This window comes from Passer montanus, unplaced genomic scaffold (genome assembly GCF_014805655.1).
Source record: "Passer montanus isolate IOZ18808 unplaced genomic scaffold, ASM1480565v1 scaffold2, whole genome shotgun sequence".
Classification (NCBI taxonomy): Eukaryota; Metazoa; Chordata; class Aves; order Passeriformes; family Passeridae; genus Passer; species Passer montanus.
In genome coordinates, this window is record NW_024366591.1 from 29,579,238 (window position 1) to 29,645,976 (window position 66,739).

Here is a 66,739-nt window from a genome sequence, read left to right on the forward strand (position 1 = left end):
TTGTGCAGAGCAGAGAGCCCAGGAGGGCAGAGGGTCCTTGCTCTGCCGTGCTCAGGCTGCTGAGGCTGGGTGGCAGCTCCCCAGTGCCCCTTCTGTTGCGAGCCCAGGAGGGCAGAGGGTCCTTGCTCTGCCGTGCTCAGGCTGCTGAGGCCTGAGGGGTTGCAGCTCCCCAGTGCCCCTTCTGTTGAAGGGCTGCTCTGTGAGCAGAGCCTGGTTCTTCCAGGCTGATCCCAAGCAAGAACCTCCAATGGCCCTGTCTGGCAATGGAGGATAACTTTGCTGCTCACCAGGTGAGTTTTGGAAGGAAAGGCAAGCTTGTGCTCTGGCTGAGCTGTCACTTGTCCCATGAGCGTCACCATGCAGGTGTGGGACCCCAAGGGAGGACATCACCTGGACAAGCAAAGACACTGGTGTGTGCTAGTCACTGGGTACAGTTCTGGGGGAACAGAGAGCCTCCACAGCTGCCCAGGGCTTGGAGGAGGGCAGGGCAAGGGCTGGGACAGGCTGTCCCAGTGACACATCAGCTTTCAGAAATTTCCAAGCCAAAGCCACAACTCCAGCTGCCAGCTCCCTGCCTGTTCTGTCACATGGCTGAGCACAGCAATGTCCACTGATGGGCTTTTGGGATCTGTGGAGGTCCTCTGGTCCAACTCCCCTCCTTGAGCAGGCTCACACAGAGCAAGCTTCCCAGGACAGCTCATCCACTGGTAGCTGTAGGAGTCCAAAAAGGGATTTCTTTCAAAGCAGGACATTTATCTTCCTCCATCCTTTATTTACCAGTGAGCTGAAGTTGAGTGGTTGCTTTAATGCCACATCAGTGCAGTAATGGAATGCACTCCAGTGCAGCTGGAGTGTAAAAGAGCCAAAGGAAACTTTTGCAAAGGTCTCTGAGTTCCTGCATTTTTTGTGAAAATGGCAGATTTTTAACTATCCCTTCTCCCTTAGGCATGGCGTTGCCTAGAATCTGGAATTAAAGCAGTCACTTAAAATCCAAAGCTGTTCTTTCTCTTGGACTTACCTTAATTCCAGCATCTTGGGGATTGAAAGCTGGCACAGCAGGCCTGCCAGAGACATTCCCACGGCTTGACTGGTGTGCACCAAGGAGAATCTGTCTTCAGCCACCATGGAAAACAGCTTGTGTTCCTGACCAGGCCCTTGAAGGGAGAAAAGAGCAGCAACGCAGACACAGCATTTGCCCCAGCCCAGGGCAGCAGCTGCTCAAACCAACCCACAGTGACTGTGCTGCTGGGCCTGCAGGGGTTGTCAGGGCACACAGGAGTCAACCTGAATTACCTCCATGAAACACAGCTGTCAGGAGCCTCAGTGCACGAGGACCCAGGAGCTGGTCAGGGAAATCTAACCCAGGACATGGAAAATTCAGCAACTGTGCCTATCCTGGAATAGACTGTGCCATGTGCATCCATTTCTCTTAAAACTGTTCTCCTAGAAAAAGAGGATTTCTCCTAAAAAAGACTTTTCCTGGGAAAGAGGCACCAGGGAAGATTTGAGAGGGAGGAGAACTTCGCATAGCACAGGGAACCAGATGTACAACAAGTTTTTTTCCTGTTTGTTTGTTTGTTTGTTTATTTTGGTGGTGTTGTTTAATTAAAGAAGAGGATGCAGGGAAAGCCATGATGTTTGTTATAACTTCTCACCAGGCTGAACAAAGACGCCAGGCCATGGATCAGGGAACTCTTATAGTTCAATCAACTCCAGCAGCCAACCCACTACAGAGACTCAAAAGGTGTTGACTAGAGCCCTTAAAGTGGTACAATAAGCTTCCACGTGTGGTGGCTTAACAAGCTTTTAATTTTGTACTGTACACTGCCATGAACTTTCAAGTCCTCCAAAGAAACTTCCAAAGGTGCTGGCTCACAAGTCACAAAACACTTACACAAGCTCCCCATTCCCACAAAAAACAGTATGGAGCATGGAATAGCCGTGCTTTGCCCAAACAAATCAAGGGAGAAGATAAATAAAGGCAGAGAAGGGAGAACAGCGAATATCATCAGTTCATGCAGATGGTCCAGAGCTGGGGCAAACGGTGAGAATGAAAGAGAGGGGAAAAAAGAGAGTGAGACGCTCTGACCCACTTCCTTTCATAGTTAACCTGGTGCAGGCCTCCTATCTAAGCCAGATTTTTCTCACCCTTTTGTTCACATGCACAGGCAGCCCATGGAACCATCCTCCAGGGAGTGAGTCCAGGGCGAGTCCTGAGCACAAGTCTCCAGGCAGAGCAGGAAGCTGGCTCAGTTCAGCACTGCCCCACTTCCCCAGGACCCTCTCTTCTAATCACAGCTTTCCTGCCACCACAGTCACAGTGTTGTGTTATGCTTGGTGCATCACTAGTCCACAACTGGAAACAAACTGAAGTGCGTAAGTGCTGTAACATAGAATCCAGTGCAGAAGGATTTAAAATCGATCTGTGTGCTTCTATTCCTTTGAGCTCAGATTACTTACTCGAAATAAATGCTAAGTGGACTGAATTAATCCTGTGCTCCTGTCTTTTCATTCCACCTCTTCTTCTGCTCTAGTGGATAGCCTTATAAACATGCACAAATGTGCAAAATGCCCCTGGACTGGGAACTACATCCTCCAATCTGCACTCTTCACCACGTTCTTTTGGACTGTCATACTCTGCCACAGTTTCATGTGCTACTGAAAATGTCTGCTATTGCAGATTATTGTATGCTGGCCACGGGAAATGTTCTAAAAATCTCAATGATCAGTTTCTTATACGCTTTTTTTTCCTGCTTGCACAGATCAATCAGATTTCCATCAAATTAATCTGCTGCTGTGGGACTTCTACAGGTTTCAGTTCTCAGTATTTTCCCCTGGGATTCAATCAATTTGAGTCTAATGCTTAGGCTCATTTCAGTGATTAGTAAGTCTCCTATTGAGTGTAACTGGGTAGACCCTGGGCACAGTTCAGATTTTCAACTAATGTACAGAATAATTTGTTACAGATAATGTTGCAGAACAATTTAATTGATTCCTTTATGCTCACCATCTTGCTGAGATAGACCATGTCTTCTCAAATTTGCTCTTTATTTTGGAATTTATATGGGCACCTTATTGACCTCTATCTTAACTAGGAAGTTAAAGCTGGCCCCAGTGATAAGTCAGGCTGGCATGAGTGGAGCCTTTGCTCTCTGATCTTTTCTGAGAATTAGATTTAAAAAATGTATTGTGGCACACCGCAGCCTGGAGTGGAGTCAGCTACTCTAATCTTTTCAGGCTCTTCCTTCTCTACTATATTTGCCCCCCAAAAAGCTGTTGATCAGGAGAAGGTATTATGATGTGCCTGACTTCAGCACATGGGAATTTGGTTTTGGTCAGTGTCATTGGTGCAGGCGCTGTACAGACCCAAGTGGCTCTGCCACCTGTAGAGGGGATGTTCCCTGGGGGACAATATGGAAAAAGCCCTGAGGTGCCTGGAGACAAGACAACGGGGAAGGTGATCTTTGCCTGCATTTGGGTGGTGATGCAGCCTTGAATGCCTAAGGCACACACGGCACTCAATGAAATAATAATCTGCATATGCTTGATGAGCAAAAATAAAATAAGTAGGGTTCTGAGACAAGTGCCAGCCAGCAGACTGTTCTTTACCTTTCCCAAGGAAATTAGGTAGTGCATCAAAGCATGTAGATGTGTGCTTTTCCCACTGTATTGCTTTGTTTCATTCCCACAAACCACAAGAAAGTTAGAGCTGAAAACTGAAATGAAGACGTGTCTTTATTAATAGTCTTTTAATGGCACAGGAACAGCTGTTAATACTTTGAAAGAGAAAAAGTGAAAATGTGAAAATGGACCCATTAATGCATGAAGAGAGGCAAAGAAATCAATGAGGGATCTCCAGTGGTTGAGTTGCTGGCCTGCTTTTTCATCTCCTTTTTTTAATTGGTCTTTAACAGGGAGAGTGGTACGGACAATTGGAAAGGAATAGAAGCTTGGCCAATACAGCTGCTAATGAAGGCCAGGTAAGGAAATACTTTGTTCAACTCTCTGATAGGTTGGGATCAGCAGATCTGGACAATATGCTTCCCAGGTTTTTAATTTAGCTAATGAATTGACTCTGTCGCTGGCAATTAATTTTGAAAAGTGGAGGAAAACCAAGGTAGTCTCAAAGGATGGAAGGGGGGATTAAATACAGTGCTAACCTTTACTGTGGAGGGGAAAAGTCACATTGGTAGGTCTGCATTTCAGCATCAGCAAAAAAGTGAAAGAGAACAAGTCAAACAGGGGACTTCTGTGGAAGCACAGTGAGGTGTGAGAGGTGAGGGTGTGACACCCATGGAAAGCACATTCTGCTGATAAAAGACTCACAAACTCAAGCATTAAGATATCCATGCCAGGAAAAATGTATTACCTGTTTGGGATCTAATTTCTACTGTTTAGATGTTGGGAAAGACCCAGTAATTTTCACATATACACATTCTAGTAAACCTTTGCCAGAACTTCCTAGGAAATATTACTGGGGTAATAGACCTGAGCAATACCATGCAGCCTCAAAATCAGTCAGAAGACTCTTGGAAATGGAGTGCTGTGTGTGAAAGATGGGTTTATAATAGACTGAGCAAGCATCAGAAATTGCTTTGCTATAGCACTTCTGCTTGTACTTAGCTGAGAATATAAACAGTCAGCTCCTTAGGCAACACAGCTTTGGGAAGGCTTCACCACAGCCAAATGCGGAGATCTTGATTTGGACAGGCATATTGGAGTGCCACCAAAGCAAAAGGAGAAAAATACTGTTGAGGAAAAAAAAACAAGCTATCAACAAGGAGATCATGTGTAGGAGCAGTGTTTTCCAGCTAGATTTTGGAAAGATATAGTGACTACTGAGTATTAGCACTCCTGGTGGTGTGTAGAGGGACATGGCATTTATGTTTTCCCTCTTCCACTGAATTCCCACTACAAGTCACCTGTTATCTGTGCTCTGGGTGAGATGTGAAATCCAAGGTGCAGTGGCAAGGCCTCAAGGCAAAGTGTCTGTACACAATTATTTCAAAGAGACAGCTGAGGATGGGGACTATTTCTAGATACAATTTTTGGTGTCTAGCCACATCAGCTTTGAAGGAAGAATACAAAGGGAGCTGACAATGGGGCTGGTGATGCACATTTTGTTTGGGACTGTGTAGGAAGAGAGCAAACTTTAAGTGAAAGCATCCTTAGTCCTTCCATGTGGTGCAGTCTTGCTTCCTAATCCTGCTGACCTAAACTGCCTGACAGACACCTTGGGCCACCCGGATCCAGCTGTCAGCCCAGCCTGTGCTTTGGTAGATCTTCCCTTACTGGGGTTAGGCTGAACAACTGCTGATCAATTAGCATCCAATCCATGAAAGGCATGGATTGAATTCCTTATTCGCTGCCTTGCTGCTCACAGCCCAGAGCTTGTAACTGAGGGGCCAGACCTGAAAGCCTGTAAATATCCACTGTACTGACTTCAATGAAGCTACTTTGGATTTACACTAATGAGGCAGAAAGTAGATTGTGGCTCTTGCTCATCACTTTGTAATCACTCTGGCTCGCTGAGACAAAAGCAGTGAATCAACAATGCTCATTATTTCATTTACTGCTTTGCTTAAGCCACCTGCCCTTTCTTTAGCTATTGAGTGTTTCTAAAGTAGCCTTCCATTTGCCAAGATAAAGCATAATAGCCTCTTTTATTACCTTGGATTTTTGTCTTCCTCATCATGTCAATTAGTGTTTGCATTTTAACAGAGATCCTGCCTGAAAGCATTCTATCCTCTAATGTCACAATTAGTGTTTCTTTCTGTTAGACCAATTATAGGTGATAATGTTACTATTTGACAGTGTTTGTGTTCTAATTAAGTGCCTGATTGCAAATTTGGTTCTCAATTCCAGCCAAGCTGCTTCTTTTTCATAGGTTATTCCCTAGTCACTGCTGTCTACACATCCCTGGAATTATGCATGGAAAATAAAAATAGATGAGTCACCACTTGTATGAAATATTTTCTCACTTTCACCCAGATTCATCTTTCCTCTTTTGTTATTGAGCACCCTGAGTATTTTTTCTTATTTGGTGAGAATCTTTATCAAGGACAGAGCATGCCACAGATAAAAGCAGAACGGAGCTTCTGAATGACAAGTTTAATCCATCACTTAAAGCTCCTGCTTTCAAGTGTCAGCCATGAACCACTGATTGTTAATATCACCCAGCACCAGGGTGCATCAGTACTACTGTTTTGCCCATTAAGAAAAACAAACAAATCAACGCTGAGTGTCAGGTTATAAAATGGGAAACCTCATCCTATAAAGCAGGTTCTGAGGCCAGAAATGAAGTAAGACAAATTACTGTGTTTATAATGAGGGAAATGCCATTCTCATTTATATATATATACCTATATGTATATCCGATTCCATCTTATATTTAGCACTATGTAGAACAGCACGGGGACATTTGAAAGCATTACCTGTCCTGTAATTCTCCTTGCTCCAACTTGCATAAATGAAGGGATCTACTCCTAAATCTGCAGCAGTTTGCAAGTCTTTGGATACTGGTGGGCACAAGAGAGCATTCTCTGTGTAAGAACAGAGAATGCTGGAAATGCAAGTCTTTGGATACTGGTGGGCACAAGAGAGCTTATAATGTTAATGTGTAAGAACAGAGAATGCTGGAAGCAGCACATGTTTGTGCAGAGTGTGTTGTGATTTTCAGACCTTGTAGGATCCAACATATAGCCAACAGAGTGTGATTTTTTTCCCTGATCACCTGAATGAGCAATACACAGGCACAAATACAATCTTGCCTTGCTTCAGTGCCCTGAAGTGAATTGTGCTCACACGAGGGAAAAGGCCAATTTTATGGCATTTGAAGTGATGGTTGAAATTTTAAAAGCAGTCAAGCTAGCTAAAATATTCTTGTTTCACAGATACCAAAGGACCTTGCAGTGGAATCCTGTATCTGGGAAGGAGTTTCTCCAAGAGGACTCAGCTGATCACGTTAATTCAAAAGAGCTGTATTGTGAAATGGAAAGTGTTCCAGCACCATGTAATGTCCCAGTGTGGAGTGTGGTCCTGTACTGACTGACACAAACTGCAGTTTACATAAACAGACCCTCACTAGAAAGCTGTTGGCGAGACTTCGCTTTTGCACTGCCAAGAGCTCTTGCTGCCCAGGTACTCATGAGGCAGCTCCCAGCTGAGTCTTGCTTCTCCCAAAGACATTTATCTGAACAGACTGCAGAACCAATGAAGTTTTGGACACAGGATCCCTGTCTCTGGACGCTGCAGAGGAAGAGCAATGGGTAGCTCAGCTTCCATGAGTTATCAGAGCTGGTGCTAAATCACTTTATTGCTTAGGGGATTTTCCCTGTAGGTGCTCTGGATTTAGAATACATTTCTTCAGGGTTTTAGTTGAACATATGGCTAAAACATACAGACATGCTTATGGAAAGATTTAGAGGCACTATCTCCTTTTATTTCAGTGCAAGGAAGTGATAAAATATTGTGCACATTTCTCTGTCTCCCTTCCCTTACTGGTCTCATGGGTTCTCAGGTGTTTGAAATGCTCAGGAGTTCTCTTGAGGTCATGGCTTTTCTTCTAAAACACAGAAACTGCCTCCCTTGTGTAGCTATATCCCTTCTCCCTTAGCTAGTCCCCCTCTCAAGAAGGGCATGCTGCCTTCCTCATTCCTGTCCAGATTCCATAGGCCTGAAATTCTTCTGCATTTTGTACAGGTCGTTGTGCTTTGTGGTTTTCAAGGCTTCTACTGACTTTAAACCTCATGTCTGGGATTGTGAACAGCCCACTCTGTGCCCATACTGCATTGGAATGCATTTCACATAAGTCCCAGGTATTCGTGCTTTTGCTGTTTCAGAGCATCAGCCAGACCACCTTCTTAGTACACAGACATGCTCACCCCAAAATTGCTGTGAATAAAAGCTTTCTGCTTTCTAGACACCTCAGTGGGGTTTGAAACAATTTTTGAATTCCTTATAGGCAGTAGGGCTCCTGTATCTCATTCTCTGGAAATGGAATAAGTTCACCGAAGGTCTTTGGATTATTATGTTAGGAGCACAGGTCACATCTTAACTTATTGCAAATTGAGTGAAAAAGACCTTTTCTAAGAGGTGACCTTAAATTCAGCTGGTGTATGCAATTGACCATTTTGTTTGATGTTTGTTGTGTTATCACAGAAGCATGATTTTTCCCATTTCAAAGCAAGAAATACTCACAGTTATTTACCTTCTGTCTGTGAGGCTAATTTAATGCTGAGTCGAGCATTGTGAGAGAAATGATGAACAGTAACTGCATATGCAAGAAACTTTAGGGAGTGGACTTCTCAGTCTCTGATAAGGTGACATTTAGGGCTGACAGCAGAATCAGTAAAGTGCTTTAAAAATGAAGATGAACCCACTGCACTTAGGAGTTGCTTTTCCTCATTCATTTTCAAATATACTCCTTCCCCAAAACTCTTTAACTGCCCAAGAGGGGGTGACTGTAAGGTCTCCCTCAGCTGTTGGCAGGGGGCAAGGCATGGTAGTCTAAAGAATTCTTGAAGAACAAGCAGTGATATTGCCTTTCTGTGTGACAGATCTGTCAAATTTCCATTTGCCTTTGCTCTAAACTTTTTAGGTTGTATAAAAAGGGCAGTAATACTTAACTGCAGAATATTTTCTTTCATTTCTGAAAAATGTAATGCTGTTGCAGGCACATTTGGAACATGTTTGTGATACTCAGTAGTGACTGCAGTGCCTAACTTCAAATGGGAAAATGTTGGCTGGGGGCCTAATTTTTGTATGCAATGAACAAATGTCTTTGCCATTAGCTGCAGTGAGATTGTTGCTCAGCATCTGTGAGGTGCTACTTTGCGCTCCCAGATGTTGCTGATGTCAGCTTTAGACATCCTGCCAAACACAGGAGGGTTTTTATTAAAAACCTCCAAAATTGTGGAATGACCTCATAGTAAATATAGTATTTAATTTAATTGCAAATTCAGAAAAAAAAAATCAAAGTTCTGTATATTGCAGAGTGTAACAGAAACTGTCCTCAGGAGTCCTCTTCACACGCCTGCCAATTTTAATGAAGCAATTGGTTTCAGATAAATTAGAGATATATTATCTCCCAGGGGAGATAATATGTTGAAGAAGCCAGGTCTCTGTTTCACTGTTTCTCTTGGTGCAGCATGGCTATGAAACCCCACCATGCTAATTTGGTATTGTTGCACAGGTGCTTTGACATATGTACAGGAGGAGCTGTGCCAGCAGGGCCACAGATCTCTGAGACAAAGCTGAGGAAGTTCAGCAGCTCTCGTGCTTGAAGCACTGGTGATTCTGAGAACTGAAGGAAGACCATGTGGTTCTGGAATAATATATGATAAAGGAACTCTGCTGTCATCCTTAGATTTCTAATCCTTTCTTCTTAGATAAAGTTTCTTCTGCTTGATTGTCTACAAAAATGAAACTCATTGCCTGTGTACGACATGAACTGAGCTTTACTGATGTTTGAGAAGACCTGAGATATATCTGCCAAGCATTAGTATTTGCCTGAAGCAGCATTTTGTTAATATCTTGGAGGTCTTGGCATACAAAAGCCTCTAGAATAATTCATTGGGACATGCAGACATATTTGTAATTGTTTCAAATAGACACAGGTGCTAGAAGTTGAAAAACTGTACATCTTTCCTCTGCATTAATTCCTAGGAATTCAGTGATGCCCTCTGGTCCTCTGTTCCTATGGCAAACAAAATGGTACGGCATAAAACAAATACATAATTTACAGATCTTTCAGGTAACGTAGAAAAATCCCATTTAATAGAGAACTGAGTCTTTTCAAGAAAGTACTGCAGCTTTGTATGATGATATTCTTAGTGATTAAAGAGGGTGCTTTATAAAAGCTGCATAATCAGGCTGGTATTCTGTCTGAAATGACCCTTTTAGTCATCTTTCTATTCCATGGGAAGCTTTAATACTAACAAGCATAAACAAGCTAGGGTAAACCTTGAATTTACTGTTATTAATAGGTTTCAATCTGCTGCAATATCATCCCATGTCTCTCCAGGCAATTAAAGTTCTTTCTTGCTTTTAAAGGAGCTTTAATGGGTGCAGCCAATGGACCATCTATTATCATGAATGAACTCAGTTACTATCTCAGTCACAATCAATATTTGCTTACACTAAGTTAGGAAAAATACTGGAAGCTTGGAGAGTGGTTATATGGCTGCTGATGTTAAGACAGCAGGAAAGCCTGAGAGCATTGAGAAATGTACCCTTAAATAAGTGCAGTTTGTCTTGATATTTCTGTAGTCATCCAGGAAATAAGTGCTGATGATCATCTTTTCTGACACTGGTACTGCAAATTTGCATCATGGAGATAAAGAATTACTAAATCTCTTGGTGAGGAAAGGTTAAAATTTAACTCGTTGTTTCCCTGATATGATGAAGAATGTATTCTAAGAAGCAAATTCACTACAGAATGCTCTGCAAATAAGCCAACCAACCACACATTTATGTTCATCTATGTGACTGGCCTAGGTGGGACCGTGTCTCTGGGCTGAGGCCAACCAGTTCTGTAAGAACTTAGCAGGGGAATATTGTGCCCCATTGGGGTGGCTTTGCCTCCCCTGCAGAGCACGGGCAGCATGCTGGGGCCAGAAGGATCAATAGTCTCAGAAGGGGCTGAGGAGCAAAATTCATCAGAACTACGTCAACAGCCTCCCACAGGAGTCTGCTTCATCATCCCATCTGATGACTTAATCACTCCAGAGGGGAGCTATTTGGTGATTCCAGTGTTGGAAGGTGAGTCCAAACTTTCTGAACTCTGTGTTATTTTTTTTCTGATTGAGTCACTAAACATTTCTGCTTCAGTTTCCAGTTTTAAAAACTGGCTTCATGTTCTGGGAATTGAAAGGTGGTTAGGAAGAAAGAAACTGAAAGAGTAGCAGAAACTATCAAAAGAAGTTCCAGGCTTCAGGACATTCCATCCCCTTTCCCTTTCCCTTTCCCTTTCCCTTCGCCTTCCTCTTCCCCTTCCCTTTTTACAGTAAGGCTATCTTCAGGGCAGTCAGAATGTTATTTTGTCCTGGAAGATCCTCAATGGGAGAGCCTGAAAACCTCCACATTTCCAGGTTTTACTGTCTTGGATGATTAAGGTTGCCTTTGCTTTAGCAAAGCCATGAAAGGCTGACCTATATTTCAAAATGGGTTAGGATACAATTAATTTCTTTGGGCCTTGCTTGGAAGATGTCCCAGAGTATCCACAGAGCCTGCCAAGCAAGCCATCAACAAAAGATTACAGATTTCTGATGGAGAGGTTTGTTTATGGTCTATTCCCTACATTGTGATAGAATCATTCTGGCCAGGTGAAAGGAAGGCAAGAGCTTCCAATTTATCATTTGCACTTCACAAATGGATTGTTAAAGTAACAATGGGTCAATCATTTATTCTTACTGAATCTAAATTATCTGCCTTGAAAATGAGCTGAGATCACTGTTGTATACCTGGCATGCAGTTGAGATACTGTTGCAAGTACTAATTTGTATCATACTTTGCAAAGATGTGAAAGGCTTAGCTGGATTCAAAGGGTGAAAAAACTGATGTCAGAAAAATGCATCCAGGTTGATGAAAAAGCAAGTTGTGTCTTCCCCAGAACCCCTCAGATACCATCTTTGGGCACAGATAAGTGTGATCCCAGGAGATTGTTCTGCAGGTCCTCTGAGACTGACTGACAGCCCTGAGGATAAAGAGCACTGGCCAAACCAAAACATTAAGAAGTGGTTTGATTTATTCAGACCTGAAACAAACAGGTAAACAAAGAACAGTTTTCCAGTATGAAATACTCCCTTATTCCCCTCTTCCATTTCCTCTCATCAATCATTTCAACCAAATAAAATGTCACTTTATTTTTAGGTTGCTTTGCTTTGTCCTTCTATTTCAAAACATAAGTGTAAATATTTTAGTGAAACATTCTTTTTGGGAAAGCAGCAAACAAATAATTTTAACCTTCAGTCAGAAATGTCTGTTGCTAACAAATCACTTATTAACATTGGTTCATAATCAGATTTTGACTGACCTAAATCTGCATTTTTCAAGAAGTGCAATATTCAAACAAAAAAGTGTCCAACCCTCAACTGGCAGCTGCTCTCCAGGCTCTTGAAGAATGAGATCTGTTCCCTCTTTTCCAAACATTTAGCATAAAGAAGAGTCCAATTCTATGTCATCTATACATCAAACTTGAGTACAACCAGTGTGAAAAGGTTTCTTTTCACAGGTCAGTGCAAATTCTGGCCATGCAGAATGCTCACACAGTTTATTGCTGGGAACTTCTTGGACATTTCTTAACCACATTCAGTATTCAGCCAAATTCTACTGAATGCTTGGGTAGACATCCAAGCAAGAAAACAAGAAAATCCAGTTGAAACAAGAAATAACTCTATTTTAATCACATGTTGAATTGCACTATTTCAGTGCATCCCTTCCTGTTTGCTTTATAATATTTACAACAAAAAACAACCAAAAACCCCCAAACAACAACAGCAACAGAAGGAAACCTGCTTCCCTACACAGTTATTTCTCTTGCTATCCCCAACAAATCATCACAGTTTGCTAACATATTTTCTTGTTTTAAAGCAATTTAAGCTTTAAAAAAGCTGTTGCACTCTGCACTTGCTTTTCTCAGGCTCTAATCCAGAGAGGTGCAGAGCAAGCTCAGCTGCCTCCTGAAGCTGAGACAAGGCCCTTGGAGATTGGGGCTTCTGAGACTGTTTTTTTTCCATTCACTTCAGACTTACAGGTCTTTGTTTTTCATCTTTCTCTAAAGTTACTTTAATTAAAATGAAACAAGTCAGAAAATCCCACATTTCTCCAAAGCAAGGTCCAAAATAGCCTTGTCTCTTTGTGTTTGCTTACTAGGTCCTCCTAGGAGTTAGGCTTCCAATTTAAGAGCACGTTGTATTCATGTGAAGGGGAGAATGGAAATTTCCACTCTAAGAATTTTCCTTAGAATGTTTCTGTTGGGAACAGTTCTGCATAAAAGAACAAATTTGCCATGGAAGAAAGTGCAACTTTCATCTTCCTAATACACATATCCTTCGACATCCAAGCAAATTGCATAGAAATGATATGTTGCCAATGTTGGAAAGCTGTGCTTCTATCCCAGTGCCAGATGACAGGGAGCTGGGAGTGAGGCACAGGGATGGTGAAAAGCCAGTCTGAATCTCAGGTGCATCAGGCCAGGCTTTGTTGGTGGACCCAGAGAAACACCACCCACAGTGCTGGTAAGGCCTCGTTTCTGATACCACAGTTCCTGCTACCTCCCTTCCAAGCAGAAAAACTGAAGGTAGCAGGGGTGAAGAGAAAGAGTTCTTTCCTCAGCAACAGAAGATCTATCTTACAAAAAGAGAAAAAAATAACTTGGCTTGTTTGGCCTAGTGAAACAAGACTGGAGATGGGAGAAAATGACTATGTATGGATATATCAAGGAGCAAATATTGGGGAGAGAGGAGGATTGTTTAACCTAAAGGATAATGCTAGAACAAGATCAAATGGATATAAATTGGTCATGAATAAATTTAGACTGGAAATTAGGGAAGGTTTCCAACCATCAGAAGAATGACATCCTGGAATAGCCTTTCAAATAGAGTCGTGATGGGCAGAAACTTCAATTTAAACTTGTGATATGAGTCCTTGAAACACCAAGTGGGTTTGAAAAAAAAAAAAGGTGCTGCTACATTATATGTTTACATAAAATTTATTCCATGCTCTGGAGCTTCTACTGATTACCTGCCAGGGACAGAAAGAATTTTTTCCACTTCATACATAATTTTGATTCTAAGGCTGTACTGATTTTGGCTGGGATAGAGTTAATTTTCTGCTTCGTAGCTTATGAGTGCTGTTTTGGATTTAGGATGAGGATAATGTTGATAACACGCTAATGTTTTAGTTGTTGCTAGGAAGGCTAACTCTAAAAATCAAGGAGTTTACAGTTTCCCGTGCTCTGCCTGTGAGAACAAGAAGCTGGGAGGGAGAACAACCAAGACAGCTGACAAAAACTGGCCACAGGGATATTCCATAACACTGAATGTCATGCTCAGTGTATAAACTGGGGGAAATTGGTCAGGAGGGACCAATTGCTGCCAGGGGATGAGCTGGGCATTGGTCAGGGGCAATTGTGTTGGACATGACTTGTTTCTCCTGGGTTTTATCTCTCTCTCCTTCTCCTTTCCATTATTATTATTGTTGTTGTTATTGTTAGTGGTAATATTATAATTATTATTACTATTTGTTATTATTATAGGGTTTATTATGTTTTATTATTATGGGGATTTTTGTTTCAATTATTAAACTGCTCCTAACTCACAAGGTTTACATATTTTTTTCCAATTCCCCACCCTGTAGGGGACAAGTGGAGTGAGTGAGTAGCTGCGTGGTGCTCAGTTGCCTGCTGGGGTTAAACCATGACATGAGCTTTTTTCCTTTTTTTGCCCTGAAGTATCAGAAGGAAGCAGAGGTAGGTGCACACACCTTCAAAGTATTAAAAGCTTCCAGGTGGCTTTGATGATATAATTGTCCACATGCCTGAGTTTCTACTGATCTAATGTCAATGGGTAATTTTCTCTGGTTCAATTTTTACTCAGGAGCTGTGCACCACCAAAGACCTCCTGAGAATTTAATCTAACATATCCTGAATATTATTATATCCAAAATATTATTGACAAAGTCAATCTATTGCTTTCTGCTTATCCTAGATGATGGCTGCAGCTGAAAAACTTTGATGACAGTCTAAGACTCCTGATAGGGCGTGAAAAGTGTTCTGTGTCAGGCAAGAGCTGGTGGAGTAAGACCAAGCAGTCATTTCACAGTGCTCAGGCTGAGTAATTGGGATACAGGTCCTTCTGTGAGTCTTGACACTTTGAAACACAAAGGGTGATAAAGTGATGTTGCTGTTACTACAAGAATGCATCTTGCCCAGCATTCATTTTATCCTCTTTGCCTTATGGCCAAAGAGCAACATGTCATGTTGTGTGGTGCTGTTTCCTCTTTTTTCCATCCAAACCTGAACCAAAATCCTGAAGGTTTTCAGCATGGTGAGACATGGGAAGAATCAGCATTTTGTGAGGGCAGTAACCATTCTTCATCATCACTAGTCAACCAGGCACTTCCCCTCCAATATCACCTGTGAAATAGGAAGTGCAAAGGAAATTCACATCCACACTTTAGGGTCAGTTTTCCATAGCATTTTCCTTTCCTTACTTGCCAGCATTTTTTTAGGGCTGCCAGCCTCATTTTCCAACCCAATACCATCATGCTGAAGCTTCTTACAAGGCAGAGTTTTAAAATCAGCCTAGACAGAACTCAGTCCTGCCTCTCCCTCTGAAAAACTCTTGGCCTTTCAGCCCTTTCTGGATACTACTGCCAGCCTCTCCTTCTGTCTAACCTGACCTGTGTCAGGATCTGACATAAAAGACCACTTCCATCCTACAACCTGTCTGTGACCTCCTACAGCTCATCACTGGTCATTTATCTTCCTGACCTGCTAATTATACAGGGCCAGCTGGCTCCCAGGTCCATGCTGGGGCAGCATACTCTGGTGCAGTATCCATGAAGCCCATGAAGCCCATGAGAGTTGATGTTAGCATTTATAACTGCGAAAGCTCTAAATAAATTCTTTACTCTTTCCTCTATGTATCCAAGGAGAAAGCCCACTTGATCTGCAGATAGCCTTGATCCTGAAGATTCTTCTAATCACATTGTCTCCACTACAGGCACATATCTTAGTAAGTAAAGGTTAAAGGAATAAGTCCTTGAATTCTGTCCATCATGCAAAGTCCATCTCCCATCCACTTCATAGAAAGCACTAATGTAGTTTCTGAGATAAATAAGAGCATGAAGATAGAAGTAAGGGAGAAGGGAGGAGTTTTCAGCTGAGACTTGGAATGAGATGGAAAGCCACCAAAGTAGAAAAATAGTGATAAGACTGTTCCAGATGATGGGAGGCATAGAGAAGAAGTTGCTCATTCCACCTCTGGTCAGATAGCATGAAGAGGCAGAGAAAAGCAAAACTTGATGAAACTAAATGGCATTACATATAGACAAAAAAAAGGCTTCTCTGCACTGGATGCAGTGAATCTGTAAATCTGTAGAATATGCTACAGAGAAAGTCAAAGAGCTAAATAATATGGCTGGATTTTTGTAAGAGTTTGGTCAATGTGGGATTATTAATAACATGAAGAGCAGTGTCAAGTAACTTAGAGGTGATCAGATTTCAAAGCTTCCTAGGATAAGCCACCAAGACATGCTAACCTTGGGATGTAAATGCTCAAACAAAATCCCACCACTAACTGGGAGTATTACAGGGGTGTGTTCCCATCTGCAAGAACCAAATAGTGATCCCTGCTGGAGAACAGACACTTGCTGCACTGACGGCTGCTTATGCTGTTTCTATGTGACCTTGGTGCTGTTTATACTTGTCAGTTTGCTGTCCCTCTTCATCTGGGTATTCAAATATGAATATTTCTTCCTTTACATAGTCGGGGAGACAGCGAAGTGTTGTGCCTCCCTATCCACATTCCTGCAGGATTACTGAAGGTCAAAGCTGGGATAGCCAGCATTTACTTCATGCAGGTTTACTATTATCTGAGCAGTTCAATTAAGATGAGGCTGAAAGGAAAGCAGCTGGGGCTTTAAAAGCTCTCATCTCGCAACAAGCCCATCTTCGTGCCCCATATGTTTTATCTGCTTCCCTCCTGCTCTCAGAGAGCCCTGGGATTGCCCAAAATGTATTTAATATACTGAGACTTTCAGTTAATGAACAGACACACACACACACACAAACAAACACACTGCCTTTCCTCACAGGAATCTTTGCAAGGTATTTAGCAGGTTGAAATAACCAGGAACAGCAAAAATTACCATAATTTCACTTATAAATAAATAAGCATAATTTTTAGTGTAGGATAGGGAAATTCTTTCTCTCCCTTTTTAACCTGGTCATCCGAACCATTCTCTGATATGGTATGACATGATATGATATGATACAATTCATTAGTTACAAGGACGTTCTCTGCTCTCACATTCTCTGCTCACACCTTTTCATCTGCATTTGGCTAGCCCCAAGACCTGATGCAAGGCAGTGCTGCCTCATTTCTGCAGGATTCCTGGCTGAACGCTCCTGACATGCACAGGCAGCGCTGGGCTCAGTGGGAATGGCAGCGGAACAGCCACATGCCAGCTGGTGAGGGCACTGCAGCATTGGCGACCAGCTTGGAATAAAAGCACAGTAGTTACAGTATTTATTCAGGAACTTAGGGAAAAGGGCTCGTTAGGAATCTACCTAGAAAGAAATTTGAGTTTGGGTAGTGGGCATGGACAAATTACTCCTGCCTCTGCTGAAGCCATCTCCAGTGCCACAAAAATTGCAAAATTCACATGCCCTGAAAACAGAAAGAGAAACACCAGGAGGATGAGTGAAAGGGTTCTGGGTGAGTCAGAGGTCAATGGAGCAGGGAAACAGGAGCATACCCTGCAGATGTGGAGTGGATGTGAGGGCTGAGGGACACCAGTATTCTACAGCATCCTTCATTACCAGTTGGAAGCACAGGTGAGAAACGGGAGAGATGTACTATTATGTGCTTATTTCAATTGCTAGTTCTTTGCATCCAGGAGTGGCAGAGCTGAAAGCTACAGATCACTTTCAGGCTCATTCTAACTGGGCTAAACTCTAAAGAGTAACTCTTCACTTAAAAAGACAAAACCAGTTACCAACAACCTTACGAGGACAAAAAGACCAACTTGCTAATAAAGGGTCTAAGAGGTGGCCATGCCATTGTAAAAGACACACCATCCCACTGTCCATTTAAATGTCTCCTTTAATAGTCATATTTTTATCTATGAAGACTCAGAGTACAATATTTATTCCTACTGTCAAAAGTGTTGCCCCAAGGATTTTAATGGTTGCACTAATTTTATTCCATGTAATGGAGATGCCTTTTAAATGGGAAATGAGGAATTATGCAGTCTAGATAATATGCTCTACTGTGGTCTTCCCATTTGGCTTGGGAGCAAATATAGAACCATTCCAGAACTTAGGTTTTGGAAGAGAGGGAAACTTTTATCTATTTGCCACTCTAGTTAGGTTCCCTTTTCTAATTTGGCTTCCTTTCCCAGAAACAGGACCAAAATTCATCCATGGGAGAAAATTCCTCAATGCAAACTAACAAAACAACCATAAAAAGGGGTCTTGTTTTATGACATGCTCCATTGGAATTGCAGCATTCTGCCTATGTGGGCATATTTTCTAACACATTATGCAGAAACAAGTCAGGGAAGATGCTGAGGATTGTAATTTTCTAATTTAATTCTGCCATTTCCAGTAATGGAAAGCCATACTATGGCTATTTATCTTCATAAGTGACAGATGCATTTCATTAAAACTTCCTTAAATAATTTCTCATGGCACTTGAAGGAGGAAAATAAGGAGTGAAAAGATATCTGTTTTGTAAGCACACACGCATTGAGGTTTTGAGAGATGTTAAACGCACAAATGATCTATGACTGCATTAAAGAGGTCAAGTAAAAAGACATTTTTCTGGTGTTTTTTTGCAGTGTTGATGCCTGTTGAACTCATCGTGAAGCAATCTGACATTGACTGTTGCTGGATGAAAATACGCTAATAATATCCCCGTACACGGATATAATGAGTGCCACTTGGGAGAATCCCAAAGCTCGGCGTAATGCTGTGACAGGCAGATGCTTCCCTTCCAAATACTGCTGAAATGCTGCCATGTAGGAGCAGGAGGATGCAGCAGCTGCAGAGCAAGTGACTCTGCAGAATAATTTGGCCAAGAAGTGAAGAACTTTCTATTCAGTTGAAACTGTGTTTAAATAAGCAATGTTCCAGGGCAGGTGAATATTCACCTAATTTTCTTTCTGTGCCAGGCAACTGATAGTGGTGCAATAAAATATATTTTGAAGAAAACTGCATCATGTACTGATGCACCTCTACAGTGTGTTCTGTGAAAAGTTCTATCCCAGGTCTTGGCATACAGGGTTTGCATGGAAGCAATGAAATCATCACAGAGGGAGAGCTGTGGGTGACATCTTGTACCATTTTTCTGTTGTCTTCATATTCCAAATAGTTCAGGGAAGCCTGAAGGCTTGCAGCAGTCCCTAGAGGGTCATTAGGTCAAGGAAAATTGCCAGTGCATCTGCATTTTCCTTACCCATTCAGTAAACCCATACAGAAGGGAATGTGATGGGAAGGTTTAGAGGTAGCACTGTCATTGTCTCCTCAGTTTCCCATTTAGAGAAACTTTTTAACTTAGGGGGTTGGCAAAGGGGACAGAATAGCAAAGAGAGCCTTGCCCAAACCTCTGCCTCACAAGCCTCTGATCCAGTTAAGCAACTGCTGCCCAACAGTGCCAGCAAAAAGGTCAGTGGCTATGTGAGCTGTTAAGAATTCACCTCTAGATCAAGGAGGAGAGAATTTCCATACGCTGCTGGTATGGATGAATAAGTTTTCATGGTCTGTAACAATGCTGGTTTTACTCCAGAGTCCCCTTGTTAAGGCCCCAGAGCTGTCAAGAAAGCTGGAAGAGTGCCTGCAGCACCTGTTGCTATGCCCCTGGCGCTCAGTAGACCCCATCTATTTGGCCTCATCACCTTTCCCTCACTTTACATTTGCTCTCAGCAAATAAAGCCAAGGGAATAAACTATTCAGGAAACACTGCCCTCTCTTTGGTTCGTGAATCTTGCAGTCCTTTCTCACTCTTGTTCCAAATGACTCTTATTCCCAACTACTACTTTCTCACTCTTATTCCCAATGACTGAACATGCTCCATTTGCTGTTCTTTCCCAGTGGAGTTTGTTGAAAAAGATGTCATGTAGAGCAGCGTAAATTAGTACAGACTAGGTAGGTGGTCTTCTTTCTACACTGACTGAAGAAATGCTAACTCTCTGATGAAAAACAGTCACATTCTTAACAGGAACATTAGCAAATGAGCCAAGAGTTGCTTCTCCCAGCATGCCCAGAAGATGTGGTTTCCATACTTAGAGTGGACTGGGTGCTTTTCATCTGAATGGGAGATCCACCTGGTGCAGAGCAGCAGCACCCAGGGCTTGATAGGAAAGCCACACTTTGGCCCAGTGTCTGTCTCCTCCCTTCAGCCAACCCGCTATGAGTGTCAGGGCACCCACTGCCCAATATCCCATGTACTTCACCTCCTTTGAAAACCTTCTAAAGGTATTTTATATCACAGTCATTCTCAAGTTACCTGAACCAATTTACCAGTCAGCACCAGGCCTCTCAGATAAAGGCCCTTGACCAGCAGAACAAGTCAGCATGAAAACTGGGGCCAGCACACATAAAACCTTCCCTTCCTCTTCCTCCACTGCTCCTGAAGTCAGTCTTTATTTTCATATTATTGCAATGCTGTATGAGAAGGTGAGACAGAAATCCTGCGGGCCCCTTTCCTTGGTCTGTTGAGTCACTGTGGCTCTGGCTGGCCCTGGCTGCAGGTGGGTGAGAATACCTATTTTGGCAGAGAGGACCAGTGTAGAGGAAGTCACAGAGACTCATCTCAGGGGAGCTTGGCTGGCAACAGGAACTGATGTCAACCCATCAATAAAACCAAGCTTCAGAGGGGGCTGAGCTTTCTTACTCATGCTCTGGTGTTCAGAGCATGACTCAACACACAGCACTCGAGGGCCACATGGGAAGTCTTTCATCTGCAGCGTTTTGGCTGGACTGTTCCTGCCACCACCTCTTTCTTTCCCCTTGTGTTTCCATCCAGGTGATTAGTTAGGACTGATGTGCAGTGCTGCTGTGGAATGGCTCAGTGGTTACCAAAAAAGCAGAAGTTCAAGGGGCAAAGTAAAAATTTCCCTTGCAGTTAATCACTGGCCCCACTGTGGAACTCATCAAACTTTGAGGAAGTAATTGAAGCTATTTGCACTTGTGGAAAATGAGAAAGACAAAAGTACAGGAAATTGCTTGTTGTTTTGCTCTCAGTGTCACAGCTATGATTACTCTCTTTTGGATGAGATTCCCTTAGAAGAAGTGGCTTCCATATAAAGAGACCAGTCAGAATTTGTTTCATTTGTTTGCTTTGAAAAATACTTTTCATGCTGTCTCTGATCCTTAAAAACAATCTTGGTGCATGCAAGAAACATCCCCCTGGAAAATGAGGAGCTGGAAGGAGAGCCCAGTTGAACTGGGCTCTGCCAACTTCACCTGTCAGACAATTAAAAGCAAAGTCAACTGGACCTCTTAACGGATCCAAGCCACACACATTTTTGGTCAGAAATTGTTCTTACACATAAAAAGGTAACTGTAATAGAATTGACAGCTGTGCACTCTGGCTGAGTGTTTGGAGCAGAGACTTCAGTAAGGCTGACCATCAGATGAGGCACATGGAGAAAACACAATGAAGAGACTGTCATGATCATCAGGTCTCTGGCTGTGACAGGGCAGACTGGTCCACCCTCCCAGGTGATGGACCCCCAAGGTGGCCTGTGATCCCTCTGAACTCATACACAGCCCATATTTCCTGGAATGCTCCTTAGAAATCACTGTAGCAACAGCCTCTTCCAAGATCAAATTCCCTAAAAAATCACAACAATGGAACTGTGAAGGGAATTTCTGTGAAGAGCTTTCTGAGAACTACTTCCATTTGATCAAGGCATGCCAAGAATTTAGCTTGACATCTCTACCTCAATTTCCATATAATTGCTGTGAATTGCCTCCCTCCTGAGATACAGGTTTATGCAGCAGCACTTAAAACTGTGACCCGCGGAAACTCAGAGTACTTCAGAAAACTCCCATGTCCATGAAAACACCTCCTGCCAGCCCTTTTGAGGCCATGGCAGGGTCTGGTAACAATGAAATGCCTGGTAATACACTAGACCAGATCTTCATCTGACATAAACCAGTGTGGTAACATTGTTTTCAGGCCATTTGTAACTGGAAATTGACATGATTATGAGAGTCATTCTGGAGGAGAGAGTGTCAAAGTAGTATTTCTCTTTTTCTTGCCTATTCTTTGGTTATGGTATTATCACTGTCATGGACCCATGGCATTCCTTTGTCTCATTGCAAGGATACAGAACTTGAGTCAATTTGGAGCACACAACGCACGGACTTGTGACTGTATAAAGTAACAGCTGTCATTGTATCAGGTTAATAGTGTTGGATAGAGTTTTTCTTTTCCAAATTTGAGTTTCTACATCTGCAGAAAAGCAAGGGAACAACCAACAAAGAAAATAAATGATCCTTTTTTGGTTTTGTGGTTGCATAATTTTAATGAGATTTAAATTCTTAATTCCACTGGAGTTGGCCCTAAACAAGTGATGTACTCATCCAAATACTATGGGGATAAGAGCTATGTGCCAACTGAAATATTTAATCAGAAACTGAAATAAACCTTATAAGCATGTCCAAGCCATTTTACATTAAAGTGAATGACAGCACCTCAAACCAGTGATAGAAGCACAAAAGTGATCACTAGAAAATTAATCATAGAGTCATGGAATGGCATTTGGAAGAGACCTTAAAGATCAACCAGTTCCAACTTCCCTGCCATAAGCAGGGATGCAAACCATTAGACCAGGTTGTTAAAATTAATCATAGAGTCATGGAATGGCCTTTGGAAGAGACCTTAAAGATCAACCAGTTCCAACTTCCCTGCCATAAGCAGGGATGCAAACCACTAGACCAGGTTTTTAAATGCCCCATTCAACCTGGCCTTGAACACTTCTAGGGATGGGGCATCCACAGCTTCTCTGAGAAACCTGAACCAGTTTCTCACCATGCTCACGGTAAACAATGTCTTCCTAACATCTAACCTAAATCTCTCCTCTTTTAGTTTAAAATTGTTCCCTCATGTCCTATCATTATCTGCACCTATAAAAAGTTTATCACTCACTTTTTTATAAGCCCCCTTTAAGCAGAGGAAGGCCACTGTGAGGCCTCCCTGGAGCTAGGTCTTTTCCAGACTGAACAACATCAACTCTCTCAGCCTGTCCTCACAAAAGAAGTGATCCAGCCCTCCAGCCATCCTCCTGGCCCTCCTCTGGACCCATTCCTGCAGGTTCACATCTTGTGTTGAGGACCCCAGGTCTTGACGCAGCACTCCCGCTGGAGTCACATGAGCAGAATCACCTTCCAGTATGAGTTTGGCTTTCTGGACTGGGAGTACACACTGCTGACTCAGCTTCTCATCTACAAGTGCCTCCAAGTCCTTCTCTGCAGGCTGCTCTCAAAGAGTTCTTCTCCCTGTCTGTTGTCATGTCTGGGATTGCCCCTAACCTAAGGTGCAGCATCTTGCACTTGGACTTGTTGAATCTCATTAGCCTGATTTTTTTGTTTGTTTAAGTTGTGCTACTATTTTTATTACGTGGGAAATAAATAAATCCCTATAATAATGCTGCATTGGGTTCTGACATTTTCTGATTGTCAGGAGAATTGAGATTCACATGGATTTGTCAGATGGCACATGAGAAAATGAAAAGTACAGTGGCAAACTTGACACAAATGTAGGAATTAGGTCTTGCTTTCATTTGTGCCATGCAAACTCTGGGTAGAAACCACTTTTGGACATTCACTAGAGTATATAGGATCAGAATATTATACTGTGACTTGCCTTTTAAGGCATACCATTGCCTATGATGTTTTAAGAGCATCCAAGAGGACATACACATAATGTATACAATGATGATGATGATGATTATATATGTGGAAACAGCTCCTCTGAAATCTGCATGCACATCATTTAAATGGCCAGCTCTGTTCCTGGGTTTTGTGTCTTTCTTCCTTTATCTATAATTTTTCCTTTCAAAATATTCATTGGATATAACTGATGGAGTTAATGCTTTTGTTTTCACCTCTGCAGGGCCCATTTTTAGAAGTCATCTTATCACTCTCTCATTCACTGCCCTTGCCCTCCCTCTTCCTTCTTCCTCTGTTAAATCAGACTCCATTCTTCCTCCAATTGCTCTGCACAACCTTGCATTCTGCACATTGACCTTTCATATGCTGCCTTTGGATCACCAGCTCTAGCCATTACATTAGCAACACACAATTACACCCTCAAGGTAGACTCAAGTGCAGATCCTACCCCTACATAAGTACCTTAATGAATGGAAAGGTGCTGATGTATGTTTGAAGTATGATTTCAGCTCACGTACGACAGAAGGGTTCTGCAGAGACATGAAACCATGGGTAGTGATGGGAGCATTTCCCAAATGTTTCTGTTCTGTCACAGTGCCCTCTGCATGGTGCAGCTCTCTGAAGTGCCCAAGCATTGTATCTTTTTCTAGAGGTTATTGCCAAAGCCACACCCAGATGTCACAGCAGGGCTGTCACAAATAGTGGATTCAGATGGGCAGTACTTGCTTGGTCTGAGCACTTTAAAAAAATTGGTTCTGGTGGTTTAATTGGTCAATTTTGCTTTTGATAAGAACGTCCATCCTGATATGTTGTAGTTTTGTGATATCTGTTGCTGTTTGGGAGTGTGATGCTGCCTTAAAACACCTATGCTTTTTTGCCTATTCTTTTTATTTGTTAAATTCAGAATTCAGCATACATTTTTCTGTGAACATACAACATCAGAACTAAAGCAATTCTGGCCTCCCTCCCAACAAAAGAACAATCTGACAATGAAAGATGCCAGATCTGGCAAATGAAAGAATCTGCCCCATGGCTATGTGGGTAATGAACATAGAGCTACATGGGTCATGATCTAATGTCTTTGTTATAGTCTTAGAGTTGTGAAAAATTGAGCAATATGTGAAGTGGTGGTTTTCAATCCATTTAAGGTATTGTTTGTCCAGAATATCACAAGTAAAATTTGCTCTCACTCCACAGACCACTAAGAATGATCTTTCTCCCTTCAAGGAGGAATTTTGCTGTGAGAAGAGATGGGAACAGGACAAAAGGAATAGTGTGAGATTATCCCATAATATCTTTGTAGAGATGGTCTCAGTGCAGAGGTATCAGTCTGCACAGTGATTCTAATATCAATTCTAATAGCCATAGTTCATTGAAATAACAATCAGCTATTATTTTTACATAAAAGCATTTAATATTGCTCCTATATTCTTCACTAATTTGACTTTGCAAATGGGGCCTCCTCCAATTCACAGAAATCTTGCTTTAGGTTTGTTTACAAAAAAATTCCTTCTAAGATGGGTAAGTCTAAAAAAATATCTGTGGCATGAGTGGCCAGTGTGTTTAAATTAGACAGTTCAAAAGAAGTGGGGAAAAGAGACCACTTCTGAAAGATCCCAGATGGAAACCCACTTGTTTCCAGCAGAGCTGCTTCCTTCCAGCATATTCTCGGTTATGTCTGTATTTCATATGATAACCTCAGTAATATCCAAAGTAAGATGATGGAGTAAATAAGTGTGTGATGAAAAGAAAGGGAATTTACCCTTCTTTTGCACTTCTTATAGCAAGGCTTATTTAAGCCTTGTCCCTCACTGAAAAGTTTCTTCACTGAGAGCATCCTGAGGAGAGGAGATGCTGGCTCAATCAATGGCTGCCTCGGTGGAGCTGCGATCAGCTGGCAAACACACTCAGCCTCTGGCTGAGGCAGCTTTCAGAGAAATGGACTTCAAATAAGCAGTGCCTTTTTGCTGGGCTTGAAAGGATTAATGGCAGCAAAACCTAAGCATGCTGACAGCATGGGCTCTGTCGGGATAAACACAACTGGAACTCTGCAAGGATTTTGGAATTGGGGAATATGGCATTTCTTTGTATGTGCAGAAGGAAAGCTATTGCACAAACGTTAGGTCAATTTCAGCATCCAAGAATTTAAGTCCAATTAATTCACCTCTTTTTCCCTAATTAATTAGACAAGCCTGCTTGATGGACCAGCAGGTCAAAAAGACAGCCCATAGCTGAGGGTTTCTAAGTAGTTTTATCCCACCTCTACCAGGGTTTGACTTTTCTTCCTTTGTCCTCAGCATTGCAATGTCACACAGGCAGGGACTGCTGCTGGTACAGGATCTCCACACTCCTCTCCCTCCAGCATATGCTGTACTGCTCTAGAGCCATCCTCAGCAGTCAAGCCACAAACCTGGGATGAGGAGCTGATTTACAGAAGAATGCAATGCCATGGCATAACCCAGGCCATCAGAGAAGTCTGAATGCATTTGGGACAATCATTCATGACTGGCAAAAAAGGGGGAAAAAAATAGAGTGAGGAGGAAATTGCTACTTTTGATTTTGACATTTTCCAATATAAATCCTTTTATTTTTCATCCCAGTGGGATCTTTCAAGGCTAAATTCAGTCACACTTACTTTTCAGAAGCTAAAACAAACGAGGTCTCCCTGCTACACACAACTGAATTCAGTTCAAAGCTAAAGCCTCTTGGTCAGATTTCCCTCTGGGTCAACTCAGACAGATACAAATTTTCCTACTTTACCCATGCTGCAGCAGAACAGAGAATAAACTGTCTGCACAGCTCAGCTATTACAATATGTTTCCACATTTAGCCTGCTCAAGAAGCAGGTGCTGGTGGGAAGTACAGCATTCACAATCAGCACATGTCCCCAGTGACACACTTTTAATGCAGAACATAAAAATATACAATAAAAATATTTATGCAAAAGTTGAAGAATGGGCTGTGAGCTCTCAGCTGTTTTCAGTGGGATAAGCAATTTTTCATATGCTTTGGCAAATTTTAGCCTAATTAAAAGAACAAGTAGGTAACTACTGATAGTATATGTGGATAAATTAGAGCAATAATCTAGTCATCTATCCCAAACCTATTCAGAAATTTATGAGGACTTTGATGAGGTGCAGATGGGGCCCTTACAGTGGAGACAATAATGAGGACAGAGGACTCAGGATTAGAATTTTACTTGTCCTATGAAATTTTGTAACTCAGGGCCAGGGTTGTTCAGTTGCAGTAAGAGGCATGCAGAGTGGCAGAAAACCCCATCACCCCATACACATCACTTTTACACACTCTTAATGACTTGTTTAATCCTCTGTGCTCTGCTGTCACATTTTTTTTCTTTCACCTCCTGCAAACAGACATCTCTTTGTCTGACTCCACTCACCATACTTCAGTATTTCAGTCACAACAACCGTGTTCAGCATGACAGGCTGGGGGCAGAGTGGCTGAAAAACTGCCCAGCAGAAAAGGACCTGGGGGTGCTGGTTGACAGCACTGAGCATGAGGCATCATGTGCCCAGGTGGCCAAGAAGGCAAATGGTATCCTGGGGTGGCCAAGAAGGCCAATGACATCCTGGCCTGGACCAGCAAGAATGTGGCCAGCAGGACCAGGGCAGTGGTTGTCCCTCTGTACTTGGAAAGCAAGAATGTGGCCAGCAGGACCAGGGCAGTGATTGTTCCTCTGTACTTGGAACAGGTGAGGTCACACCTCAGATCCTGTGTTGAGTTCTGGGCCCCTCAGTACAAGAAAGACATTTGGGTTCTGGAGAGTCTCCAGAGAAGGGCAAGTGGAGATGGGGAAGAGTCTGGAGAACAAGTCCTATGAGGAGAAGCTGAGTGAGCTGAGGGTGTTCAGCCTGGAAAAAAGGAGACTCAGGGGTGACCTTATCACTCTCTACAGCCACTTGAAAGGAGGTTGTAGCCAGGTAGGTGTCAGTCTCTTCTCCCAGGCAACCAGTGGAAATGGCCTCAAGTTGTACCAGGAGAGGTTCCCTTTGGATATCAGGAAGAATTCTTCCACTGAAAGGGGGGTTAAGCATTGGAAATGCTGCCTATGGAGGTTGTGGAGTCACCCACCACACTGTCTTGTTAAAACCTGCTTACGTCACTTCCACAGGTGTTCACTTTCTGCCATCCTTGATGGTCAAGGCCTGGTTGGTTCCCTGTGGTTATATAAAATAGGATGCAGAGCAGTTAAACAGAACAACAAAACTAACTGAAAAGGCCATACTTTTCTAAGTACAATGTTGTACCTTTCTGACTCACATTCTGGCTTCCTCCCATTGCCCTCCCCTCAAGAGGAAAAATCCATGCTGAATCCCCAAACCTGGGCATAGTTCTGACATCTTCACATCAGGAAACTCTAGCAGTAACTGCTCCTGCTCCCTGATGTTTGATCCCAGGCCTCCCACACTCATCAAGATACAGGAGGCTCAGTACCTTGGAGGCCAGAATGGTAACAAACACAAATCCCTGCTGAGAATGCAGGAGATGTGAGTCAGCATGAGCAAGACCCAGATTACTGTGAACAACACCCCAACTGAGCAATAGCAACTTAATCATAGTCAGAGAGTCAGTATTGTGCTCTTACTGAAACAATCAACATCTCCATTTTCAGGATCCATAGGAATACTGTGCCATTTAATAGTTTGCATCCTGGCTGCTAAAAATCACCATTCTTTTTGCTATCTGAGGCCTCAAAAACTGGCATATTTTGTCAACAGGAAAAGATAATCTTTTAACTCGTGATTTCAGTCAGCAAATATCCTATCACCTGCTTAACATGCTTAACATACCACTTTTCATATTGGAATCTCATAGTAATCAATCATAGGTTGTATCTTGCTGGTAAATAGGAGAATTGAGGCAGCACTAGTGTTTTTCCACACCCATAGCTTTTGATCAAAACAGTGGCAGGAGGAGATCTACACACAACCTCTGCTTCAACCACTTCTTGCTCGCGTGCACATTAGAGATGCAGAGGTCTTTATGGAATTTAGACATTTAGAAAGCTGTTCACTTCTCTAGCAAGAGTCATAGGTGCCTTTACATGTGGCAGGAAGATGCACAGAGTTCTTTGTTTATAATAAAAAGAGTTGCCTTTTCTCTTCCTGTAACTCCATTTGAGATATTATTAGACTTCATCTTATGTCAAAAAGAAAGTCTGAAATGAAATGAAATCACCATAGAACCATATGCCACACTGCTGAGGCACAGCAAAAGTAAGCTAAATTCACTATTGCAGCTGCCAGAGTGAATTTGTCTGTTTTTATTGGTATATGACTCAGCTTTAATATTTTTCTAAGACAGTTCTTGATAGCCTTATAGACAAATAAATAACATTAATAAGACAGAAGAGTTGGTCACTTCCTTCCAACCACCCTCATAAACATATTCTGGCCATAAGGGGAGGCAAAACAAACCACAGCATTCAAGTGTTCATCTTTGGGATGGAATACTCCTAACCTTTTTGCCCTGGACAGATTTTTCTCATTAATGAGAAATCATTATTTAGGGAGAAGAGTACAAAAGGTAGAAGAACTAAGTTCCTATCCTAGGTTGGATTATTGCCTATGGGGATCTTCAGTAGCTCTTCTCACAGTCTCAGTTTCTTGTTGGAGCATAAAATACAAACATTTTTTTTTTTCCTACAACATGTACACAGTAAGGCCTTATCAAACTTTCAGTGAAGTATCTGGTGATTCTGGGATGAGAATATAAATGATTGCTCCCACTCCCAAAATAGCTAGTTTGGCACCAGAAGAAGTTTCCTGAAGCTTCTGGAATGAAATGGGAAAGAAAGAAAAAAATAGGAAAGGAGAATAATTGATCTGCCCTTAGATAACAGTTGCACAGATGTTCTCACATCTCCTAACCTCACATTTATGTGATGTTGCACATCAGCAATATGAGGTTTTTCTTGTGAGCAGCACCTTTATTTATTGCTGCTGAATTAATTTTCCTTTAAGAAATAAAGTTCTTTGACTGCTGGTGTTATTGGTCTGCTCTCTCCATTTTCTTACAGCTTTGAACTAAATCCTGTCACCGCTTCTTTCTCCTGAAGTGATTCAGGGCACTGTGCTTTGGATCACGGGGCTGCAAAGTGTCATTTGGTGTCTTTTAACTGTAACCACAGACAACAAAGGCAGCTGGCTTTGCCCATGACTACTGGATTTTGTAGATGCCTGAAAACAAGCCATAAGTGAAATAACTGTGACATTATGCATTTGTGATACCATTGCAAATTGAAGCATTTCCATTTCTGTAGGCTAAACCCTACTCCCTCCTCCAAGAGTTTGCCATCAGTCCCAGTTTGCAATTGCTCCCATGCTGAGGGTCTGTGTGCAAGCCAGAGATGTTTATTAGGCAGAGTTAATTCCTTTCAGACTCCTTCTAAGTGTGGCTGTGACTGACAGAGGCGGGTGCTGTTTGCAAGTGTCAATGGAGCATGACCTCGAGTTAATACACTGAATAATGAGAGAAAAGAGGATTCATTCAGCATCTGAACTCTGTGCTGAGATTAGCCAGAAGTACAGAGCACATACAAATCGCTGTTTTGTCAGCACAGTGCTTGGTGGAGTTTTTAAATATTTCAGCTATTCTAAGCCATCATCCTCAAGGTCGAGGCAACTAAAAAAAGAGGAGGATCAGCATTTCTGATCCAAACACCACTGTTTTAGATGTGAAATTTGGACCTGGATGCTTAAAGCAATGCATGGCAGCCACAGCCCCAGGGTTGATGTGAAAGGACTTGCAGTAACATGCACAGAGCTGTTTACAAAACTCAGAGAAGGAATTACAGGATATTTGGCTTTTCAGTAGTAGATGTCTGTTCAACTCCAGCCTGCTGAGGAGAAATTGGAAGATACAAGGATCTCCACATTCTGTCTGTCTACTTGTGCTAATTGTTCTATTTTCAGTTGCCTGTGGCCATAAGTTGGTCTTCCAGATGCCATCTCTGCATCTGGTATTAGCAGAGCAGTCAGGGGCCACATAGGCCATGGTAGGTGACCTTTTTTCTTATCCAAGCAGCTCTGTCCAGATCTGAGTCTGTCTGTCTGGGGGCATTGTCTGCATTAGTGTTCAGGGCATAGATCTTATCTGTACTTGGCTAAAACAGTTAGAAGGTCAGGGAAGACCTCTGGAGAATAGCAGAACTGAGGGTTTTTGTGTGATTTCTTCCCACCTATATAGTCGGTCCTTTCTTAGAATTTAAAAAACAACAGAGTTGTTAGCAGAGGTATTGGAAGAAATACGGTTTCCCTCCCTCCTCTGAAGGAGTCCTCAGTGCTAGCAGTAACTATTACCAGAGGCAGGATTGTAGAGAAGATATCAAATCTCTTTCTATCTGTGCTTCCTATTGTTGATTCTGACAACTACATCCATTTAGGGTCAGATTCTATCGTACATTGCTGCTTTGAAGCCAGCAGACAATAAATGCAGAATTTAGAGCATAATAACTCCAGTACTTTCAGTGCAAAGAATCCTCTGTTCACCTCTCCTCACTGCCTGTTTCTCTCATGCATGGTGCTCTTGACTTTGTATCCAACCCTGTGCACAAAAACCTCTGCATCATCAATTTCTCTTGCAGTCCTAACTGAAGGAGCTGCTTCTATCTCCATTGCCACCCATCAGGCTTTTGAGTCCCATAAAACAGCAAGACCAAAAGTGGTCCTATGTTTTCTCAAAGGTGATCAAACCCAAGAAAATTATTACTACCTTCTCTTCTTGCCCTTCCTTCTATCTCTCCTCTCACAACTGCCCCAGGGAAACAGACATACAAAAAACCTGCACAAGAGGCAGAAGACAGTAAATGCCTTCTTTTGTGAAGGCACCAATATTTATCCTGGGGCTGCTGCAGTCCACTAAACCTAACACACAAATATTTTGGAGTTGATTTCTGTTAATAAACTTTGGGGGGCTGTTACTAACCAACACCAGTAGCTCTTAAGAAAAAGAAAGGTTTTGCTGAAGCCTATTGCTTTTTTTTAATAGAGTAATTTACAACCATATACAGTTTAGATTACCAAATTATTGGCGGCACTTTGGAGCAATGTCTGTTTTTTTTTCCCCTCAGTAACCCCCATTATCTGCTGACCCAATCCAGAGCTGACTGCAGCTGAAATTGATACAAAAATACCCCAGCTGATATTGGCCAGTTTGTCACTCTCTATTTGCTTTTTCTCCTGTTCATCTGCTCTGCCATCTCAAATGGTTTCTCTCTGCTTATCACGTGGGTCACTTACCATGCAAAGGAGTGGCAAGAAGAGAAAGGAGAGACAGCTGTATTAATAGTTATGCAGAATTATGTATGATATATTTCTGTGTCATTACTTGTCGGGCCCTTGCTTGAACGATGTGCTTTTGTCACTGTGTGCTGTTGTGGGCAGGGTCAGTGTCATTTGCTTGCAAGGATTTGCGCACAAACAAGACTCATTCTTTCCTCTGAAAGGATGTGTTGGCCAAACTGCCAGTGAACAGCGAGTTGAGTCAGCAGTGCAAAATTATAATTAAAAAAGAGAAAGGAAAAAAAAAATGGAAAACAATACCAGCCATCATTTCCTAGAGAGCTCTGCAAGCTTGCTGGAAGCCTCTTTATAGCCTTGCAAATGCTGTGAGTGGTGTGCAGGCAGTTGCCACTAAACGGTGCAAATGGGAGAACTGCAGGAACTCACCATGTTTCCACAGCGTCAAGATTGGAAAATACCCAAAGTCTGCCACTCAGATGTGGTAAATCAGACTTGCCCTGCCACCTCCTGGCCGTACCAGACACCGAATAGAATTTAATGTGCTAAACAGCCTGCTTTGTATCTTACTCCCTTTCTGGTCAGGGGCCTGACCTGAGGTTCACAGAGGTGACCAAGCTGTGACCTCAGCCTGGAAAGCATATGCAGCATGAATGGATAAAGCCTTTGGGACCATAAATATGAAACAAAAGCTTTGCTGTGACCTTCACACGTACATTTTAATGCACAACAAAAACATTAGAATTCTTTCTTTGCCTGCTTCCGTACAAATGTGTTGCTGTAGAGTTTCTCACCTAGGATGGGGGGAGATCACTGCCTCTCTAGATATCCCTGATGTTGCAATTGTCAGGCCTCATCCAACAAGGCATTCAGGAATCTTGGCCTCTTTATTGCTCTGTAGAGAGAAAGTTCTGTAAGTATACAAAGAAGGACTACATACTTGCTTGGTTTTTAATATGGGATTATAATATGGAAGAAAGGCTCAGGTTAATATTCTTCTTTTCTTTCCTAGCTTGCAATGTCTGGTAATATTTCCTACTAATGTTGGTGTAGGGATGGAGATAAGTATTGACTTTCATCTCTGTACAGAATTCTAGCTTTACTGCTCCATAAACTGCTCCCAGAGAATAATAATAATATGATGTCATGATTTATAAGCCCAATATAATTTTTTACATTTTTATACAGTTTCAAATAGTATTTGCTTTCACAGTTTCATTTTATCTGAACTTCTATTCAATGCAAAGTTATAGAAAATCTCAAGGAAGTTGTAGCCAAAGGACATACAACCTTTGGCAATATGAGTCCACTAGTAAAGAGGGAATGAGAATTTCAAGCTCTTCTTGCTCTTTATTCCATGTTCATTAAGGACTCTGATAGTCCACTGAGGGAAATAGAAAGATCTTTCAGAAAACGTAAACCCAGACAAAAGCAAGAGTGTCTGCATTTTGAAACCCACATCACCTTCACTCTGCAGCTGAGTCACATCAATTTCATCTGGTAGGAGCACACTCTTTCCTTGGTTTATATGTGTGTGAACAAGTGATGTATTTTTAATGAGATTTATTTTCATGACAGGAACCTCATTGACAATTTGCATTAAAGACAAGCTAAATGAGCTGTTCAAGAGTAGAACAAGCTTTCTCACATTTGTTTCCTTTAATTAACCCATGCAGCATGTTAATTCTGGATTCAATCCTGCCTTGTACCATCTATGAGATCAAAGTCATCCTTCCATAAAATCTGTGATCACCCTATTTTCTTTGTGTTAACCCTTTGAGGCCATAATTCAGAGAAAAAAAATTAGAAGGGGCATTTGTTTTTAATGTTTTACCACAAAAATGCAGTAACTTTTTTTTTCTGTTTTTTCTCAAGTAAAATGTCAATTGTTAAATTTTCCAGCTGGAAAGAAATTTGTATTTCCAGACAGGTTTACTTTAAGTACCTAGTCATTTACTGGAATTACCAAGTTACTTCCCATGTTAATTGAAATGAAATGACATTATATGAAACCCTAGTGACCTCCAAATGGAACTGAAACCTATTAGGTCTGAAGTACAGATCTCTCCCTCATGTGCTAATAAGTAATTGGTAGCAGTAGATGTCTGTTATCATCCATAGGGATCAGTTGCATGAGGTAAAAACTCAGTCAACAAATTTGAGGGATGAAGGGTACATCCTTCATCACCAGATAGTACAGATACTTGCCAACAAATAAACATGGAGGTTCAAGAAAGCCTTGGATTATTTCAGTGTTGGATGAGAAAGAACAGACATAAAAAGCTGTATGGATGCTGGTTCTGCTTTCTCCCTTCTTACTCTCCTACGTCCCTATAATATTAAGTCCAAGTGTCCAACTTTTGCTCCTGCTGGCCCTGCTCCCCACTCCACACCTGTAGTGCTCCACGCTCCAGAGGAGAAGGTGCCAGCCCCTGGTTTCAGCATGGAGCTGCACAGAGGCAGATGAGCTGGCAGGGAGAAGCTGCAGGGTGCTCACTGCAGATGTCACAGCCAGGAATTCAGCTGCCAAGAGAACAAGGCTTCTACTAAGGGTGTTCAAATTAAAATTAGTTAGAGTTTATGATTTGGCCAAGATATTATTTTCTGGAGACCGTGAAAGGGGCTTACTTGATACCAAAAATGCCTTTTCTATGAAGCCTGGAAAAAGTAAGTGTTCCAAGCCACAGTATTGTAAGATTTTCTTTAACCAGGCCAACATAATTGCCATACTCTAATTTTTATGTGTGATTGAAGGACTTCAGGTAAAATTTTACAAAGTATAGTTGACATGAGTTGCAGGAAAGGGTGCCTAGAAAAACAGTGTTACAAAACATTTTAGATACCACTGCCATGTCAGCCTTCTATCACAGCACCAAAAAGCCCAATCACATCTCATGGCAGTAATGGAAACACCCCTTACCATCATTCCCAAAGCAGGGAGCTTGGGAGAGGCATCCTGAAACTCTTTCTTGACTCCAAGAGTCACACTGGAGAAAAGTTAAGGAACAAAGCACAATATACACCTTACCCAAAGGGTACAAACCCTGGGCCTGGACACAGATTTGGAGCAGGGAGTCTCTGTACTGTGAAGCTGCCAGCATGGCCCTGGTTCTGGTTGTCAGATGTTCTTCCACACAAAGCCTGTGCATGGTTTGGGGGCTGACAAAGGCTGCAGATTATTCCCAATGGGCAATTTGGATGCAGATACGTTGTTTTGGAGGCTGCATTAGTTTAGCTGTGTCTTGCCAGGAGTTTACCAGGTGTTTACTAACTCTTTGTTCACTACCTCACCAGTTTGTTTACAAGCAGAAAGAGGTTCAAACAGGCTCATAACCCCAAAGAATGGCTGTGGTCACCCAAGGAGACAGTGCACCTGTACCTAATTTCCCACTTACTTCTCCTTCCATTTATCATCAAAGAAATGGGCCAGTGGAGCTCAGCTTGTTAAACTTGTCATGCCAGGCCATCAAACTTCCTCTTGGGAACAACAGCATTTAAAATTACATCAAAAGAATAAGGAGGAAGGTAATTTTTATTCCCATATCAGGAGATCAAAAAAACCACCATATCAAGCACATTTTGTGAGGAGAGGAAGCCAAGGATCATTACTTGGAGGATTCAATTAATGTTATTAGAAACTGCACTTTCCCCCACTTCATTCTTATCATGACATCTTGGCAAAGTGCTAAGAACTGTTTCTAAGGAAGAGGTTTTGGATGCTGGCAGATAGGAGCAGATATGATCACAAGCTTGAATTAGAAGAACATTTTATGCCAGATTAAAAAAAAAAATAACCCAAACTTTTGGAGCAAGTGAGAAAAGATCAAAAAGAACTAGCATGGCAAAGTAACAACTGCAAAGGCAAAAATGACAGAAGATGTTTTTCAATTGCATGCAAGAGTCCAAGCATCACAAGGGGAGCACCAGTTAGAAATGGGAGAATTTTAAAATGACCCAGAGCAAAGTGAAGACAGATTATTAAGGAACATTTACAAATAGGTAAAGAATAATTTCTCTGAGGAGAGTAGTGAAAAAATTACTTATATCAGTGCCATCCAGAAATGAATTAAATCAGTGAGTTCCAGTCCAGAGGGAAGCTTTAAAGCTAGATTTTGGAAAGCAAATACAGTTCAGTCTGTCATCATTCCCTTTGAATCCAGTGACATAACTGGTGCTGAAACTCTGTAAACCTGTAAGGAGAAACATAAACCCATCACTGATGATAATTTAAGGCATATGATTAACAAGGAAGGAAAAAGAGGGCTACCTCTCTGATGCCATCAGTCATAAATCAGCCAGGCCTTATTCAAGGCTGCAAAACTTGAGAATCTGACAAGCTGGCAAAAATACACCAAAATATTGCAGCCCCCTTCAGTTAGGAAAGTTTTAAGGCCTATTGCAGAACCAATTGAATTGGGAATAGTTAAAAAAAATGAAGTGGCCAAGAAAGAACAATGCTGTTCTGAGAACAGAAGCAAAAAGCAATGCATATTCCTGTGTTTAGATCATTCAATCGAGAGCTGTGTGGATGAACCTAGTGGGAGGTAACGTAACCCTGCAGCCAGCTCCAAGAGCTAATACTGTGATGAAATTTTGAAATGCAAATCTTGAGGAGCAATTATGCAAAAACTCTTACTAGGCAAGTTTTTGGAGAAACCTTAAAAATAAATTGTGAAGAACCACATGGAGCAGCACTGTGTAGAATAGTAATTGCTATGCCAGGGGAAAGAAATGAAAGGCATGTGCTAAGAATGTCATCTCAGACTCTGCTGTGAAACACTGAAGCTCCCCAGAGCATGAAGTGAGAGCTGACAGAGCACTGTAACCACCAGTACAGGCACCCATCCCTTTCTATAGCAAAAGAGGAGCTGGGCATTACAGGCACAAGCTGCAGGCCTGGGAGAACACCCTGGCCTACAACAGAGAGCAGGGTCAGTTCCAGAGTGTCTGGATGTTTGAACTCTCACAGCTACACAGCACACCATCAAAAACAATTGGGGCACACTGCATACCTGATTTTGCTTAGGAATAATGATCAAGCTCTCTCTTCAGATATCATCAGCAAGTCTGGATTAAGTGAAATGGATTCCCAGTAAAGACCTGCAAGTAGTGACCGACCAGTGTCCTGAGATTTGTTTATTCAAAAGAAGCATTCTGTGTTTTTAATTCCTATAGCAATGTAGCTTCTTGTAATGAACAAGCAACCTGAGGTTCTTTTCTGCACCTTGTTCCACTCAGAGGAGAATTTACAATTTATCCTTACAGTTACAATTAAAATTTACATTTGCAATTGGAGTAGGTTACTGTGCTCAACAGGCTGCTGAAATGTCTGCCATTTGGCCATTACCAAAAAAACCTCCCAGGAACGGAGTCCAGTGAACCTCCTCTTTCTGCCTATGCCCAATATTCCCTATGTGCTACCTGTCCCAGGTTTGAAGAAGTGCAGCCTGGTTTGCTCCCAGCAACAGTATGAAGAGCAGGCAGGACAGCAACATCAGCCCAGCTGCCTTCTGGACAGGAGAATCACAGAAACAAAAGAGCAACAACCTTGTCTTGGATCGATTGCTGCTGTGTGGTTTTGAAGATGGTCCCCTCAGACAGGGTGATGTGACAATTCTGGCAGGCTGCCTGTGATGCCAGCCTGTGCTCTGTCTGTATTAGAGAGGCACTATCCAAACTTGTCTCCAGAATTTCAGCCATGCAGCCTCCTTGCAGTAGGGCACGAGTAAGGGACAGTGGGAGCACATGCTGCACATACTGCACATGTAGCAGGGAGTAGGAAACTTGGTTCCTTGGTACTGCACATGCCATTGATCTCAGGGACTAAAGGACCTGCTGTTTCTCCAGCACCTTAGGTCCACATGTGGGAGCCAGGGGAAATAGCGCTCACATTCCTTTGAAGAACACTTTGACAGGAACCAAGAGGACGCTGCTGTGGCTAAATTGATGCAAACCTCCTTCCCAGGGCTGGATTGATGCAGCATAAAATATACAGTTGTAAACTCTGTAACCTCCTGAACTAGCACAGTATAAGATGAGAGGCACCACCTTAACTCTGCTCTCTTGCATGTGTTCATCACAGCACATCTCTGATGGCATGATTATATATGGCTTCTAAAATAATATAATATTAGGCAGTTTTGTTCTACAGCCTTATTTATTACTTCTGAGTCTGTTGTCTCTACTTAATCTTTTCTTGCCTGGAAGAACATCACTCCATCAGTGAATCAGCATCTCCAGAGAGGAAATGAAATGGAGACACGTTCATAATATACAGCAAATCGCTGTCTTAACACTCAGTTAATGTTCCACAGTGGATTAAGAATTATTGTCCTAGTATTTCAGCTTAGTCCAGATTTAGTGCCCCAGTGGAAGAATTAAGGACTAGATGAAACAGTGCATGTAAAGCTACTTTCTAGAGCAATACAGGAGCATGTTGCTATCACAGCCACTAAGGCAAGTATGTAAAAATCAAGGAGCTGTTGCAAAGTGGTTCCCTTTTTGCAAAGTGGAGGAAAAGGCATTTGGATACCAAAATAAATTACAGTGGTATTGGTGGAAAGCAAACAAAGATAAGCTGGTTAAAATTATTTTACTGTGTGCAGTCATGGACAGAAATATGACTCATGCCATCATGGGCCATGGGTTGTTATGGATCATCTGGTTGGTACTGCCTGGAATGGCCACGAAGAGATTTTACAGCTGCTGATGGACAAGCCCTAAACTTTTACTCACAAAAGATTCCCCTGAGGGCTGAGATCTTCAGTGAGAATCTGAATTTGAGAATAATTTTCTCTAAAATTCCTACCTCTATCCAAGGAATATTCCTGCAGCTCCATATCTGCCCACTGCTCTCCCTTTCCCTTCTCTGATGTGCTCTTGCAGGTTTGTAGTGACTAAGAGTTGTTGAACTGTGTGGTTTTTTATGAGATCTGAACTGTAAAACCCAGGAAGAAAAGTCCCTGTGAAGGTTCCTATGATCCTCGCTCTTCCTGCAATTTCAAATATCAGCTGTGCCACCATGAGCTCACACATCTGACTCACTGCTTCTAATCTATTTTCCTCAACTCAGTTTTGCTTTGGCAATATTGCCACCCCCACGTCTCTTGGTGACTGAACACTGAGCAAATTAAATCCTGATCTTTCTCTTTGACTGCCTCGTCTTGTTCTCTCAGTTTTTATAACTGAGATGCTGCCATATCCCTTTTCCTTTAGGTGAAGTAGCCAGACAGCTCTGATTGCTCACAATACTTTTTTGTACATTAGGCTATATCTAAACACAATTTTTTTTTCTTCTGTGGTGTTTCTAAGATCAGGACAGATCATGCCCTTGACCACTTTATCTTCTGCCGGATGTTATCTCCTCTGTTTCTGGCCTCCCTGAGATTGCAGCCAACCCAAACACAGCTTCCAGATTGACCTCATGCCCTGCATATGCAGAGCATAATGCTCTGCATTAATACTTATTTTTCCCTCCTCATCCTCCAATTCCCCTTACAGTATCATTTTCTGCACATTTCTGCTTCCTGCAGTGTCTTTCTCCACCTGCTTGTCTGTTTCTGGTATTTCTTTTACCATTCTTCCCTCCATTCTGGCAGCAGTGCTGACTCTGACCACCAAGTATGACTTGTTTGTCACTCTGTCCTCTTTCTTTCTCTCATGCTGCCATGACACAAGTGACTTCCTGGCAGATCAATGACTCTCCATGTGCCAGTAGAGCTGTCTCTGTCCCAGGAGCCAATGCACAATATCACATGTTACCCCATTTTTTTCAAATCCCTCTTCAAAACCTATTTCCCTTTAAGACAGAAGAGTGACATCACAAAACCAGCATAAGCAAAAACCACAGTGCCATTGGGCTTGCTGAGGGAAATGTAGCCAGGCATTTCTTCCTTGCACTGCTAAATAAAATCCCTTCCATAACACAAAGGGAGATGACAGATGGCATTACTGAGCATGGCATGAAATGCACAGGCATTTCTTCCTTGCACTGCTAAATAAAATCCCTTCCATAACACAAAGATGGTATTACTGAGCATTGCATGAAATGAGGAGACTAAGAAGGAAACCTCAAGGTTTTGAGATCATTCTAAACTCACAATTTCTTCACTGAATGATACAATGTCTACATTGAACTGTACAGGTGAATTCACTACTTCTAGCTTCATTCATCAGCCATTTTATGCACCCATTCCTGGGAAAAATACATGGGGCTCCTGATGCTGCTGGAATACATGACATATTTCTCAACAACCCTGTGCAGCTCAAGCATTGGCACAGGCTTACATGCTGCAGCATCTCAATCTCTAACCTATTTCTATAGATTAGCTTTTTACTAATGTAGTAATTCCATTTGTTGTCAGTTCCTCCATTTCTCTACATTTGTTACTGTAAACAGATACAAGATATTAACTTTAAACATTCAGGAGCTATCCCATTATTAGGCTGTCTCCTTCTAGTCGGGCTTAGGGGAAAATGAAGGCAATGCAGTTTACTTACAACACTTATGTGCGGTTTCTTTCCAGCGTTCCAGGAACACTCAAGGCTCAAAATGTCTTCTCTGACCACATCAGAAACTTTCTGATAAGTTCATTCCTGATATTAGCAAGTGTGCCCTCCCTTTGAAGGTCCCTCATGCTGTTTGGTCATGGGGCTGCCCTTGACCAGAACACGGGCTCGTGAGTGCCTTTACAGAAAGTGTAAATGGCTGGGCCTGGGGACAAAAATAGGAATAGGATGCTTGTGCTACTATACAAGCTAAACTCAGTCATCCATCCTTTCTGCTCTTCATTTTCCACATTTGCCCATGCCTCATGACAGTCCAGGAAAATGGAAGGACATTCTTCCCTGTCAGGGAGGTAGATAATGCTGCCAGTGTGAAAGAATGAAGTGGACTCTTATGAGCTGTCTGGCCTGTGTTTTCCACCCTCAGTGTTCTGTGATTCATCTAATTAAGGTACACAGCCTGCAAAACAAGAGGAAATTTGGAACTTCTACTCATTAGCTGGGCATGAATGGGATTTTTTTTTTCCTCTTGACTGTCTTCATTTTATCTGCTGCAGTTCTTCATGACTCAGACTCCAGAAGGGCTCATGATTGTGTGGGTTGCCTCTGGCAAAGGCAAGGAGCTTGAAAGCAAGTGTCTGTCTGTCTGACTTTTACTTCTCTCTGAAAACAAACACTGAAGAGCCTATTCCCTGAGTGACTGACCCAGCTGCTGTGTCTTCCCTGCCTGTTGGGGTACAAAATGATTAATCTCCTTCTACATAGTTCAGTACTTAAAACATATGCGAAGGGGACACAAGGGCTTTCATATTAAGCAGGGATAAAAAAAGACTTGTTTTACTCTTAATGAAGAAATAATTTCCTTAAGAACAAAAAAGCTCCTCACAGCCAGTGCTTATAAATTGCTTAATTGGAAATACACATAACAGTCCTGTGAGGATTATCAGAGTGCTTCTAGCTGGAATTAGAGTCAGGAAAGAAAAGTTATTTTAGAGATACTAATAAAACAGGAGGTTGTGAAGGCTTCTGGGATATATACAGATGTTTTATTTTAGGCTTTGCATATAAAGATGATTTTTAACCAATTTGTTATTGGTTTGCAAGCTCTGCTGATTATCCTTGAGGCAGAGAGGAGTGAAAATAAAGAAACAGACCCCCACCAGATTAAAGAATGATGGCTCCAAAAAGAAAAACTGGTGTTTTTTTTAGCTGAGACTTCAGGCTATTGGGCCATCTACCACTGTCTAGGTATTTGATGTTTCATAAATGTGCCAGAAACAGAGCTAAAGACATCTTTGGCAGTACCTTTCCTTGTTTCCTAATAGATATCAAGCCCCTCATCAATTCTTTGTTTTCTGCAGAGATGCCCAGTGCACAGGCAGGCTCCTTGCTGGGCTGCCGTGGATGTGCTTCCTGCTCCAGCCACTTCTTCTGGGAAAGTGGGAAATGGTGTCTCTCACAGCTTCACCACCACTGACTCCTCTAACGAGCTTTGCTGTGCAGGACCAGTGATCCAACAGGGCTGCATCACATCCCTGATTTTAGGTACTTTGCTAAACACAGATAGGGAGCCTCTCAGCCACCCACAGCCAACTAAGTCACCACAGCTTCTCCTTTCCCTTGGAGGCAGCAGAGAGGATGAAAAATGTCCGCCTGCTCATCTCTGCCCAGCAACCCCACATGCCCTGTGTGAAAAAAAATAGTTTCTGTTTGTAGCTCTTTGTCTAGAGCCTGGCTCCAGGGTCAACTTCCATGGCACGTGAGGCCTTTCCGTTGCTGCATAAATCAGAAAACCTTTCTTTGGTGGCTGACAGGCACCTGCACCACCTTCCTGCAGCTGGGTTTGCACATTTGGCTTTGGTTTGGACACTGCATCCGAAAGATGTGCTGTAGGATCACCAGACAGGCACGAGCAAGGGGCAGCAAACAGCACTGGGGTCGCCTCACAATCCCAGATCCCCTCACAGTGGCAGGGTCTTCTCACAGCCCTGGAGTCACCTTGTCATCCACAAAAATGGGGTTCATGGGCAACAAGCCTATAATTATACACTTGAGAGAGACATTGATTATCTCAGAGTTGCACAAGCGTGGATGCTCAGTGGTATTCCACAAATCAAGCACACCAACTATCAAAACCTTTTGCAATTTATACATTTTAGCAAACAAAGGAATTTGTGTTCATTGGCTACAAGTTACATAGTTCTCTTGTTACTTAGTATTCTGTCTTCTGCTTATTAATGATTCTCTTGCTTCTCCTGCTAATTAGTCCCATACTCAGTCTTTCCTTCTTTTGGGTCAGTGGGTTTCTTGGGTCAGTGAGTTGGTGAGATGGTGGTCACCATCTCCCCCTGCCAGAATTACATTTTATCCAATTGGAGCTGGTTCAGCACAATTGCTGAGCTGTGTTTATTAGTTTCTTCCCCCTCTTTGGGGTCCTGCCAAATGTCCTTGTGGCCCATAAATTCTGCATTCTTTGTGTCCACTATCAGCTGCACATCCTTCTCCCCAAGCTTTGTTAACCTCCCCCGAAGTGGGAGATCACTGAAACACCTGGAGCCCTAAACCTTAACAAGGCAACTCCACCAACAAGTAATTTGTCTTTCTAACACCTGCACATCACTCAGAGATTGCTCGTTAGCTGCTCTTTCTAAAATCTCCTTCCCTGCTGATTAGGCTGAAAAGCACACGAAGATCAAACACCAAAGAACGTCCTTTCTCAAGGAAATTTTTGCATATTCCGCGTTTTGTAGCATCCTCACGGCCGGGGGTCCCTCACAGCCCGGCAGTCCCTCACAGCCCGGCAGTCCCTCACGAAGGCAGCCGAAGGGAGGTGGTTCCACCTGGCGGCCGATGGTGGAAAGTAAGAAAAGTCGTCAAAAAATAAGAAAATAAACCCAAAGCAAGACAACGGGGTTGTGCGGAAATGATCACCTGTAGCGCCTGCACAGGTGTAAGGAGCTGGTTTTACTTCTCCGCAGCTCAGGCTGCCAACAAGCCAGGACACCCCTAGGAGAAAGGAAGGCTGCTGATAACTCCTTCTTATTCCTATCCGGCCCTTCCCAGCTGAGTTTCCTTATTTTATGAGTTAGCATCTGTATTTTCTCTTCTAATAAACGGTGTTACTTGAGTTCAAAAATCCCACAGGGCTCATGTGCTGAGGAGAGGTGGAAGAAAAGGTGTCCCTTTGGAAGATGGACCCACTTAAAAGTTGTGGTAATTTGAGGACTGACTGTGAAAACACGGGGAGTCATGCAGTGAAGCTTACAATAGCCAAGCAAAACTGGATTTTCAGGCAACACTGCAGAAATAAAAGAAGGAAAAAAAAAAAAAACACTTGAAGCATTTGAAATGTAAAATTTAAACACAGGGCTTTAATTTTAAAATACATTCTTTTTTTTCTTTTTTCTCTTCCTTTCAGCTGGTAAGAGCATATTCATTAGCGGCTCTTCCAGGCTGAACAGTTTCTAGATTTGATTGAGGATGGTATAAAGGTCCACACCTAGTAAAAGCAGTCGCTACTAAAAAGTAAAACGGAAGTTTCCTGTTTAAACTCTGACCTATCCTAAAGGCAAAGAGCTGTACTGACACATAGCTCAGCAAAACCTGTCAGGCTGGCACCAGTAAGGAACTGGGATGTTAGTCATGGACTCCTGCCTGGCTGAGGCAGAGGTTTTTCACTCTAAAAATAAGTAAGACTCATGAAGGGCCTCTTCTTTCACATCTCCTATGGTGCTTACATGTAAATTCGTGCTGTATGCTGTGTATCCTGTGCAGTCATTTTACAGCTTGAAATTTGTGTGTTCATCCCCTCCAAGGCAGTGGGGGCAAAGGCCCAGGCCATGATGGATGGGGCTCCCCAGGTCTAAATCTATGCAAAGGGGGAATAAGAAAGGGCATGGACAGGTCTAGGTTTGGACTTTGTCATTTAGTGATGTTTTTCCCTTGAGGAGATGATGATCATGTGTGTCAGGGCAGAACTGAGACATTTTGAAACCCGGTTCATGTTTTCCAGAGAACACAAAGCACCAATCTTCTGCTAGAATCTGTTAATTCTGCAAAAGAAGAGCTGGGTAATTTTGTGGGAAAGCTACTCTCAGCCTTCCTGATCCCAAATTTGGGTTACTTGCCATACCTTACACTTCCCTGAAGCTCACCAGATCTGAGTGAGCTTAAGTAAGCATATGTGTTCTGAGTGTTTAGGGAACACACCTCTAAGCAGAAACCAAATTTAGACAGAGCTCTTTCTTCCTAACATTTTGGCTTTCTTTTCATGAAATCCCAAATTATACATGTAATGTAATTTTATCTCTGTCTGTCACCATGCTGGGCTCTGCAGGCTGGTAGAGGAGTAATCCAAAGCCAGTAGCTATCAGTGAAGCTCAGTTCTACCCACGGGAGGAGTCGCATAAAAAACCCCATTTGATCAAGCAATCACCTCTATCGGTGAGAAGTTTAGTGTCTGTAAATATATGCATCACAGCTGAAAATAATCTCTCACTAGGATCTGTAAACTCAGAAGGAGAGTCTGCTTACAGTGTCACTCCCTAACACCTTCCAGGCAGAAGACCAGAGATTTTTGTCCTATAGTTGCTCATTTTCAGCTTCAGTCAAAGCCTCAAAATTATAAGACACTTTTAAAGAAATACCATCTGGAATTCCCTACAATCTCAAGGCAAAGTGTTTTACAGAATCACTGAAACAAAGAATATTCTGAGTTGGAAAGGAGCCACAAGAATCATTGAGTCCAACTCCTGGTCCTGCACAGGACAGTTCCAAGAATCATGCCAATGGGCTGTACTTCTTTAAGCAGACTTTGCACAATCCATAAAAATCTTTAGGTCCTTCCAATGGACAAAGGTTTTTAATTCTGCCATCTCCTGTCAGAACAGATTTTACTGCAAAGATTACATTCATAAAAATTGAATCGTTTGTAAATTATTTACCTCACTCAAAAGGACAGAGGATAAAGGAGAGATCAGGTGAACATAAGGTACTTGGATTCACAAAAACCTGTGGGCAAGTTACACACCAAAGATTATTTTTTAAAATGAAGCTATTGTGGGGTCACAGGAGTTATTTCATGCAGTGAAAGCTGGTTACAAAATGGCAGCAGTGGGCTGTCCTGCAGATTGGTGCGGGAACCAGTTTCGTTTAGTATATAACTTGTGGCTGGAGAAAGGAGTGTTCACAGTGCTGCTGGAGTTTTCCAGGTATCCAAACACCACCCAGAGGCACCTGAAGGACCCCACAAAACTGAGTAGGAAAAAGAGGTGGCAGGTGAACTTGGGTGCAGATAAATATAAACTGCTGCCGTAGGAAGTCATGGATGTGACTGTATCAATAGGCTCAGTAAAGAACTAGATGAATTTGGGACACTAGGTCAAAAGATGAATACTCTGAAGGACTAGGCAAGGGTACAGCCTCCAATATCTCCAATCCAACAGCTGTGGGAACTGAGGCAATTAAGTAGGGAATGTATTGCTGAAAGTAGCCAGGCAGAGGTGCTCTGCTCACCTGGCTTCTCCCATTGTCAGTGCTGGAGACACGACATGATGCTGGGAGCACCTAGCACCGTGGGCTTTATGTTCCTATTTTGACAAAAATTCTGGTGCAAGAGAATCTGAACAATGACTTTCAGCTATCAAACAAAGTGGGGTATTTTTATAATATTTTGATTCTTTTTTAGTGCTTTAACACTGTTAAAAATAAAAAGCCAGGTATTACATTATCAAAATTTTACTATTCTTTAAGAATTATCTTGATAGATCTGAATCAGTTTTCTTCCTTGTAAAACTGGTTTTGATAGTTTGAATTTTTATTTTGAATTAGAACAGAAGCGTATTTTGCAATATTGTTGGTTTTGGTAGAATAGAAACATCAATTCCCAGTCAGTTCTAGTGATTATTTTCTTTTCTAATGCTTGTCAGCCTCTTTATCATCCTGATATTCTCTGTGACCCTGAAGCCAAGCTCCATGAGAAAGTGGTAGGGGGAGGTTTCTGCGTTTCTCATAGCTTGTACTGTGGTTTGGGATTCTCCAGACTATTTTCCCTATTTCTGTTCAGCTGTGGGATCTGCTTCCCACAAGGCATCTTGCCATACAGCCTCTCCCAACCCTTTTCTTCCCATTCTTCCTCCCAGGTTTTCTTGCATGAGTCTGACAACTCTGTGATAATCATTCCTCCTCCTCACTGTTCTCCTCAGGGATCTGTGTGGGTGGGCAGAGCTGGTGTACAGAGCACAGCTCTCTTATCTCTACAAATTCATGAAATTCACCAGAAGCCTTCCTACCAGCAATAAACTTCTCCTTCACGCAGCAAATCCACAGCAAAATGCGCACACATTTTACTAGAAAAAAAATTATGGCTAATTTTCCAGACCAAGCACTGCTTAGGAGTCACCCTTGGAGAAATCTGGCTTCTTGGCTTCAGAGCAGCTCCCAGAGGGCTGGAGACAAAGGCAGGCATCTTGGGAGCTGGAGCCTGGTGGCCATCCATGTCAGCAGCTGAGAGTGGTGGTGCAGCAGAAGGCAGAGCATGCTCCCCCAAGGCATTGCTGCTGTGCGGCCAGGGAGACACGGGACAATGTGGGATATGCCAAACCTGTCAGCTGCTTTTGGGGTGACTCACTCGGGGAGTGCACCCAAGTAAATGAGGCGTGGGCAGGATTTCGCTCAGTGCATCATCTGCTTGTGACAGTGTTTCCCCCCACGCAAGGGAATATACCCTTTAAATTTCTCTATTTAAATCCCTGTCTTGCTGCCTGCTGGTGTGTGGGCTCCAACTAGCTACAGTTGTAAAAACTCGATACCTACATGAGACTGCCTCTGAGGGACACGTCAGCCTGGAGCTCCCTAATGGTCAGCCCCAGCTGAGATGCCAGGGCACGAGAGAAACTAAATCAGATTCCCTTCCTCAAACACAGGAAACATGGAAGGAAATAAGCCAGAAAACTACATCTTTGGGGACTACATTCTTGTGCTGAAGTTGTTAGGGATAAATCTTCTGCTATGAAGGCAAGGACATAGTCTTAATCTTCTTTAAATGAGACCAGTGAAACTTCCCTCTGCATTTTTCCATGAAACCAGTAACATACTATGCAAGCACAGGCTCAAAAGAGTCATCCCTTGGTTATAGCTCACATGTACTAATATGCCTTGGGGAGATCTGTGGGTACAGTTGGCAGTGATTATCATAACTTCCCTCTGCATTTTTCCATGAAACCAGTAACATACTATGCAAGCACAGACTCAAAAGAGTCATCTCTTGGTTATAGCTTGCATGTACTAATGTGCCTCGAGGAGATCTGAGGGTACAGTTGACAGTGGAGTCTACACCCTGTGATTATCATTATCATCCTCATCATCCAAACCAGCTACCCATCACCTGAAACACTTTGGGTAGCTGTTTTTATCAGAGCAGAGGAGGATCTGGAAAGTTCAGGTTTTGGCACAGAATCTGGTGAATCCTTACCCCATGGAGAGCACAGAGGGTGAGAGGTGCTCATCTGCCTGAAGACCTTCAGCTGAGCCTACAGGAGAGGTTGGTGCTGGAAGCCTTGCCAGGGCATCTTACTGTACACAGAAAAACCTGAGGAAGGAAAGGAGCTGGTTGATGGTGCACAAACCAGAGGAGGAAAGCAGGATACCAGCACTCTTATGTTCATGGGAAACAGCTGCATAAGCTGAAGTCAAACCTAAGAAATTAAAATCTCTGAAACCAATTACCATTCAACCCCTGTTGAGCCCCACCTTCTGATTTATCACCCTTTCAGCAGATCTGTGAAGTGTGGGTTCACCTCATCACTTGAGGTCATCCTCTGACAGCACAGTCAGCTACTGTAAGCCTGTGAAGGGAAATATTATTTTCCTCAGAACACATTTTTTGAGACAATGGCTCAGCAGTCAGAATGAAATCATCAAACAATAGGATAAGCCAAAGCAAAAGCAACAGATACTCGTGGGTGGTTTTGACCAGTTGGCTAATAAAAGACACATAAATTTTATATTTCAAGTTTATTATATTAATACAATCAAGATTTAATTATTTTCACAGCTAGTGTACATAATTATATTAGGCTATGTATATATAGTTTATTCCAGCAAGTTACAATTGTTTTACCTTTACTCATGCAGCGAGTAATGTGCAAACACAATTATGGGTAAGATTCTTCCCCCCTTAAAAAAGAGAAACCAAAATTACAAAAGTATGGCTTTATAAGAAAGTTGTATCATACAATGAACATTCATTTGTACTTGGGAATGGCAACATTCAGTCTTAATAAGTGACCAACAGCATCTGTCACTGCTATGCTGATTCCAGAAACACAAAGGGAACTGGGAACAGAGAAATGCCGTTGATTTTAGAGATGGAAAATATATATCTATATACATTCAGAGTACAAAAAATGTAAAAAATGTTTTCAGAGATTAAGTGTCACATTTCTTTGTATGCTAAAATTATGGAGCCTTGAAGTACACAAATGCACAAACAGTTTGTTTTCCTTTAGACCAACAAACATCTGTAGTGATGGAACCAACTTAAAAAGTGTTACTTCAGGTGCAGGCAGGTGTAATTGAGGTCAGAATCTGGCCTGTCCTTCCTGCTAATGATGCTGCAGAAATAGACAGAAGCACAGGGTTAAGAAGTCATAGGTGGCTGAATTTTGCTGGCATCCCAGAAAAAAATAGAAAGACAAAGATGTACATTTAAGAGACTTTATATTTTTTAATGTGTTCTAGAATAAAGTGTGGCCAGCATCACAAACGCTTTGCTGGATGATTGTAGCTGCCAGCAAGCAGAAGCCCTTGTGCTTGGTGTTCGGAAATAAAACACCCATTTCAAGAGCAAAACTGCTGCCTCTTTCCAAGAGAAGAAATGTCCTTACCTGTCAGCAGCACAGGGCCTGGGACACACACACTGACCGCGTGAAAAGGCTGCTTCCGAAGGGCATGGCTCACTGCTGGTGCGAGGAGGGCAGCGGTGGGAGCTGCCGGTCGGTTGCGGATTTGCCAGGAGAGGGCAGGCAGACACGCGTGTGCGATGAGAGGGCAGGCAGACACATATGGCAAGAGAGCAGGCACTCAGTGCACACACACACCTGCACGTTTTCACTCACTCACTCACTCACTCACTCACTCACTCACTCACTCACTCACACCGCCCCACTGCACTCACTGAAGTGCTTCTCACCAAAACCAAAAGCTCGAGCATACAGACAATTCAGATCCTTACAATGTTACTCATCAAAATTGAAATTAAAGAGATGCAACTTACAGAACCAACCTAAATCCAAAGATCAGAAAAGACTTTACCCTCTCCCTGTTTCTCTCTTGTGTTTATTCTTTTTTCCAAGTTCAGAAATACAGATCTGAGCAACACTTACTCAGTGTGCAGATATGCAGAATGTAAACATCACCACACAGCACCCAGCACCCTTTTTGATTAACAAAGTCACCAACATATTTGCCATGCAAGCACAGGGATTTTTCAAGATGGTCAGGTTGCAGGAAAATATTGCAAAATATTTTTGAGTTTACTTTTGCTAATGACCTGGCTTGGAAAGAATGGAGAGAAAAAGCCAACACAACAGATGGGGCTGAGGTAGATTTGGCCATATCTGATGTAATGTCACTGTATTGACAAAGAAGATGAATGGGATCTCAAACTAACAGGCAGATCACCACAATATAAGCAGAGTCCAGGGAGAAGATTCCCCTATTCCAGCAGGAGTGCCCATCCTGCTGTCACATTGCTACAGGCAATGGAAAGAGTTGTCACCACAGTGCTAATGACCCTAAACTTTGTCCCACTGGGACTGCACATGGGAGTCCTGATGGGATTGAGGACCAGCTGGTGTTCGATCTCTTGCTAAAATGGTCAAGAAAAGGAGAAATGAGTGGGCTGTGGAGTGATCTTTCCTGTGCAGGTACTTGCCTGTTATACTCTGGCTGGACGCACCAGAATTTTTACATGTTGGCCAAAGTGGACCAGCAGCTTTCTTCCAGGCTGGGGCACCAGTCACAGGAATGTCCCAGAAAGAAGCTATTCGAGACAATTCACCTTCTATCCTCTCTCTTGGCAGGTGGATTGAGGGGAGCCTCCCACTTGGACATACATGCACACAAGCATCCTGCTGTCAAACCCACCCATAAAGTGCCTGATTCCTGACCTCTGCATTGATCCACAACTATTGCAGCCAACAAGAGACCCCTGCACCACTTTACACTCACTTGCTCACTGCTCTGGTTCTCTGAGCGTGGCCACCTTCCTTAATAGAAAGTGCTGGCATTAATGCCAACAGTCCCTACCTGCCTCCTTGGATTTGTAAGATGAACAATCCTCCCCTCCCTCCTGTCTTTTCTGAAACTCTTCACAGCACTGAAACTCACATGATTTCGAGCCAGTGCAATAGCACTGGATGATCTCCATTTCCTCCTTTCCTGGGATCTCTGCTTCCAGGACCTAATTACTATTCTAATAATACCCTTCATCAGCCTCCTCCGCCTCTCACCCACCGACATCCGGACAAGATACCGCAGTGCTGCTGCGAACAAACCCAATCCTGCTCCTCGGGACTCCCGGGGTGCCACAGGGGCTGTGCTCTGCACAGTCACTCTAGGCAGCCATGGGCAGCGAGAGCCTCTCCGTCCTCTGCCTCCAGCTCCGGGTTTTGGGGGGAGTATGTGCCAGTGCTAAGGAGCCTGAGGGCTTGGCAGAAGCAGCTGAGCCACTGCTTATAATGCAAATCTGCCTTGGGCTCTGCTTTGCTTCCCAAGCCGTGACAGCTTCTGTCTGCAGTCGAAGCTGTCAAGCAAGCACAGGCTTCCCCCAAAACTCTCACCCAACGCTGACCCTGCATTTCCCCATTCGCAGCCTTCCCCATCGAACAAGGAGGAATAGACACAGATGGAGAAGGACATTTAAGTCCCCAGGGGCAGGAGTGGAGGGACACTGCAGCACCAGAGATGTGGGATTTCAGGAGAAGGGTTAACCCCTTCATGGCCTGCTTGCCACTTTTGGGGCTGGACTGACATTTTCTCCACCTCACAAGCAAGGCTTCTCATTCACCTGGCCTAGCACAGGTGGCACTGGAACTGAGGTCCTCCCACAGCATGCGGGAGGAGATGGCTGGGAGGAGCATCCCAGTGTCTCAGAAAGGATGGTCCAGGTGGCTGTGGGTGGCATGTTCTGCAGCCACATAGTAAATCTCCACCTGGCCATGGCTGGCATTGCCAGTGTCCTGGCACACAGGAGGTAGCCCATGCAGAGGGAAACTAAATGGAAGTGCTCCCTGCACTGACAGAAAGACGGGAGCAGGTCCAGCACAGCCTCCTTGGTTCAGGCAGGGAATTAGCCAGGTGAAACATGAGCCATTTTTGCACAAAGTAATTGAGATTTGACTGCACATCATTCTTAGCTACTGCTGTGGAAAGTGGTTTGTGCCCCACAGCCTTGGGCTCCAAATCCAGCCCAAGAGGAGAGTGAGTTCTCCACTGCTGCCCAGTGCAGGCAGGGGAAGTGAGTTGTACTACTCCAGCAGAACAGAGAGTTGCACTTACAAGGAGTGGGGAACACTGGTATCCAAAATAAGGGATGTCCCCCAAAGGGAGATGGGATTCTGTCACTGCTCTATAGATGCTGAGAACAGCCAGAAGAGCAGGACCAGTGCCTTGAGCAGAGAGGGCAGAGTTATTCAGAGCTACCCTGAAAGCTGCCCAGAACCAGCCCTGCTTTCTGCAAGCTCACCCTGCCTGCAGTGCCCAGTTAGTGGGAACATTTTGTAGCTTCCAGAATAAGGATTTCTGTCTGGATCTGTGTGGCAAAAATACTCTAAAACCGACAACAAGTAACAGCTTTTAACAGCAGAACATCATACCCCAGCTTAGGATAAGTAACAAATGCCTATGGCTCTGAGACCCACAGGGAAATCAAGTTAGCCAGTTAATCTCCTGTAGAGATATGTTCCAAAACACAGGCCAAGGAGAAATAATGCCACATGTGAAAGATAGGGCTCCCAATGTCCCTGCTCCAATTGCCATTTGTTTACTGGACATTGGGGAAAATGGTTCCTTCCCCATTGCACAAGTCTGTAGAGGCATCAGGGCTGGGATTGCCTTTAACCCCCTCGCTCCCAGGTGAGACTGGATGCTTCCCATCAGATATTCTGTGGATCTTTATCTCCCATCCCCCAGGAATATATACACACTGCCCCTCTCTGAACTCGTGCCCTCCACACCATGACCTGCTGTAAAGTAACTCCGTAGGATCAGTTATCCTGCAGGAACTGCCTCTGCATCCCTGCAGCATCAGCCATGCACTTTGTGGTTATTACTAATGATGCTTGAGCATTGTTAGAAAGGAAACTTGATGTTTGAACCTTGTTGGCAGGGGATGGTATTCCTCCCAGTTCTAGCAGTGACACCATTTAAAAATCCCACTGGGTACGTAGTTCCTTTTAACCAAGGTGCATTACACAGGATACAGTTATCATATTGGGAATTCAGATACACTGATACCAGCTGACAACTAAGAAACCAAACATTACACAGTCTCAACTACAGTTAACCCTTCACATGCACAACAAAACAGAAAACAAGGAAGGCTTTTGCCTTTAAAAGTGCCGTGCCTGCAATCAGTTAGAAAAGACATTTAAAATCTCGTCACAAAATATTGGATTTTCCAGCATAGCTTAATAGGTTAAGTACTAAAATCACACTAAAATGCAGAGGGTGGTGGATAACCAGCTCCTCTAAGCTGCCTTGGAAAATCCAAGACCCATTGAATAAAGTCAAGGAAAAACATTTACCACGTTTTTTGCTGGTAGCTTTTTGCCATAGGATGGTAAAGGCTTTAGTGCCTGAGGTATAGGTAGTTCCTGGACGCTTTTAGGGAAGTGGGAAGGGGGAAGAGTCTGGAGAATAGTTTGCATAGCTTGCAGATATAAAGAAGCAGGTGTGTTCCCCACCAGGCTGTTGAATTTGTCTTCTCCCAGCAAAGCTGTCCAGTGGTCTGGATGCTCCTGCAGAACTTTCCGCATCTTAAACTGTGGGTTGGGCATGAAGAGCAAGAGGTAGTCGAGGCAGAGCTTCTTTGATGCGACATTGACTTTGGAGTCCCACATCTGCTCCAGGATGACGTCCAGCGGGGTCAGCCCTTTGCTGTCCTCTATCCTGGGAGATGCTCCGTTCCCGAGGAGGATGAGGACCGTCTCTGACCTCAGCAGTTCGCAGGCAAGGTGCAGGGGTGTTTTCCCATCTTCCAGATGAAAGCAGCCAGCCCTATTGATATAGGAGTTCAAGCTGGGGAGCTTGTGTGCAATTTTGATGATCAGTCCCAAGATATCTCTCCTGTCATATGTGACCGCCATGGCCAGGTGAGGAGCAGAGGATGGGCAATAGCAGAAGTGTTCCCCAGGCACCTTGAGAGCCTCCTCTGGAAAATGAGACAGCAGATACTGAGCATAAGGCAGGTGATTATGCACCACTGCATAGAGAAGGGCTTCTGAAGGTGAGTACGTTCGTAGGCTAGCATTTTCCTCCCAGTAAAAATACTCCATAGTTCTCATGTCTTCCAGCATCCACACAGGCTTGTGATCTCTCACAGCCTGATAGAACATGTAGGATAAGAACTTGCAGTGCCTGCTCTGATCATCCTGCAGGCTGGCCTGGTTACTGGCCATGGCTCAGCAAATAAAGAACAGCTCCACGTAAAATCACTCCAGACTGTAAGATTGGTGCACTTGGAATGCTGATCCCGATGCTGCTGCAACCTTCAGGCTGTCATTGCTGCCTGGACTGCACTAGCTGGAATGCATGGGCTGATCATCTCCACCCATTCATTGTTTTTCCCCTCACTGCAGTGGTTTTGTTTAGGTAAGCACAATCCCACAGGCTCAGTTAACCCGTGCCATGCAAGCAGATGGTTGGTGAGTACATCCCGCTCTGCTCGTGGCACAGGTTACTGAAACGCTGTCAGACTGCCAGTGATTTTATACACACACAGCCACAGAGAACAGAGGGAGAGACTAAAATTAGCTTGAGAGGTGAGGCGGATTTCTGTCTGCATTTCGTGTCTAACCAGATCAGCTCATACACTGCAGCAAGTGGAATAGCAGTGTTCTGCTATTTTATGGGGTTTTTTTATGTCACTCACACACACGCAGCTCATTATATAGTAAAAAATATGTAGCAGTGTAAAATACTCCACAGCTGATAACAGGCATGATTCCATCCTCGGGAAATCAAGGGATTGGTAGTGCTAGCACTAGGAAAGGATCCCTATTTTATAAATAATGGTATGGCTGGCCACTTAGGAGACACTGATGTTAATGGATTGTCTATAAGGCATTAGCAATGTTTAAGATGCCAGCATTAATCTCTGCAGAGAAAAGAGTCAAACAGTGTGTGCAGTAACTGTGCCCAGAGTCATAAAGCAGATTTAAAGCTGGGTTTAAACGCCTTCCTTTGTTTAGCAAGGAAATACCTGGAGTGCCCCTGCTGCACAGCAAGGGCATAAACAAAAGGTTAATGTCCAAACCCCACTGGTGGGTGGGGAGCTTTGATCAAAGCATTTCTCAGATGTCCTGCTTTGGGACTGTGTCAGAGCAGCAGCAATGGGGGGAAGTGGGATTCGGCAACCAGACTTGTGCAACACCCTGGTAAAACACAGAGGACCAAGGCCTACAGGTTTGAGGGGAAAGGTCCTATTGGATGGGGCAGAAGGACTTGGCCAAAATTAAATTCACAGAAAATAAATTAACTAAGAGTCCTTTATGGCAAGCTCTGATTAAGGAAGGAGGGTTTGCATGCATCCTATAAATCAACAGATTTCAATAAAATAGTATCACTGTTTTGGTAGGAGAACAGGCTTTCCCTTTAACGGAAAATACAGCACATCAGGAAATCCTTATTTTCATTTCACAAGAAGAAAAACATACAGTAAGTATATTCAAACTAGAGAGAATTCAAGTATCTGATCTCCAAATGTTGTTTGGAGTCATCCAAAGAGAAAACCAAAGCCACTCACAAAACTGGGTCTAGATCTTGCACATCTTCCAAAGTTTTATAGCCATTAAACAACCCTCACCTGATGCAGATGTTAAGATAAAGCTCCCCTGGGAAGTGCTCACAGCACCCAGCCTGTCACAGCTCAGGGAGCATCTGGACCATGCTTTTAGGCATACAGATTAATTTTAGGTAGTCCTGTGAGTTGACTTGGTGCAAAGACACGTATAAGTCAAGAGAAAAATGTTCTGCAAGTATCTCCAATGAAAAGGGAAGCCAAAACCCCAGATCAGAAGTAGTTCTGCAAGTATCTCCAATGAAAAGGGAAATCAGATCAGAAATGGCCATGAGGCTTCTGGACAATCATCTCCACACCGCAGCTCCAGGATGTCCAGGATGTGAAAACATCTCTAATTACACTGTACCTTGTAATTACAAGTTACACTGTAATTCTGCCTAGGAAGCCCAGCCCAAAACTAGGAGTCCCTCAGGTGGTTTGCTCACTTCTTTTTAGCTCCAAATGGCACAGATCTGTCTGCTTTGGTGGCTCTTGGCCTTTTCTCTTTTTTTTCTCCAGAAGTTTAGAAAAGCTGGTGCTAAGGGCATCTTTTTGATGGCAATACATTGCTACTGGATTTTATTGTAAGCATAATACATCCGTAAAACATTATAGAACCATTAGAAATGGAAGACATTGATATGGAAAACTTCACTGAGGAACTAGAAAAAGACTAGGAGTTTGGAAGTTTCTATTTATTTATTTGAATTTTGATCTGTGGCTAAAAATAATGGTTGCTAATTCATAAGGTGTTTGTTGTGGTTTTCCTCTTTGACAAAGTGCAGTCTAGAAGAGGAATAGAATCAGTTTTGACTCACAGAGAGAGCATCCAAGACAGCAGGGACAGGTTTGAAGGGACAAACTGAAAAACAAAAGCTGATTTTACCCAAAACACTATTTACCTTTCCATTTGAGGCTGAGAAGCTCTTTAGATCTCTCCTGGGTAGAAGCATTTTTCACATTTCCTGGTGATTTCAGCTTATAAAGTATTTGGTTATTTTGAACTTGTGAGAAATATAGAATGTTTCTGAGCTATCCAGAAACCTTCTTACAGTGTTATGCTCAAAATATTGTTTCTGGGCAAAAGGGAAACATACCTTATATATAAAGACAAGAATTGAATGTTAGTAGAACTGAAATCTTAGCATGGTAAGAAAAAAAAATTATTAGTCCAGGTCAAATTATTACAGAAAAATAAATAATACTCCTATCAGAAAATATTTCAATAGCAATAATAATATTTTTAAAATAATTTGAAGCCTTTTGCACACTTCTTATCTTCTATCCCTGTTGCTGATGTTTGTTCCCTCTGCCCATGCTCATCTAAATTCTAACGTTGCTGGTTTCATTCTGATGGTGGTGTTACAGGACATCATCAGGCTCTGGAGTTATTCTGTAGGAGGAATGTGAGCTTGATGGTGATGGTTTCTTCTTCCTCACTCCAGTTTCTCCTGGAGGTCAGTTTTATTAGTTACATACTTTTACACCTGTATTTTTCTTCACTGGATTGCAACTCAATTTCACATCCACATTCACAATAGATGCTGATTCTATACATGTAAGATATTATTTCTTTGTCCTCTTTTCTACCCCTGAAACCATTCTCACCCAGCTCTGTATCTGCATTTCTTTAGCTGTCCTCAGGTGAGGGGTTTGTAGCTGTGAGTACTCCAGACTCAGGCCTGTGCCCCATCTTTTCACATCCCACTGGGCCTGCAGCCCCCCTCAGTGCACCCTGTGCTTCCACTTCGCAGGACTCTGCTGTCACACCAAGCCCATGATCACCTCTGTCAGCTCCAGCGTGTGAAATTGGAGTTGTGAACACCTCATAGTGCACAGAAGAGCTGGTATGACACTATGGCCCTACCATGCAGTGCTAGTGAAAGTGAACCCCATCAGCTGTAGGCACCTGGCTAGAAGGAGGAGAGTGTTCCTACAGCTAAACCAAACTGAAACAAAGCAAAAGGCTCTCTGTGGTAGTCCAGGCAATGCAAGTTTGTCAGGCCTCGGTCCTGAGCCTTTGGAAACTCAGTACAGACCCTGCAATGGCCAAACTGTGCTGCAGGGACAGAGAGTTCCACTAGATCCTGTTGCTGGAATAAGACGAAGCAGAAAGGGTTTGTGTACTGCGTGCTGAGAGTGGGGCTTAGGCTGAGCAAACTTTCCCTGTCATTTCTTCCTCCTGCCCCTCTGTACAAAGTTACAGGGAGCAATGAGAACAACTGTGGGGACAAAAGTGAGTGAAGACACCTTCTGGAAAAAGAAAAAGCCAGCAGCAGCTTTTGGTCACTGGGACTAAACTGGAAGTGAGGCTTTTGTCATTTCACTGCCTGGTGGGAGCAAGACATTTCTCTCCATTAAGGGAAGAGCAGCCTTGCCACAAGCTCCAGTGATCCATGTGAGCTCAGCACACACACAGGAAAAACTTCAAGGAAGAAGCTGCTTGGGAAACAGAAGAACAAAAGGCTTTGGGAAAGATTGGGACCATCTCCAGCATTCTACCTGTGTCAACAACTCCAGTGAGGTGTTTCTGGTTCCCTTTCTGCCCTTCTCCAGTGACCTCAATTGACATCTGTTTCCAGGCAAAACTGATTTCAATTTTCTGTGCCCTTTGTACAGGAGGGCACTGGGTGATCCAGCCAGGATATACAAAGAAGCAAATTGATTGCCAGATATCAGATGCCTGAGCACAAAGCAAGAAGATGTCCTTCTTCAGAGGCATGCTGTTTTTCAGGATGTGTCTGCTGGTCTTTTTCCTTTCCTTGGAAAAGAAAAACTTATCTGTTGGGGATGGATGATAACCCTTCAGCCACAGTGAGGCTCTAGGAAATGCTTGCTGTGTCCTGCTTTCCACGTCCAGCCTGGGCTGTGCAGTGCAGCTTTGGGACATCCTGTGTGACAAATTAGTGCCCTTGTGCAGAGCCCTACTGCACCTCAAGGCCGCTTTTACAGCGCATGAAGGGTTTCTTTCATGCCCTGCTACACACTTACCAGCTCTAATTCATCCAGCTGACTAAACTAGGCTTTGGGACAGTGGAAAAATCTACACTCTGACCTGCCCTGGATCGCAGAATATTTCACTTCTGCTTGCAGGTTTCAAACAGCGAATGAGACAATTTTTTACTACATTGCTAGAGGCAGGAAATGAAAATAAGCAGAGATTTACCACTTTGGAAAGCCTTTGAATTACTTGTAATGGGACCAGCTGATGTGCTGCAGGCAGGCCAAATCAAACACCAAGTTGTTATTTACCTGCAGAACTTTGGAAGTAAAGATGACTACCTCACATGCAACAGACATCTGCGCTGCAGGCAGGCCAAATCAAACACCAAGTTGTTATTTACCTGCAGAACTTCGGAAGTAAAGATGCAACCTCACATGCAACAGACATGTGCAATATATCGGGTATATATATGTGTGTGTGTGTATATATATATATATATATATGTGTGTGTGTGTGTGTGTGTATATATATGTAAGAGATACTCATCTGGAGACACATGGAGGATTTTCGGGTGATGTCCGCAAACACCAAGTTGTTATTTACCTGCAGAACTTCGGAAGTAAAGATGCAACCTCACATGCAACAGACATGTGCAATATATCGGGTATATATATGTGTGTGTGTGTATATATATATATATATATATGTAATATATGTAAGAGAGACTCATCTGGAGACACATGGAGGATTTTCAGGTGATGTCCATGCTGTTGGTTGATCACTGCTGTAATCCACACGTGTCCTGCTTATACTGCTACACCCAGATGCTCAGCTGGACATTGTACCAAGACCTGGAGCACTTACAAATGTTAGGGAAGCCAGGGCAATATGTCCGTGCTGTTGGTTGATCACTGCTGTAATCCACACGTGTCCTGCTTATACTGCTACACCCAGATGCTCAGCTGGAGCGCTTACAAAAGTTAGGTAAGCCAGGGCAATACAGTGTTTTCCTGCAGGCTCTTGTTTATCCCAGCTGTGAAGGGCTTGGCCTGTTGTGCCCCAGTTCCCCCCAGAGCCTCACTTCCCAAGTGCAGTTATTCTGGAGCTCTGCGGCAACAAGCCCCAAACGACCTGCACAGATCTGAGTTTGCCTCCTCCTCTTCCTTTGTCCACTTTTAAACTCAGGGTATAGGCAGAGCCCTTGATACAGGGAACGTTTCCAGCATGTCTGGGTGCTGACAGGGAGCAAACCTTTTAGAAGCAGCATGACGGTGTGTTGGCCACCAAGAGCAGTCAGTGCAGCAGGAGTGTGGTGACAGCAGTGTCAGACAATGAGCTGTCCTGCTTATGGCCAAGCAGAGCCTGCTGCAAATGTGAGAGCATCTCCACAGCTGTGAAAGCAGGGAAGGGCAAGACTGAAGATGGATCTTCAAACAGAATCTTCTGTCTCTCCAGTGTCACAGGATAATTTATAGAGACAGCTTGATATATAGAATACCTGGCAGGTGCCTATGTCTACCCCAGGTGAGAGCTGATTGCTTTTTTTTGGAGCCACTCTCATCTCTCTGGGCACACATAACCCCAGTGTGTGTCACTGCATGGCACTGGCCAGCTGCAAAGGCATGCCACAGCTCTCTGGTTGTCACTGTGTGACCTGAGTGGTAGAGATCTGAGGCACAGCACCAGCTGTGGCCCCTGACTCTGAGGAACAGCCTCCCTTATCTTCAGATGAGGGATGTGGGGATATTGAATGTTTCCAAAAGCCATCTTCCTCCTAAGCCTCAGCAGCCCCTCAGTTTGGGGTCTGAACAAGTGAGAGGGATGGGTGCTGAGGTCTCAAGCTGGACTGGGCTTAGGACAAAGAGTGAGCTGGGCTAGGAGATGGGTCAGGAGCAGGACCCAGAGGAGGTGGCAGAATTGAGGAGTGAACTTCACCAGAGCACTGGAGAAAACACAGAGCAATGAGGTGCAACCAGTGCCATCCTGTGTTCTGAACAGGGCTCTCATGGATATGAGATCCAGTGCCCAAATAAAGTTTGGTTTACTGAGCTCTCCATTTTCAGGGAAACTCATGTGAGAGCCAGTGGGATTGCCAGAAGGCTGTCAAGTGCTGCAGGCTGGTCAGAGCAGAATCCTGACTACCACAAATCAAATGTTTTTCCTCAGTCAGCTCCCAGGGAGGGATTGCCCATTTCCAAAGGCAGGCACTCAGTAAACACTGGTCTAACTCCAAAGGAAGGATAATGATGTTTCTAGCTCTCATTGAATGTCATACACATCTTCAAATGTGGGTTAGATCAAGCAGTATGCTCATGTCTGGAGGATGACATGTCATCTCAGTTTAATCAGCTATAAAAACAACAAAGCTCTTATTATTCTATTTTTTAAAAATGCTTTTGAGACTTGATTGCACAGAGCCTACACGCCAAGAATCCCACTGTCTGCCATTTCTGTAAACCCTTTTGTTTCAGTTCCCAATTCCTATCCTAATTTGAGGCTACATCTCTCAAAAGCAGTACATAAATAGACAGATTACCATGCCTCTTCCAGAAAGTAACCTGTCAGCTGAGTTCTGTTTAAAGAACAAAAAAATCCCTTGCAGACAGTCTGTGCCTACATTGAGCCAGATGCTGTTTTTCCAGGGAAAGGCAGAGACTGTGAAACAGTTTTATATCATTGGATGCTTTCCTTCCTCGTGATGATTACGGGTGTCGGTGCCCTGTTTCACCACACCCCTATGTAAATGTCAAGGCTGTCAACTGCTGAGAAAGCATTCAGGAAGGCATGAATACATTTAGTTTCCAATGCTGACAAAAAGCAATGCTTTTTACACCAGCCATAATTAACCTGCGGAATTCAGTGCTACGTGATATCAGTGAGGCTAAATGCTTCACAGTCTCCAAAGTAAGTTTTGTTGGTTTGGTTTTTTTCTTCTGTAAATTAAGGTCTTTGTCCTGTGCATATGCAGGAGCTGACACTACACCGAAACTGCAAGTACAAGGTCCTACCACCATGTAGATGGGGAAATAAATAAAGAACTACAGCTGTGCCACTTCTAACAAAATGATGACGAATATGTCTGAACCTTCGTAGTTGCTTTTGTGCTGTATTGCTATTGCAAACAAGAGTTGCTCAGAAAGTTAACTTCTGGGTATTTTTGTGGGGGAAATGTCAGTGCCACGAGACTGAGCTGCTCTGCAGGATGTATCAGTTTCATTGCATCTGTCAACAAAACTCATGGTCCAAAAAGGCATGAACATATTTTTCAAAATTATTTTTATTGAATCCACTACAAAAGAAAAACCCAAGCTGTGTGCAGCTCTGTAAAACCCCATAATCTGCAACTTATGAGCCCATAATTAACTGCTGGAGGTCACTGAAAACAATCTTCAGCCCCAGTGTAATTACAAAATTATTTGTCAGGAAAGTCTTTTCAGTGCCTTCTGAGGTCTCAGAGACTGAGATAGATTTCAAAGTTAATTTAGTCATCAAGAGTGCCAGTTCCTATGCCCTTTATTTTATTGACTCACAGACAAAATACTTCATCCACAGCCAAAGACAACCACTCACCACTGTTCTCCACACTTTCCAGTGGTTTTATCTGAAAAGGATTTTTAATCTGGGAGAAGTGCACAGTCTGATCAACAATAAGCTTTTCAGAACTACTTGAAAATTGTATTTGTCCAAGTAAGTTTCCTCTGGACTTTATTATCTCTAATGCTTTGTTCAAAGAATTGTATTGGAAGAGTGGATTCCTTGAGCAGGGCACTTGTGATGACTCAGACAGTGACAAATTGCTTCTTCTATCACATATAATGAGTTCAGATCCTTGCTAACCTGCAGCTGGTCACTCTTTTCCTCCATCTTCATGGTTTAATGTATATTTGAAGTCAGCCACTGAGAATTCACTCAAGAGCAGATGCATTGCAAAATGAAAGCGGGAAATTCCGTAAGGCTGCTTAACAGAGGAGCATTTCGGTACGTCACAAATGCTTTGAGCACTTTTAGATTCCCATCAAATCTATTGAGGTACAGTGTTTGTTTGGAGTGTGAGCTTCCTGTGGGAGAGCTGCCTCAGTGCTCCTTCATCAGCACCCAGAGAAATACCATCCTGGGCACCTCTGAGCTGTGTGACCATACAAATACTATCAATACCAGAAACCCTGAAACAGCTGCTAGTGCCTAACAGCCCTTAATGACATCCCAGCCAACAGCCACTGAATTGAACAGGACATTTAAAGATCTTCACAAAGATCTTCCCTTTGCTGAATGAAGCCTCCGGGTCATATTCTTGGTTGATTCAGTACAGAAAAATTAATTATATTTGTGACTAATGAAAGAAAATGAAATATTCATCAGTAATGCTCCAAAGGATGTTGGACTGCCTTGGCATAATGCAGGATTTAAGTTAATGACTCCTATATTTTGTTTAAAAATAGTCTTCTGCCCATCATGAGCAAAACTGTCCCCTTTTGATAAAATTTATAATTGGTGATGAAGAAAGAACTTTTACTGCAAAGTAACCAAAAGTGAAAGGCAGAAAGAAATCAGCTGAACTTTCAAATCATTTACATTTAGAGGGATGGCTTAAATTTTTAATATAGGTGTCGGTTGAATGCTGGTTTTCTTTTGGGTGGTTTTGGTTTTGTTTTATTGGTTTTGTTTTCTTTAGGTGAAAACATAAGAAGTAGAAGCTCTTTCCCTCCATAACATGGAGTCTGCACAAACTCATGTTTAAAGGCAGCTTTCTGGGTTACACATGTCAGACTGCCTTTGCAAACACTCCTTCAAATGTCAACTGCAAGGTACTGAAATCAAACAAAAAAATCAGTCTGGCCCTCTTCTTAATGGAATATATTTGATAACTTGAAGAAGATAGAGTTATACCACTGGCAGCAAAATTCCTCTGGGTGCCACCCAATAATAATGCAGGCTAACGGAGGGCCATGGCCTATATCCATGTTCTGGGACTGCAAGCTCCCCTCTGCTCAGCAGCACTTGCCTCAGTTGTCTTGTGTGTTTAGCACACTGAGTGTGGTTTCTCCCTCTTCCTCTTTTTCTCAGGCTTTGCCTTTCCGCACCAAGCTGCAGTCAGTGAATAAAAATCCAGGCTCTGGGGGCCAGGAGTTGGACTGGAGGGATGCTGCTTTCCCTGACAAGGATCATGGTGAAATTCACCAGATACAGGACGTGCCCTCCCTTTGCTTTGCCTGGCAGTGATGTTGGCAATGACCGACAATTCCCAAGGGGCTGTTGCCCTGAAATGTAACATCTTGTGCCATTTGAGATGGGATAAGGACACGAGACACCTGCACAGAGCTGCTGGAAGGAGCTAGTGAAGCTCCCTACCTTTCCACAAAAGCAGCTGGAGGCCAGGGAAAATAACCTGGAGCTCCTCAGTACCAATGTCAGACACCTTGTGTGATTTGACATGCTTCCGCAGGCACCCTGTGTGACAGGAGTGGGGGCTCCTCCCCTCCCCCAGTCAGAGCTGTTGCTTCAGTAGGGGAGGGTGGCACTGTGCTGTGCCACCCCCATCTCCTGAAGGCTGGAGCAGCAGCAGGCACTGCTTGGTCAATGTAACTGGAGTCTGCAGTGGAAGGACTAGAACATTTTTATGGAAATGCTTTTCCTCTGAGTTGCTCCAGAAAAGCCTCTGATGAGATCTGATCCTGTCAGGGCTAAAGAACTGTCAGGGTTTCTATGACAACCCTTCTCTGGTCCTTTTACCTCCAGGGCTGCTGTGGAGCCCAGGGACCCCCTAACACAATCCTGCCATGCCAAGTCACAGGGACAGCCCACGGGCTCAGACTTGTTCCCTGAACCCCAGAGCACAACCATTGGGAAGTGCACAACCCCCTGAGAAAGGCTCCCAGCCAGCCTTTGCCCCTGACACCCCCCAGCTCTGTCAGGCAGGTGACAACACAGACAGCACTCCTCATTCTTGCAGCAGCCTGGATAAACACTGGCAGCAGCCAGGGATCAGCAGGAGCCTTGATGCTGGCAAGATGAAATGTTGTTCATCCCTAAACGATATTTGAATTTGGAGGTTTAAATCTTGATCTGGGATCTGAAAATACGCTGAAAATAGAATCGTCTTTATGAAACAGAAATTCACTCTCCCAGCCAGCCCCAGTTGTCAAGACTCACTCCTTCTCAAAATGAGACCATCTGTCATGGAAACAGGCATCTAACTTTAACCCAGATTTGAAACTGCTGGCTTGGAGGTTTGTAAATAAACCCCAGCAACACCCCAACTGTTTTCAGGCTCACACTGAGGGGCCACATCTGCTCAAAGTAAGAAAAAAATCTGAATTTACATGAGTCACACATCAACTCACTCTATGTAAAGACTCTGTAAAAGCAATGCCAAAAAAAAAAGCTCTTGGTGTGCCAGCAATACCATGTTTACATTAAAGCCTGTCAAATACAGCCCTAAAACACCGCATAAATAGGTGGAAATATTGAATGTGTTGCTGCAGGATAAAATCCAAGTGTTAAACTATTACAGGTGTCTAATGGACATTATCTTCCTCATCCTCTTCATCAGGCAGAGGCATTGTCCTCCTGACAGCCATGGCTCCTGGAGCAGAAGGTGGCTGTCATAAGCAAGCCTGCTCTGCAGCTGGAGCTATCCTCTCCCAATGCAGCCCTGCTGGTCTGCTGTCCTGTTTGGCAGCTCAGTGCTAAAACAGAATCTGCAAGCTGTTAAAGTTGGTGCCACTACACATCAAGCCCAGACACTAAGCTGGTTCCCTCTCCTGAGCATGTTGGCATTTCAGAGCCTTCATGATTTTTGACATGTGCCTTTTTATAAGAGTGAAGAACTGCTCTTCACCCTACTTTACAAATTGGAAACTGAAGTGGACACAGAGTCAGTGATTTCCCCTAGTAATGAAGGCAGACAGTGCTTTTTCCTTTCCCATTGTATTATGGATTATGCTTTTTCCTTTCCCTTTGTATTATGGACTATGCTTTTTCCTTTCTCATTGTATTATGTTTTTGACATGCTGCAAGTTTTTCTGGCTACCTCAGATTCACACAAGAGGTGGGACCATTATTTAATTTGAGCATTTTGTCTCTGTGTCTCTGTGACCTTCCCTAGCACCTGGTGAATGAACACAGAGTTCTGGAGTACAGGCCAAAAGACTATGAAATATGCTACTGTTTCTACATGATTTAAAATTTGTGTGCATCATAGGGGTGTTCTGTTCATATGCTCAGGCTTGGCTCCTTCACCAGATATCAAGTCAGGAAAAGCTTTTCTTGTGATCAGCTGGTTAGAAACTGTTGGATGTTTTCTTCAGTTTTGAGGGTATTTTACCTTACATAATATAAATGATGCCACGCTGTTCATTTTGGGACAATCTTGATTCACATTTGCAACCATCCTGGATGCTGCATTAGGATCATTTTGCCAGCTAATGGCTGAGATTGCCTTTCTTGGATTCTCCCACTAGAGGGGCTCCCTCACTTCCTTTAATCCCTTTTGCAAACATTCACTACTGATGGCATCAGCCTGTAAATTCCCTTCCTTCCTACTATTGCTCTTCAACAACTGGATATTGACAGCAGTTTCTGATTTATCCCAGAGGTCACTGCTGTTATCAGTTTTCTGAATTTCCAAGTAAGCATCTTCATTTTTGCTCCCACACAGGCAGTGTGTTCAGGGCAGCAAAGAGGAAATCCCCACCACTGTCTCTAAGCCTGCCTCATTTTCTTCTTCTAGATCCCTGCTTTAAACTGTGCTCCACTGTCACAGCTGGAAAAAGCAACCACAGAGCTCTGGCTGCTGCTGTGCCAGCATTGCTGCCTCTCACACCACCCACCTGCTCTCACAGCTCACGCTCTCCCATCAGCACATCCCGAGCTATTGAGCTATTGTCAGGCTGCAGGTGCTCTGGGGACAGGACTGTTGTTCACTCTGTGCTCATGCAACACTCCAGATGGGGTTATCCTGGTGGGTGCCTCGGGTTGTTGGGAACACACAGCAAACTGTCCCTTGCAGAGCCTTGCTTTGAGTGGCCTGGTGCCTTCCCACTCCTAACTTCATGCTTGCTCTCAGAAACCTCCCTAATCCCCTGGCAAGCTTTCCCCATCCCTTTTCTTGGCACTCTCCTCACTTTGTGGACCACATTGCTTTGACCATGTTGTTCTGCCCATGGTGTCTCAGCACATCTCTGGCACAGCTTTTCATCCAGCCCTTGTAACTTTGCCTAGAAAAAAACTGGACAGGCACATGGCTGGAGAGGCAACACTGTGAAAGGAAAATGCTCGTTCCAAAATTGAAACCGAGTTTGAGAAGCAAGCTTGAAAATTTTAATTGGCAGTTTAACCATTTGTAT

The 66,739-nt window shown here is 43.2% G+C and overlaps 1 protein-coding gene across 1 annotated transcript; it reads right to left on the reverse strand.

Moving 5' to 3' along the window:
- Positions 1 to 51,201: 51,201 nt before the first annotated feature.
- On the reverse strand, positions 51,202 to 54,354 carry LOC120501471 (ankyrin repeat domain-containing protein 9-like). Its single transcript, XM_039707753.1, has one exon. The coding sequence runs from the start codon at positions 54,066 to 54,068 to the stop codon at positions 53,178 to 53,180; it is 891 nt and encodes a 296-aa protein (XP_039563687.1). The 5' UTR covers positions 54,069 to 54,354; the 3' UTR covers positions 51,202 to 53,177.
- Between the last annotated feature and the right edge of the window lie 12,385 nt (positions 54,355 to 66,739).

Excerpts from the sequence above, each read along its gene's own strand:
- LOC120501471 (XM_039707753.1), bottom strand. The coding sequence starts at position 54,068 with ATGGCCAGTAACCAGGCCAGCCTGCAGGATGATCAGAGCAGGCACTGC.